At 37.1% G+C, this 72,089-nt stretch overlaps 2 protein-coding genes across 11 annotated transcripts; one reads left to right on the top strand and one right to left on the bottom strand.

Moving 5' to 3' along the window:
* The first annotated feature begins 22,483 nt into the window (after positions 1-22,483).
* Positions 22,484-45,663, top strand: LOC100890864. Of its 10 annotated transcripts, XM_030996373.1 has the most exons (12): positions 22,485-22,694; positions 23,553-23,713; positions 29,287-29,366; positions 29,803-29,844; positions 30,542-32,082; positions 32,463-32,528; positions 34,881-34,946; positions 36,416-36,490; positions 39,655-39,774; positions 40,440-40,579; positions 44,708-44,818; positions 45,537-45,663. In XM_030996373.1, the coding sequence occupies exons 2-12, from the start codon at positions 23,634-23,636 to the stop codon at positions 45,556-45,558; spliced, it is 2,343 nt and encodes a 780-aa protein (XP_030852233.1). In that variant the 5' UTR covers positions 22,485-22,694; positions 23,553-23,633; the 3' UTR covers positions 45,559-45,663. The 10 variants fall into 10 exon arrangements, with proteins under 10 accessions (XP_030852232.1, XP_030852231.1, XP_030852234.1 ...); XM_030996372.1 differs by lacking the exons at positions 36,416-36,490; positions 44,708-44,818; positions 45,537-45,663 and adding exons at positions 38,300-38,371; positions 41,421-42,664 and having other exon boundaries at positions 22,484-22,694; XM_030996371.1 differs by lacking the exons at positions 44,708-44,818; positions 45,537-45,663 and adding an exon at positions 41,421-42,664 and having other exon boundaries at positions 22,484-22,694.
* A 19,071-nt stretch (positions 45,664-64,734) lies between these two features.
* On the bottom strand, positions 64,735-68,016 carry LOC576170 (Krueppel-like factor 5). The gene is made up of 2 exons (XM_011681127.2): positions 67,846-68,016; positions 64,735-67,078 (listed from the first exon to the last, which is right to left on the bottom strand). The coding sequence occupies exons 1-2, from the start codon at positions 67,903-67,905 to the stop codon at positions 65,966-65,968; spliced, it is 1,173 nt and encodes a 390-aa protein (XP_011679429.1). The 5' UTR covers positions 67,906-68,016; the 3' UTR covers positions 64,735-65,965.
* Between the last annotated feature and the right edge of the window lie 4,073 nt (positions 68,017-72,089).

Here is a 72,089-nt window from a genome sequence, read left to right as displayed (position 1 = left end):
AAAAGAAAAGAGACAATAATTTAAATGGTTTTCTATAAGTATAATGTATCTCCTATCATGACTCAGCTACATCGCAATTCATCCACCTACTGAACAGGACCGGTGACCCCCCCCCCCCCCCCCCACCCCAGGCGCGGATCCAGGATTTCTTAGGGGAGGGGGCCCAACTTTTTTTTTTTTTGCTCCCGAAAATTTGAAAATCGCGCCGGCCGAAAAGTCGCTCAGTGGGGGGGGGGGGGGGGGGGGGGGGGGGGGGGGGGGGGGGGGGGGGGGGGGGGGGGGGGGGGGTTACAGAGCACATTTTTTTTTTTTTGCTCCCGAAAATTTGAAAAACGCGCCGGCCAAAAATTCGCTCGTTGGGGGGGGGGGGGGGGGGGGGGGGGGTAGTGAGCACATTTTTTTTTTTTTTATCCTCAAAAAAATTTCAATTTGCACCCCCCCCCCTTGAGCGCCAGGGGGGGCCCAACCCCCAAAAAAGGTAAAAATCACGTGATTTTACATGATTTTTTTTCTCAAGGGGGGGGGGGCCCGGGCCCCCCGGGCCCCCCCCTGGATCCGCCACTGCCCCACCCCCCCCCCCACATCCATGAAGAAGAAGGAGAAGAAAACGTAGGGGAAAAGGAGGAGGAAAAGAAGACGAAGGAGAAGAAGAAGAAGAAGAAGAAGAAGAAGAAGAAGAAGAAAATGAAGATGATGAAGAAGAATTTTTGTTTTACCTCCAGATCAATTTTTCAAATGGTTCCAAATTCTCGTGATTTGTTGTTGTTGTGTGGATACCTCTAGACTCTCCAAATGACTGTCGAAAGTGGTTTAAGCATTTAAATAATCAGATGATATAATATCGTTCATTTTCATAATATTTGTCAGCTTTTTATGTCTTCATCTGTATCATTAGCGTCCGTTTGAAACAGGGTGATTATTTTTGTTAACAGTATTACTGCGATATGCCCAACCTAAAAAGGAAAAGGAAATACAGCATAAACAGTTGGCAAGCATTCAAATTGGGTAAAACACAGTTTAGTTTAGTATTGTTGACCCTGAATGCTAAAAGTCAACGAAAATTGTACCCTTTATTATCAGATTTATCCATCTCACTGTTTAAATCAATTACACAAATAACTGTTAATTGTGTGCACTACTTAACAAACATGAAATATCCTAAATTTCCCGAAAGAGAATTTCTTCAAATCAGAGATCAGCTTTCAAAAGTTGTAAGTCATATAACTAGTTGTGTTAATCATTTTGTATTGACTTGTACTGGGGTATCAACAAGAACGGCATACTAAGTACTAGTACAAGTTCATATAAGAAACTGAGTTTGCATTATGAATAATTCTTACTTTCGACCAGTCCCATGGGGAAAAATAAATATGTAAAACAGTAAATATTGATTAATCAACCTAAAGGTTGTACTGTATTTTAGTTTTAATCTTGTTGTTGCTTTTCTTGATTCTTTCTTGTTGTTCTTGTTGATTTTATCCATTACATGCATAATAGGAGTAATATGCCAACAACAACAACAACAACTGTACAACAAAAAGTGAAATATTCATGATATACATTTATACGGCATAACGTGAAAGAAAATCCAGTGGATGCTAGAGAGGTCAGCAAAGGTCAACATAGCCTTTCCTCAATAATTTCAAACATCAAGGTATAGTTGCGTATAGCACGGGGTACAGTTAGTATTTCTATCGAATTTTCATGGAAAAATAAAGAGACAGAAAAGAGGAGAGAGGGGTGGAAGGAAGGGAAAGAAATGGAGGAGGCGACAAATATAGACTAAACGTAAGACTGTCAAAATGATTACTTTAGATTATGCAGATGCTCTTAGTGAAACATCATTATGTGAGTTGTTTATGCTTCAGAAGTTTGATCGTGACAAGGACTGCCTTATTAGTGGTATGCTCTTAGTGAAACATTGTTATGTGAGTGGTTTATGCTTCAGAAGTTTGATCGTGACAAGGACTGCCTTATTAATGGTATGCTCTTAGTGAAACATTGTTATGTGAGTAGTTTATGCTTCAGAAGTTTCATCGTGACAAGGACTGCCTTATTAATGGTATGCTCTTAGTGAAACATTGTTATGTGAGTAGTTTATGCTTCAGAAGTTTGATCGTGACAAGGACTGCCTTATTAGTGGTATGCTCTAAGTGAAACATCATTATGTGAGTGGTTTATGCTTCAGAAGTTTGATCGTGACAAGGACTGCCTTATTAGTGGTATGCTCTTAGTGAAACATTGTTATGTGAGTGGTTTATGCTTCAGAAGTTTGATCGTGACAAGGACTGCCTTATATTAGTAGGAAACTTATGTGAGTTGTTATTGCTTCAGAAGTTTTATTTTTCATTTCATTTATTTATTTAAGCACGAATACCTGCCTCAGCCCATGGACTGCTCTTCCGTAGGACCGTGCATACATACAAACATACAATATCAAAATAGTAAGATAATAATATCAAAATAATATGATTTTTAAAAAAGTAAATCAAATAATCTTGATTAATTAATAAATATTTTGGTGATAACAACCGTCAATTTCTCGACTTTTAACTCATATTGTAGACCCATCTTATCAAACAAATAATGCTTTTAGTGTTTTTAGCTCGTGAATCAGTGATATGCACTACACATGGTTAAGTCACAATTGGACTGACAGTGAACTCGACAAGTCTCGTTCATTTTATATGCTATGACTTAACCTGCGTGCAGTGCATATTCACTAAACAATGCGCTCGCAAACATCTACTCATTTCTTTCTGATAATTATACAGGGTTGCACATAATCACCAATTTGGTGGTCTTCCATGAGGCCCTGTTTGGTAAGAATAAAACAAAATAGATAAAAACACAAGCATGTAAACAGGTATAATACAAATTAATTGGTATCCTCATAAAATAACTTATCATTCCAGAATTATCCTTGATAATTTACAAGAAATATATGAATGGAATTTTCAATTTAAATAGAAAAAACATTAAAAAATGAAAATAAAATGAAGAATAGATGATGACCATGTATTTAAAAGAAAGAAAAAAAAATGATTGAAAACTTACATTTTTAATAATATAGCTTAACACACGGGATACCAAAGTTGTTATATAAATAATAATATGTACATTCGATTGCTCTTTAATTAATACACTCAGGTTGTTTACAAGATAGCTGAAAAATGCATACATAACATGTATTATTTATACAATAAATGCGCTTGTCAAGATGTGAGATTTTCTTATTTCATAACCAGAGCGTAAGCGAACCCAAACTTATTTAACACAAATCTTATTAATTAACCTATGTATTCGAATATAATCCATTCATATACGCATTATGTTTTAGTCTTTGGATACTAATGGATGGAGATTTCCCCATGTATGAGAACTAAACCGCATTGCCATTAGGAAAATTCTCTGTCATTAAATAGACTTTTACTGTAAAAAAAAGAAGAAGAAAAAAAGTACTCTTTATCCGATTAACAACATAATAACATCGATTCGTTTATTGATTTGATTTGTCTGCTCCCATCTAAGCCGAGTACCCCATAATTATGGCGGGGTTAATTCCTCTAATCCTCATTGCCTACATGACGCACGATAATGTTCAATCTGAAGTAATTCAGTGTATATACGGAATGGCAGAACCCCTCCCCCCCCCCCCTCCCCCCACTCCGGGGTCGGAATGACCGTATGCGTGTTACCAGAATGTCCGGTAAAGGGGTACTTTTCGTGCGACAAAGTCTGGCCCGAGAATTGTAAAAAAAGGGGTGTGATTTGACTTTTCACCCGGAGATTTCTTTAAAAAGGGGTGTTTTTTTTCTTTTTTTTCTCTCATCTCTTTGGACTCCTGAGAAATTATTCCAAATTTAGGGGGGGGGGGGGGGTACATTGAGCATTTTCCCGTATTTAGGGGGTCTCCAAGGCTGTGCTTTCAAAAAGAGGGAACAAGCATATGCGTACCCTAAATAACACTGAGTGGGAGGGGGGCGGGGGCAGAACTCAATTAGTTAACGGGTCAAATGTTACGACCATCCTCATTTTAGAATTTGTTAATTTCACAAATTACAGCAACGAGATCGTTTCCATCATCGCAGCTGACGTCATCGAAAGTCAAGACAAAAGGCCAATAGCCGACGGTCGAGACACAGTCCTCTGGAACGTTATCAGTAACGTTATCATCCGGCTTGTCGTTAGCCCAGTCTAAAACGAGAGAGAAGGAGATGGACGGAGGGTGAGAGAGAGAGAGAGAGATAAAGAGAGAGATAGAGAGAGAGAGAGATGAGAGAGAGAGAGGGGAGAGATAAAACAAGAGAGAGAGAGAGAGAGAGAGAGAGAACAAACATTAACTTTGGGTACTTAACAAAAGAAGAAAGACTAATATAATAAACAGTGAAAACTGATTTTGTAAATACATCTATTGGAACATAATAGTAATTCGTAGAAGTAGACCAATTATGATTTTATATGTTGTTTCTGAGACATGTCCCAATCGAAAGTCTGTCTCTTATTCAGCGGCACATGTCATCGGGGGGGGGGGGGGGTCACTCCCAACATGATTGGCTACGCACTCGCGTCCAGAAAAAACGTCGAAAAGGGTGCCTTTTCAGCTATACGGCCTCGTCGACGTTTTCCTTAAAAAGGGGTGTTTTTCAAGCGCTGACCGCACAAAAAAGGGTACCTTTTCATTAATTCATTCATACATTCATTTTATTTCCAATTCTCGTAAAAAATACATTCAACAATCCATTTTACATATAAGAAAATATATAAACAATAACAAGAATATGGAGGAGCCATTAGAGGCCATTGGCCTTTCAAAGGCAGGGCTCCAATGTCCGCAGATAATTATACAAAGTAAAGAGAACAGAAAAAGTGGGTAGTATATAAACAAGTGTGTTCAGACTAATTAAACATAATTAAGATTGAAATTCCTTCATGAGAAGACGTTTGTACTTTCGTTTGAATTAGGAAAGAGATGGACACATATTTTATATCGGTAGGTATTGCATTCCAAGTAATCATTCCAGAATATATGTTACTGATCTACGTGAAGTATGGTATTTTTTTACAATGGAATATATAAATCATTAGTATGTTTTGTGTAATGTGGATGAACATCCTTTGTTTTCAGATTCACAGGTTTTGACGTTTTCTTAAAAAATGGGTTCCTTTTCAGGTTTACAGGTTTCGATGTTTTCTTACATACGCCATTAGGGTCCATTTCGGAAAATGTGCAATACATACGCCATTAGGGTAATTTCTGAAAAGGTGCGATGCGCCATTAGGGTTCATTTCAGAGGTTCATGGACACGGGTGGATAGCACTTGTGCCTGAGAGTCACACCTTCCCCCGGATATCATTCAGGGACAAAACCTCGTAAAAACATTCTTTTTGAACGCTAAAAACTCAAGACAAAACAAAACAAACAAAGGAAAACTGCGAAAGGAATTACGAACAGTCAGTCGTTTTTGTTTTCTTGCATGATATAGGTTTTGTTCAATTTTGTTTATTAAATTAGAATAGCACCTTAGCTGGATTAAAACTTGTATCAAGTAATATGACTTATTTTCATGTATTTATTTGAAATATTATTGAACAGAACCATAATTTCAGTGTTTACCCGGGGAGTAGTTTACCTCTCGATACGGCTCCCTTTCCATTCCACAAAGTTACATCAAAAACAACAAAAAGTTCCTTCAGGCATAATGTCAATGGAGACGTAGGGGTATGTGGTTAAAAATGTTTCATTAGATGATAAACGTGAGGCAAATTAAGGCTAAGAAAGCGACAGCAAGGTTTAGAGAGATTGAAGGGAAGAGAGGAAGAGTTGGGGAAAGGGACCTTAGGGGGTGGAGGAGACGAGAAGGGATGGTTGCTGATGTTTAAAAAAAAATGAACGTGAAAAACTCACTTGTGTATTGCATTGGGATACTTTCGCCGTTCGTATCACAATAAAATGTCCCTTCCTCCTCCATGTCGTTGCAGTTGAGCCAAATCCGGGTCCGGACCTGGTTATTATAATACCACGACCACCACCAACTACTATACCAATACTCATATAAATCTATCAAAATCTGCCTCAATTCTAGCATCTCGTCGTTGCTCTCCAAGACAAGAAGCTGTGCGTTGAGGGCAAGACCATTCGGGTTTGTTACATCGATGTATGCACAAACGTTTCTTGCCTCATTCCATGACTTGTCCGAGTAAATGCCGTCAGCCCAATAGTAGCACTTTTTTGCTCCTTCCACCCACTGATCTGGACAACTTGCTGAAAAAGTTTTAATTGTAATGAAAAAAATAAACAACAACGACAACAACACCAGCAAGAGCAACAAAAAGAACAAAATGAATTAATGAAATAAAACATGCTACTTTTTCAATACTAACGGAGCAGGAGAAAGAGTATCCAACACCAATTTTTTTTTTCTTCATCCATGAAGATAAATGATATTTTATGATCTCTAAAAAACGCACGTAATAAATCGGTGGCTGTGTCTATACAGATATTTTCCAGCATAAATGAACATAATGAACAGTACATAGCTGTCTCTAAACATTAAACTGTCGTAAACGAAACGGAGATAAGCCTTTTGTCAACTCTGTTTGTTGCTACGGCAGGCAGCCAGTGAAAGCGAATTCGTTAAAATCAAATTATGGAAATGCAAGCATTACTCTAAACAAACAGAACTTTGTTGTTCCTGGCTCATTTTTCCTGATTAAGGTGTCATAATGAACTTTCTAGAAATGTGATTTTCTCTTTGAAATTCAGATACCGCCCGCCAAATGACTTGTTGGTACCCTCTCTTCAAATAATTTTTGATCACTCATGCGTGAAATATGCATCATATGAATTGCATCAAATAAAAAAGGAGGATCTAAGCTTTACAAATATGTGTCATATAATTGTGATTAAGTTATGATAAAACAACGATAATTATCGGTTTCGTTTTTTCTGGGAAGCACTGTATATATAAAAGGCGAATCTTATATACCTTCTTGTAGCATCGAGGATTGAGAGGTAGCGACTGGAGACAAAGTACTTTTTGAAGATTCAGCCACTGACTGTATTGACGTAGTGAAATTTTCCCCGAATCTGGTAATTTCACAAACAGTTTTGGAATAGCTTTCGGCACAGGAGAAATCCCCTAAGGTCCACCGAAATGGCCAATATTCCAGCGTCGAAACACAGTCCTTTGGATTATCACCGGTGCCATCATCGCTTGGTTGCCCGTCATCCCAGTCTTAAATGAGAATAAAACGTTGATATTGGATAAGGAAAATGGATCTCTGCAAATGAAAAAAGGTGAGTGGCAATCCGCATCTCAATCATCGATTCTTTTTTGTATTGCTATCGATACGTTATGCCTCATGAGAGAAAAAAAAGTATTTTTTGTCTCTAGGTCTGTCCCTAAAATCTGTTTGGGGAGATTTTGAAACCTGTCTTTAACGTTCAAAATATATCTCCCAAAGTTCCTTCAATGTTACGTAACACATGGGAATACGGGAGAAGTAGAACAGGGGAACATAGATGGTAGAGGGTGAAGAGAGGGAGTGATATAGTGATTATAAATATTATAAGTGGCATAGCCACACACAATTAAATAATGACAATTGTACGTGTCGCAGGCATTCTTGCATACAATCACATTTTTGTTGTCGTAAATTGCTGGTAGGTTATCAATAATTTAGGAAAAATACAATGGCGCTTCTCATTGGCGGATCCAGAAGGCCCCCCCCCCCCCCTTGGGAAAAAAATGTGTATTTTTACATTTTTTAACGTTAATTTTACCTTTTTTTGAGATGCCCCCCCCCCCCCCTGGCGCTCAAGGGGGGTACAATTTTGTTGCACATTATATTACAAGGACAGCAGGAATACAGAACACTTACTAGAGTATTGCATGGGGATGCTTTCGCCGTTCGTATCACAGTAATATGTCCCTTCCTCCTGCATGTCGTTGCAGTTGAGCCAAACTCGGCGCGCATTCATCCACTGATCATACCAAAACCCAAAGGAATCTATTAAATTCTGCCTCAATTCTAACATCTCGTCGTTGCTCTCCAAAACAAGAAGCTGTGCGTGGATGACACGACCATTCGGGTTTGTGACATTCATGGCTGCACAAACGTTTCTTGCTTGGTACCATGAGAACCAGGATCCCTCGAGATCGAGAAAGTAGCATTTGTTGCTGATACGTCCTTCCACCCACTTATCTGGACATCTTGCTGTAGCGGTGATATCAAAATAAATTAGATTGTGATTTTATGATTACACCAGTATAGAACATATTACAATAAGATTATGCGGGTTGTAAATATAATTATTTGCGACAATAGGTGTACATCTAGTTCAAACCTGATGAACATTTATTTTTCCAGGGTTGTTACTGTTGGTGGCAGGTTTTTGACATTATTTTGATGAGATGTTGTTTCTACAGCGATGTCTCTTTAAAATTGTTGTTTATGCAAGCAAGGGAATCAGATTCACAGACTGAAAATAAGTGTAATTAAATTGACGAATCCGCCAGTTTCAAAGGTAAATCCCTGCTCTAGAAAGAAAACTGTTTCTTTATTTAAAAGTGGAATCCCATGAATGGCAACAAAGGTTCACTGGCAAATCATACAATATTTCATCCTCAATGTTCTGCCTTGTAAACAACGGCTAAAGAAATTTATAATGTGGACGTGATGGAATTGTTTGTGAATGGAGAACGTTTTGGATAAACCAATAGCCAGCCTCATCCTATGGGAGAAGTCAAAGCGAATGTCCCAACAATGTGAATATGAATGATATGGATGAATCTGACAGAAATGTTAAATTGCGGTGAATGAAAATATCCCGATAAATCTTTATTTGGGGAGGGGGGCAATGACCCCTGCCCCCTACACGGCATTGGTTTTCATGGTTGTATAAGGTTGTTAGAGATATAATTAACCAGGGGTTGAGATCTACATGATATTATTGAATTATCAAATAGGTTATACCAAAACACACGCGCACTCCTGCACACGCACACGCACACATTTACTGACACATGAAACACAATCATGAGTAAAGGAGTATTATAAGATGGGTAGAAGAATCCCTGCAATCTGATTGGTCAATTACCATGTAATTATTTTTACTGGATGCACGCGATATTGGCAATCGATACCACCAATATCCTTTTTTTTTTCTCTCTTTTTGATAATTTTTTTTTAATAAATTTTTTTATTTTTAATGATTTTTTTTTATAATTGTTTTTTGGGGTGATAATTATTTGTTTTTCGTGTTTTTTGATAATTATAATCTGTTTAAAAAATATGAAAAATCTATCTTTTTTTTTTTTGGTTGTTTTTAAGTTTCAATTTAATGTGCACTGACAATTTTTTTTTTTTTTTTTTTTTTTTTAATTTCTTGATAAGTTAAAAATCATGCGTCCGGTACAAAAAATTAACCGGACGCATGATTTTGCCATGCATCCGGTAAATCTGTAAATAAACAAAATTTTGTATTTTTGACAATTTTGGGGACCCATCTTATAAAACAGATGATGCACAGGTTTAATCCGTGGGTCGTGGAATTGTGTGCACGCGGTACCTTTGAATTTGGTCTAAAACCATTCAAAGGTACCTCGTGCACACAATCCCACCAGTTTACCGACGCACTCAAACCTGTGCATTATTTGTATATTGTTCTCACCGACAGACTCAAGAGCCGTGGTTGCCTTGTCCAACTCTGGTGAAGATGAAGGTCCGGGAGAAGTGGTAAGGACCGGAGAAGATGTATACGTGGTTGAATTGTCCGACTCTGGTGAAGATGAGGTTTCGGGAGAAGTGGTAAGGATCGGAGACGATGTATTCGTGGTTGAATTGTCCGACTCTGGTGAAGATGAGGTTTCGGGAGAAGTGGTAAGGACCGGAGACGATGTATTCGTGGTTGAATTGTCAGATTCTGGTGAAGATGAGGTTTCGGGAGAAGTGGTAAGGACCGGAGACGATGTATTCGTGGTTGAATTGTCAGATTCTGGTGAAGATGAAGTTCCAGGAGAAGTGGTAAGGACCGGAGACGATGTACTCTTGGTTGAATTGTCCGACTCTGGTGAAGATGAGGTTTCGGGAGAAGTGGTAAGGACCGGAGACGATGTACTCTTGGTTGAATAGTCCGACTCTGGTGAAGATGAGGTTTCGGGAGAAGTGGTAAGGACCGGAGACGATGTACTCTTGGTTGAATTGTCAGATTCTGGTGAAGATGAGGTTTCGGGAGAAGTGGTAAGGACCGGAGACGATGTACTCTTGGTTGAATTGTCCGACTCTGGTGAAGATGAAGGTCCGGGAGAAGTGATAAGGACCGGAGACGATGTATTCGTATTTGAATTGTCCGACTCTGGTGAAGATGAGGTTTCGGGAAAAGTGGTACGGGTCGGAGACGATGTATTCGTGGTTGAATTGTCCGACTCTGGTGAAGATGAGGTTTCGGGAAAAGTGGTAAGGATCGGAGACGATGTATTCGTGGTTGAATTGTCCGATTCTGGTGAAGATGAGGGTCCGGGAGAAGTGATAAGGACCGGAGACGATGTACTCGTAGGAGATTCGATGGATGACAAAGTCGTGGTGTTACGTGGTGTCATATTACTCTCCAAGACGTGACAATGGAAGCCAGTCATAGTCTCCTCGCACCAACTGTTCGAACAGGGTTCTTTCATGCAATCTACAGAAAACATTTCATAGAAATAAAAATTAAAAATTAATCGTAGAAAATGATTTCAAGAAACATGGCTAAATCCTATCGCAGTCCTCGTACTATTATCATGTTGTAGCAAAGAGTTATTCGAATAAAAGAAATGTGCAGTCGAATAGTAAGCAGTTTTGCGAACATTGGTACACGATGTATGGTCAACAATATTCAATTATTTGGGCCTTTGTATTTTTAATAAATTGGTCCTTCTGAAACGTCATGCAGCGGTTTAAGCAATTTAATGGGATTGTGTCGTTTCCATATAAATATAATGCATATACCTGGAACGCGACAAACTCTTGTTCCTGGAGGGATACCATGTTTGTTCTTCCTCCTGCACTGAATATCACTAAGAAGAGATGCTGGGATGAGCTTAGGGATCGTCTGCACCATTGACCCATCTTCTTGACGAGTCGTAGGGCATTGGCCAAACATAGGTAGAGTGTAGTTAAGACCATAACCATCGCTGCAGCAGCTCTGCTCTTTGCTGCCAGAGCATGGCTGTGACGAAGCTTGACCTGTTGCTTTTTTGGAGAAGAAGAGACAGCAAGTGCAGTTGAAAGAGAAAAAGAAAGAAAGAGGGATAGAGAGAGAGAGAGGGGGGGATAGAGAAATAGATAGAGAGATAGAGAGAGAGAGAGAGAGAGAGAGAATGGGGTGCATGTTTGCATAGCACAGGGGATTATAAAGAAAGATGAAGAGAGATATGGATGGAGTGTAACAAGGTGTGGGTGGGTGTAAGTGTGCGTAGTAAGAGGGTGGTGACAGAGTAAAAACGTAAGGGATGAATTCAGAGAGACATGGATAATGGGATGGAGTTTGAGAATCCATGGATATGTGTGTGTGGGGGAGTGTGCGTGTGTGTGCGCGCGAGCGTGTGTGTGTGTGTGTAGTATAGGGATGGTGACAGAGTTACAACGTGATGGATAAAGAGTGACATAGATGGAGGGACGGAGGTTGAGAATTCGTGTGCGCGCGCGCGCGCGTGTGTGTGTGTGTGTGTATGTGTGTGTGTGTGTGTGTGCGTGCGTGTGTGTGTGTGTAGTATGAGGAAGGTGACGGAGTGACAACGTGAGAGTTGAAGAGTGACATGGAGGGACGGAGTTTGAGAATCGGTGTGTGCGTGTGTTTGTGTATGTGCGTGAGTGCGTGAGCGAGCGTGTGTGTTAGTATAGGGATGGTGACAGAGTAACAACGATGGAGAGAGACATGGAGGGAGGGGTGGATTGTTAGAAGGTGTGGGTGGGTGTGAGTGTGTGTGGATGGAGTGGGGATGTGTCAGAGAAAATAATTAGGGAACAGGAAGAAAACGAGACAGAGAGAGACAGAGAGAGGAGGAGGAATGAATAAAAACAACCAGATCAAAGAAATAGAAAAATGAGTCGGTTTTGGAAAGGAAAGTAAAAAAAAAACATGATTCGTACTCCATGTAGGCCCAATCAAGCAACAACAAATGAGCCTTTCCAATACTTTTGATCCTACCGAAGTAGATTTTTGACAAAAATAAATGCATGATGCTTGATACACAAGTCATGTAATATGTGAACAATTGTTTTATCATCCTGGTGTTTGCCAAATGTTAAAATATGTTTCGGAGAAATTGTGTGTGCGTGTGTGTTTTGTGTGTATGTGTGTGCGTTTGCACATATAAATTACATCAGGGAAAGACTCTATACTACCAAACATTTAATTTAGAATAAGATGAAACTAAATATGAAGACAGGATTTGCATTGTTTTTTCCATTTCTTTGCAAACTTAGCTCTCTGTTTCCAGCTCCAAATATTGTTTCCAGCATATTATGTTTCCCCATTAAATTTCCCTCTATGATTACAAAAAAAGTTCTCTAAGCTAATGCTCCATCATCATACTCGTAGGCATAAACTCACCTGTAATCAAGAGTATCACCATAATCACTTTTCCAATCCAGCAAGGTAGATGGTAAATGCCACGCGAACACTCGCGACACGTTTCAGCTCTCTGTATTGTGTAAAATATTTTGAAAGCTAATTACTTTTGAGCGTACTATGTTCTTAGGGGTAGTCCAATAATGAAAACGAGATTCATCATTCTGGTTCGTTTTGCGGGTAACCATAGCAAAAATGCGTTATTTAGAATTCAAGCAATTGTTTTCATCTGAACATTCGTGACACGTTTCAGCTCTCTGTAATATTGAATATTTGAAAACTAATTACTTGGGATCGTGTTTGTGCACAATAAAAATCAGATTGAGTAACCAAGTTCAATTCATCTGAATCGTCTAGACGGGGCAATTAATGTTGTTGTGCTTTGTTCTGTGGCAGGTGTGTGTGTGTGTGTGTGTGTGTGTGTGTGTGTATTGGTTTTTTTTTACAGACGTGTATCAATCAGATATGATTATTTACGTCTGCGGACCGACCTTTAGTTTCGAACCTGCGTCCTCGACTGAATCAGTTTGTAAACTTCCACTGTTAGCTGGATTACAGGCGCACGCCACAACGCCTAGGTAATACTGACGGATGATTATTAAGGATTGAAGTTTTTCTATTATAACAGTTTATGTAAAGATTAGGGTAAAGCGGATCATTTCTTTTGAGGCAACGTTGAATATAATGAATATCACTTGACCAGTTTTTTTTAGGACATGTGTGTGAAAGGAGGGGGGGGGGGGCTGGAGGTCACCTTCCAATAATATGTCCCATTACAGAGTGAGTCAAAATCACCTATGATCAGTAGATTATTATACATCTTATGAAATAGTGTCTTATCCCGAATCATTCAGTATCATTTTTGTGTGGTATGAGTTCACGCTTGGGTGAACAGGAGGCATTGTTTGCGAGAGTGCAAAAATCGACTTGCGCCAAAGTTGCCTATGTGATGTTTTAATAAAACAATTGGGATTTGGGTATTAATTCGGTTTTTGCAGATCCAAATAACACCCCTAACAAAATTAATCATGCCACACATATCAAATATCGAATATCAAATATCAAGGAACATTTGTGCGCGTGTGTGTGGGTGTGTGTGACTTTGCCCTTTGCAAAAAACATATGCAATGCATTTCATTTGATACATTCAATCCATTCTCTCACTCCACTAATTCCAACATAATACATACTGAATGCATCACTTTGGCGCAAGTCTATTTTTGCACTCTCGCAAACAATGACACCTGTTTATCCAAGCGTGAACACATACCACACAAAAATGGTACCAAATGATTTGGGATAGAATACTCTTTCATGAGATGTATATTAATTTACTGTTCATAGATGATTTTAACAATAATTAGCAATTTTCTAGGTGTAAACTTTTTGTTTGACTCACACGGTACTTCCACTGTAAAAATCCGCGATTTATACACTCAATCAATGAGCCTCCCCAAAATAAGTTAGGAAACTCAAGTTGGATCGAGTATAGCTTTCTTATCATGGCACAATCATTGCTTTGAATATCATCATTCGAAAGTGTGTTATGCCTCTTTAAAAATAATACCATATTTGTTATGGTTTTGCTGCCATGGAATGAGCAGTACTTCAGAAAAAGGAGCAGGTTCAAACGTGAAAAGTTGCCGAATGAACTGGTAAGCATTGGTCTTGTTATGAATATAATAAATTATATTTCTATAGCGCATTATACAAGGTATGTCTCTATGCGCTTTACATAATACAAGCTTAATTAATTACATGTATCTACTATTGAACTATCCTCATTATTCCTTCTTTGACATATTAAAGGGAGTTTGATTCTTGGAAATGACAGTGGGGCTATCGTTCTCCACTGGTCATCCATTAATGCCAAATTCTAAAGAATGTGAATTCGAAATTCATGCACAAGATCGGCTACTGTTTGGTCACCAACTTTCTGAAGCATCTTGCCTAGGTTAACAACTGTTGACAGGGCCCGGGCAATAATGCAATTTTGAATGCACGGTCGAAAAAAGTGAAGTGCTTTTTCCAAGTTATCACTTTTGACCTTTCCCCTTATTTTTATCTAACTGCACAATCCATGACTGAAAGATCATTAAAGTGGGTATCCTTTTAAAAATGGAAAAAAAAAATCAACTTTGTAATGACAATCAACATGACTATATCTATGCCCTGACAAGAGAGAAATAATCGATCTTTAGTTTCCGAACTTTTTTTAATAGGTGTATAGTTTCCATGTACCCTTCACGTCATTCGTCATATTTTGATATATTTTACTTATGTTTTGTAAAACAAAGTATTCATGTAGCATGTGAATGAAGTATTCCTATTTTCATGACAAAATAGTTCAATGAATTCGAATAATCGCTTGACCTTGTACTCGCTTGCTTACATTGTACTTTTATTTTTTTCTCTCTTCATGATATAGTTTACTGTCACCCGTCTACCCTGGTATAAATTAATCGATGTAAAATAATTCTAATAAATGTATATTATATAGAGAGAGGGAAAACCATCTAGTGACCCTAGCAATTCCAGTACTTGATATTAAAACAAAGTTACCCTTATTTGTAAGTTGGCAGTGCCTCTTCTCCTGCTAATGATTGGTAATGCTCGCTGGTGAAAGTGTATCTTTCATCCCAAGGAAAATATAAAAAAAAATAAAGCTGTGAATGGGAGATAGATTGGATAATTTTTTTCGCGTTTTAAGGGTTGATTAACAAGCTGCAAAGCTCATTCAGTGTGCTTCCCTCGTATATGTAAGGACGTAAAACTGTGTTCTTTTAGTGGTGGAAATCGATTCTTTTTGCTAAAGATTGGTCCTTTGCTTCGTACCAAGTGATTCGTAATCATTTTTTGTTGTCATATCGTAAATCCAATCATCGCCATATTCAATTCAATTCAATTCAAATGAACATTTATTTTCTTCCATTCAATTTGAATATGAATTTGAATTTGACAACATATTTGACATCTGTTCAAACAATACAATTTATACGTAGGAACATAAATATAATTAAAGAACTTGTATTACAAGAAAGAAGGCGCGAAACCCGATAAGCAGAGTTTGTAATGGGTACGCCCGAATACACAAATACAATTATACATTATAAGATATACACTAAAGTAATACAACAACAACAAAACAAATGAAACAGTAACAAAATGAAAACCTTTATAAAAAATTAAAAAAATCTTCGTATAAACTTTCAAAACAATTCAAACTCTTGATTAGATAATAGAAATCATTACAAAAGTCATGTAAGCGATACAAAATTTGATGAATTAGACTATTACAAATATTTTGTATAATAATTATACACATGAAAAGAACAACGCTTCAAGGATTTAAAAAAAAAACAGATTAAAGGAATTAGAGCCCCTCGTGTTCCCCATGCAGAAGGCCCGTCCCAATGTGAATCGGATATTAAGGCACTCTATCACAATGGCACAAAACGCCAAAGAAGAAAAGAAAATGACGAGTAACAAATAACTTGGATAGTAAATCTATAATCTTATCAACATTTTCAAGAGCAAATTATACAATTTAAGCATGACAGAATATAATATAAATATAGGACTCACCATTTTTGTAAGCGCATTAGTGGACGGAGAAAAAAAATATCATATTTTCATCTCTGGAAATTGATGGTTTATCTGTCTGTTGCTATCAGTATTAGGCAAAGAAGTAATTATCAATATTCCTTCAGCAGCACAGTTGGAATATAGACCATATTGACCTTTGCTCAGCTTATGTTTCACATGGCGGGAGCATTGTCAATCATATAGCTGACTAGCTCATCATTGTCCTTTTCTGGGACTCGACGGATACACAACATATAGATTTCATTCTTAATTAAACATTTGAACATCTTAAAATGAACATACGAGATGCTGTGTAACCATGATGACAACGAAGGTCACTAGGGATGTGCGTGTAAGGTGATGGGGGGGGTGACCATCATTATTTATGGTGTTGATAACATAGATAGTAAGTTCTGCAAGGTAGTCTGGCATGATATCTATAGCAAGATATATGTGTATTGTGTCTTGCCAAACATGAGGACTGTTAAGGTATACATAATAGTCAAGAGTCGTTATTTCGGGCTGTTTTTTGAGAAACCCATTCATTTTCACTATAACTATAACTACAATAATAAAATAAGTTATCAAACGTGAGAATTGTTTTGACACCACAAACTCGCCTCCACAAACTCGTAATACTAAAAATTATTAATTTTAAAACTCGAACTGAATAATACAGCACTTAAGAATTATTTAAGTTAGAAGATCTACACCCAGAGCATTCTTATTAATAATATACACAGTTAAAATTTTAGTGAACATGTTGTTTAAAAGTTTAAACAACTTTGGATTAACGGGTGACCTGATCTAAGAGTTGTTTAAAATGTTAAGCAACTCGAGTTGTTTAAAGTTTAAACACTTAGTTGATCAACATTTTGAACAACTTGTTTAAAATCACAATTTAAACAACCGGTGCTGTTTAAAGACGGTTGTTTAAAACGGAGCTGTTGTTCAGTGGGGTTGTTTACACCAACTGGGTTGTTTAAAGAAAGTTGTTTAAAAAGGAGCTGTTGTTCAGTGGGGGTTGTTTACACCAACTGGGTTGTTTAAAGAAAGTTGTTTAAAAAGGAGCCGTTGTTAAATAATAATAATACTATTGGATTCTTATATAGCGCACGTACCGACCTTGCAAGGTCCTCAAGGCGCTCCAACATTACCCGGCTATGCTAGGCTGCCAAAGGACATTAGTGCCGCGGCGGGACTCTAACCGTAGACCTTGTGATCGACAGTCCGGCGACGTTTCCACTCATCCACGACACCTCTACAGCTTAGTCGGCCATGATGTGAAACAAAGCTTTTAGCCAACGCGCACTTTACTGGCACGTGACACATGACGTCATATGTAAACAACACTATCTAAAATCTCTCGTGTAGTAAATATAGCAGTCATTAAATTTTAAACAGCGAATGTTTAACAAACTTACTTTCGTTACGAGCAACATTGTTTACAATTTGTTCAACTGTTGTTTAAGATAGTGTACAACTGTAAGTGAACATCACTTTTTTAAGCAGCGTTTTTACTGTGTAGAAAGCGATGATTGTACAAAGAGCACTCAGTTGGTGATTTGTTTATGGCAGTCTGACACCCACTCCAACGGATTAATTTTTTATTTTCCACTTCTCGTGATGTACAACCATTACTCTTACTTCTTTTTAAAATTTGTTCCGGGGCTTCAAGGGAAAAATTTGTCCGGAACTGTAAAGGTTGCTGTGGCCCATATCGACCGAAATGTTGTCAACTACTAAAATTGGACTAAGTTCGGTGTTTTGGGAGGCTCTGGGGCAGAAACTGACATTAAGGTTTGCAGCTTTACATGTCGTTGACTGAAATGGGCGAAGTACGTATTAAAGGATTTTTTTGTTATCCGTTGACTTTTCCACCAGTTTAGAGCCTGTGGTTCATAAAAAGAAAGAAAGGACAATAGTGGCGAGCAATAATTTTTTTTTTTTTTTTGCCCCCGACATTTTTAAATCGCGCCGACCGATATTTCGCTCAGTGGGGGGGGGGGGGGGGGGGGGGAGGGTAGTGAGCACTATTTTTTCCCCCTCAACACCTCCCTCACTTGAGCACAAAAAAAAAATCACACCTCCTGCGTACGGGCTTGCCCTACCCAGTACCCACAATGAGACGAAAAAAAGACGAGTGTTAAATTCCCAATGATGCACAGTTTAGTGGATTAGACACTGCATACTGCACTATGACCTACGCGAAGGTCGTGAGAGCGTACAGGGGAACCCCTCCCAACATGTTTTTATATTATACAGTGCGTCCCAGACAAAACGAAACCGAGAATTATCGATGTTTTATCTTAAAGGGGAAGTCCACCCTGAAATTAACTTAGTTTTAATAGGAGTAGAAAAATGAGAGAAACAAGTCAGTGAAAGTTTGAGCAAATTCCGATTAAAAATAAGGAAGTTAGGATTTTTTAAGTTGTGATCAATCAAACACAAATTGGCAACTCTATGACGTATCATGCGAGCTCAACTTCCATTTGCTCAGTACTAAAAAAATCTAAAATTTTCATTTTCCCTCAAGAAAAATTTCAACCATACATTCACCCTAAATATAATAATTGCAAATATGTTTCTAAACTCCCCCTGCAAGGAAAAAATATATATTCCGTCATCAATAACGAAGAAAACATGATTTTATGGAATATTATGCACAAAGCAAATGAAGGAGAGCTCGTATAATAAGTCACAGAGTTGCCAATTTGTATTTGATTGATCACAACTTCAATAATTCATAACTTTCTTATTTTCATTCAGAATTTGCTCAAACTTTCACTCACCTGATTTTCCTATTATTCTGCCTCTATCGAAACAAACTTATTTTGGGGGTGGACTTTCCCTTTAACTTAGTCACATTCATAATTCATAAATTACACATATTTGGAAAGCTTAGATCCTCCTCTTTCATTTGATGCAACTCATATGATGCCAAGTTTACGCATGAGTGATTCAAATCAATTTGAAGAGAGAAAACCAAAAAGTCATTTGGTGGGCGGTATCTGAATTTCAAAGAGAAAATCACGTTCTTTCTCCATAATAAATCCTCAGATTTGTTTCCGACAAATCTTAGTGCAGCCTACATGCCGACTATACGGCTTATGTTGTGGACGTACTCGCATGTGACCCTCTCTTCCCTAATATATCGACTTGAAACCAATATACCTCAGGGACGAGCTCCTGCTTCCGAATACCATTTTTGCCCTGTTTTGTTTCTTTATTTTTTTCAAATATATAATTTTTTTAACAATTTTTTTTAAGGACCGGAACATTAAAATCGTTGGTGCATAATCATGAGTGAGGTCGATCGCCCTGAAGAAAATCAGAGCCTGTGGTTCATAAAAAGAAAGAAAGGACAATAGTGGCGATTTAAATAAAATTAAACAAAATATAATTCTATTTTCGTCCGGGGGGCACGCCCCTTTTTTCAGTACATTTTGGGCGAATTTAGGGCTGATTTTAACATATTTTTGGGGGGCCGGGGGGGGGGGGGCACGTGCCCCCTGTGCCCCCCCCCCCCCCCCCCTCCTGGATCCGCCACTGAGTATGTTCATTTCAGCAGAATGAACTTCAACTTAAATAAATTCAATTAAATATATATAATAGTCCAATGTAATTTCAATATGGATATTTGTTTCGCTCAAATGTAAAATAAAGACTCGGACATAAATAGGAAATCAATTATGGAGACATTTTGGTGATGACAAAATAAGAATAATGCATAACATTGATATTCGCTTCGTTATGGCTCGTTTCGTTTCCTTAAATAACCTAATTTAGCTGTCTTCATGAATATTTATGAATAAAATCTATTTAAAACTATACACATAGATAATTCAGCTTTAAAACTGAATTGAAGTATATCTGAATAAATCTGATGAATTAAATACTGAATTATATGGGCGAATGATAACAGTGATAATGATTGTGAAAAACATTAGACGCTGTATTCACAACTTACCCTGGGATGATGCTGTGGCAGTGTTGTAAAATCGCTCATATGGTTAATTATTACCCTACTTTCATTGGAATCTCATCAATAGAACCCCATGTTTTACTCACATTATGTCCAGTTGTGACATTCACTGACGTAATTGTTTATATTTTTGTTTAATAACATTGTTTTACATTTCCCCTGACGTGCATTTCCTATGCAATTCATCACAAATAACAAGATTATATTGTTCCTTTGCTAATTATGTTTCATTCCGCAATTACTTTGATTTCCTTCTTACTGATAAGTTACTATTGGTATTTTTTTAAATGTGTAAAAGTGTTATCATAGAATTGTGCCAAACATTATTTGGGAGGGGGATTAGAGTGTCTGAACACACATTTTGTAGAGTTTTATAGCTACGATAACGAGCCGCCTCTGAAACAATGCCTTTATTTGAGGGGCTGATAAATTCTGCAGATAAGGTAAAACGACAGAGTTGTCTGGTGTGGTTTTATTTGGACTTCGTCAGTGTGTGCTTATTAAAGTCGATACTGCAAACAGCAACGATTGTCAATCTGATTTACACGTTGGTTTTACACTGATTATTGTCAAAACACAGAACTTACCGTCTAATTGCATGTTATGATCTAACCCTATCTGCTCATCCGATGTGAATGGGGTCTAGCCAGCTTTCGGTCTCCGCCTACAAATTCTGACAGATGCTGGCTAGAAAATGTGTCGTGAGGCTTGACTTTCAGGAGGAGACTTTAAAGCCATACTGTCCTACTTGTAGCTACTTGCTCCCTCTATATAGAAATCTTCCACAATCGGTGCCTGTTGGTGCCCCATGATCCTCTTTTTCTTATGTTAGTTGAGAGCTGAGTTGATGAGATATCCACCTGTCAGTGACCTGGCTGGGTGGTCTAATCCCTTCTGGCCCAGTAGTATTGACGGTCTTTAAGCTAAAGTCGGTCTCGAGAGGTCATAATCATATTACAATCATATTTTATGAACAAATAGACATATAGATGAATACATGAATAAGTATGTAAATAATTAAATGACTCAATAAAAAGGAATATATATAATATATAAGAATATACATGAATTAAACAAAATAGATAATCAAATAAATAGATTTAATATATAGTTAATTGATTAATGAATTAATGAATTAATAATAAAAACATGTAAAATGCGCACATAAATTATCCGACCTAAGGGATGCTCAACAAAAACTATTAAACATAATTAAATATAATTAAACAACGTTAATTACATCAGATTGTGAAGTACACTTTATCTTAGCTTCAGACATTAGGTAGGTTTTCTAAGTTTTTTTCCATAAGTTTTTTTCGGAACAAATTTTAAGTAATTAATCAATTGATTAAGAATTAAAGAATGAATATATAAATTAATAAATAAATAAACAACTAAATAAATTACATGTCATACACCGACAACTTGATTCAAAACAGGAATCGTATTTTCGAGGGATAAGGACATTATTTTCTTAGATAGCCAAAAGAGGGCGCTCTTTGGGGAAAAATATGTAGCTGAGTGGGTTTTTTTCTAACTGAATCTCTCGATTTTGACGAAGTGAGGTATTTTCTCCCAGGGATGAATTAAATCGAGTGCTAAGAAGTTGCAGTTATGTCATGACGACTTCTCTAGAAGACCTGCAAGATGTGTCTCGAGGTCCTGAGTAGTTACAGGGGTACGCCCATCCCCCCCCCCCCCCCCGCCCAATCAGATGGCTGAAATAAAGGGGAAATTAGCCGGAGAAGCGTGGATTTTGAGAAAATTGGACTCCCTTCTACATAATTATGTCCATTCATTCATCTAGTAAGAACGACCACCCCCCCCCCCCCCCCCCTTTCCCGATCCCTGGATAATTAGCGATACGCCTATGACTGCTATAAAAGGCAATCTATTTTAAACTGCTGGCAACAAGAAAGGCGCTATTCCTTGCAGAGCACCTTTCTTGGCTGCAATAAGATTACATACTTTTTCTTTTTTGCGCCTGAAATAGAAGCCAAGCGTTTGCACACAAAGGGAAACCTGAAATCGGAAATAGATCCCCGGGATTGAATCACAGGGTTCGCATGACAACGGAACGCTATCCAGCACGTTCCCACACACGGAAATAGAATGTGTGCACCCAAATCGGCCGCAACCCGAATCGCCCTCATTCACACGATACGTGTAGGGGCATAGACGTAATATGGTAGGGGCAAAGGTGGATTTTCACTCCTTTCTGTTCTGCCGTATTCATCCAAAAGAGGGGAATGCTCACTGAAGCGGCAACACAGGGGGTAAACAGGTTTCGAATTCCATTGTCACCGTTTAGTTGGTGTTTACTGTTGCACGGGTATATAGTACTTGTATAGATGTGTATTTTCTAATGGAGTACTCTCATTTAACAAGCTCTGATAGCTATTTTGGACAAACCTAATGCGTGTATATATTTGTGTGGTCGTGCACAGAGGTGTTCCCTAATTTGGAAGAAATGATATTCGATGTTTAAGGATTAAATCGTTTAGTGAGGTAAGTTACATGTGAACTGAAAGTGATGTTGTGTCTACAGATAGTTCATGCCACCTGCACATTTCTCGATTGGGTGGTATAAGTTATAAGCCATGCTAGGCATACTCGTGAAAGTTGCCGATGTAATGCTTCTATACCTCTAATACCGTGCCGTAGATTAATGTTAAGCGAATTTAGCCGCAAATTAGAGCGGTAAAATAAATCATAAACATATCTACACTAATATAATGTGCATGTTAGAATTTGGCAGTTCATTGCGGTATTACTTTGTGTATGTCAGTGATAAATTATGAAACCGCTATAACTGTAAGTGAATGATTTTGCCTAATTGCTAGCTACGAGCTCATAAATGCAAATCAGAAAGTGGTTTTGTCACACATACCATGCAAATGTTACTAGATGATAATTTGATTTTCTAGCGTAGATGAAGTAAAAATGTATACAATAACAATATTGCTTTCCACAAAGCAGAAGAACTGGGCTCCGTTTTTTCAGTGGTGGTATCTACCATCATTCTTTGTGTGATAAGGGTACACGAGGCCTAGGCTTTCAAAATATTTGTATCGTTGTGCCTGCATCTATGAATGATTATTTTAAACTTAACTCAACAATCTTAAGAAATCAAAGTTGTTGTTTAGTTATTTTAATGGGTCCAGAAATCAACCAGTACATTTTGCTTCATGTTCATATTGAAGAAACTAATTAACAACACAAAATAAACTACAATAAGAAGGAAAGAAGAAAGCGACTTCTTTCAAACTAGATGAGTACGGTATTATATAAATTTGACGATACTTTTTTCACAGCGTTTTGGTTTCATTCTATCACTTTGTTAACATTTTATCGATTACAACATAGAGAAAACCCTGTCAGTGTTTGAGATGATGTCCATGACGATGATGATAACGACGACTAGGAGATGACATGATGACGTGCTAGATGTTTCCTCCCAGAGCACAACAGAATTTGTCGAGGAACCAGCCCAGAACAGCTTCATCGAAACCCACTAAAAATCTGAGGTAAGACACCCATAACTTTCCAAAGGTTCAAAGGTCAAATTATTGATAAAAAATGATAATAGTAATAGAGGGTATTGTATAGCGCTCATGTCTGGCACAATGCCACTCTTGGCGCTCCATTCGTATTACCTCGACTTTAGCACAGCTGCCATTACAGCGCTCGAGCATTTCAAGAAACATATTCCTGTCAGGTACCAATTTACCTCACCTGGGTGGAGTGTGGCAAATGTAGATTACTGTCTTGCCAAAGGCCATTAGTGCTGCGACAGGGTTTCGAATCCTGTACTTTGTGGTTCACAGTACGGATACTTATCAACTGGACCACATCATCTCTACATTATCTCTATCATCTACCCATGATTCATGAATATAGCCTCACTAAAGTGTTGGGAGCTCCAAACAAATCTAAGGCAAAGTTTCATATAAATTGTACAATGATGTGAAAGAGGATGTCACTTAGCACAAACTTCTCCAAGGATTTTCAAAATAAATGTGTTTGAAGACCAATATAGATGAATAAATAAAAAATGAGGTTTTTCTGCGTACAACAGTAATCCAAGATATTGCATTCTATCATCAATATTCGTCTTTAAACACGTTTGTTTTGAAAATCCTTGCAAAATTGTGTGTTAAATGACATCCCCTTTCACATCATTGTTCAATAATTATTTTAAGTACATTTCGGGGCTCCCCACTAATGCAAATTTACTCATTAATTTACTCAGTTCATTCGGAAAGAATGTATATCAAGACTATAAGGGCAATTGGCCAAATATTCATAATTGAATGACACACGCCCTTAAGACTAAAACAACAACAACAACATGCTTTTTTATTTGCTTACATATTAACATAACAGACAGAAATTGAATGAAAGAAAGAGATACAAAAATAAAGGGAAACATAGGCCTATATATAAGTAAATGCAAACACATAGTTTGGGTATTTTTAATAAAGTTAATGAAAGAGGTTTACTGAATTGTACCGTCGGTCACATTTCTCTCTCCTATCTTTCTTTCTCTATCTCTCTCTCTCTCTCTCTCTTACACTTTCTCTTTTACACACACACACACACCCCCACCCACACATTTTTTCTATCTCTCTCCCTAAATCTGTCGACATAAAAATACTGAAAATCGTTTAAACTGTCACTATCATGCGATATTTGCACTTTCAAGTGATATCACGCGCCGAGGTGAGGCGACATCTGATATAAGAGCCTAGTGTCAAAACCACACACAGTATACAATACGATGATATCAGGTGCGAAGCTTGTTCGTCAGAGTAAGATAGCAAACAATAGTCTACTATCGATCGTTCCTTTCAGGTATCGCTATTACGTAATGTCTGTTGTCTGCGGACAATCGGAAACAAGAGAGAGGGACAATTACGACAATAATAGGGAAAAGGCCCTCGGGGTAAATAAAGATTTTTGGGGTGAGCAGTTCAGTGTGTTGCTGAATTATCTGTATAAACAAGGCATTCCACAGTCTGGTTGTTTTCAAACTTGCTTTGACATAATTACATGATCATCTTGAAAGTACAGGTAAAACAACTCGATTTATCAATCTATTGAGTAAAAAGGAAACTATTACATTCATCGATTATCATAGCTCATTGAGTATAGAAGTAAATACGTGAAGAAATAACAGACTGCCCTACTTCTTAGGCAACCCACAGATATATTAGTGAGATCACGCAGTTCAGTCTTGTGCACATAAAATATATGCAGAAATGTATAGAAATATATACCAGCATGTAGGAACTGGAGTTATGTTCGAAAATGTAATAATCATTTTGTTCATCACATTAATGTATAGAATATTGGAATGATCAAGGGCATTAATGAAACACATCATCAATTTGGTAATAGATTACACGAGCATCTTGGGTAAATACGTTTATCACTTAATCTACATCATACTTCGAAATGAACTGATTCAAGAAAGTCCAGTCTGCATGGCATCACTTCGTTTAGTGATGGTTTCCTTTGGGTAATAGGTTATTGTGGGTCCGAGTCCCAATTCCTTTAGTCTAGTTCTGGACCCTATATGATTTTTGTTATTCGCCTACTATAAACGTTAAGCCGAGTGATTGGCGCGATCCATATTGACTGCCATATCCCCACTAATCGCGCGATGATAGGGGATATGGCAGTCAATAAGGATCGCGCCAATCACTCGGCTTAACGTTTATAGTCGGCGAATAACAAAAATCATATAGGGTCCAGAACTAGACTACAATTCCTTTGGCTAGGGCGTAAAGCAAATGTCGGTCTTCCTGATCCCACTAACAATTATTCAAGTAAAATAAACAATCAAACAAACAAAGAAACTAGTGAATGTTCTCTTTCATTGCCATAGGCGAATCGATGTAGATGGCTTTGTGAAGTCTGTGGTAATTAGAGGGTCATGTCATTAAAATGACGAATGTATAGATGCATGTTTACAAAACAGATAAACCCATTCAGGGATCGATCCCACTACAGCAAGCTGATATGGTTCTAACTTTATATGTCTATATAATTATAGGCTGTTAAATATATTCTTGGGTCCCTGGGGTAAAGGGGCACATGCCGCCGCCCCCCCCCCCCCCCATGTTAATTTGGTAACCTCGCCTGTGTTTGATTGTTTTTTGTTTCTTTTTGCTTGTCAGATTAGTCAGACTTACTCATATCAAGTCCAGTTCACAGAAATTTATCCTGTATGAATGCCCTTGATAAGTTTCATTTGATATGCCCCCCCCCCCCTCGCTCGAGTAAAATAATCATGGATTCGCCACTGATTTACAGTCAAACCCGATTTAGCGACCACCTGTATAGAACGACCACCTGTCTATAAAGGCCACATTTTACGTTTCTGTCTACTGAAAGAACTTTTGCATAAAGACCACTTACCCATAATAAACCAATTATAAATTGCTCTTGAGCGGTCCTTATAGGTTTCGCTACATAACACCCCACCCCTATAAATTAACCCTATATCTTCTACTGATGATTTCATTCGATTTGCCCCGGATCCTTCCAGCCCCCCCCCCCCCCCTCCCCCAATGTATTCTCAACTAATCAACTATACAAAGCATGAATCGTTGCCCTCAGATAACATTATTATCATCAAATCCTTTGTACTCCAATCATGACCCGCCTAATCATCCTGGGAAACTGGAGGTCATTATCGATTCGATATTTGAGATGTCATTGGCGACGAATATGTGGTCTGCTTAGACAGTAAATGGCAAGGATATTCTTTATAGTTATATCAGATCGATTTGAATGAAAGAGTTGCAATTGTAGAAACAACCGCTTAACTGAATGACACCAAAATGTACTGTGGAAGCGGGCACATTGAAACGTGGTAAGAACTAAGGAAAGGAAATGTATAACCATGCTTCAATTCTACTGTATTTTTCGGTATCTTTACATGATTCTATGCACATGTACCTCTACTACTACCATCACCACCATCACTATCCCTACTACTACCACTACTACTACTACTACTACCACTACCATGCTACCGCTACTACTACTTCTACTACTACTACTACTACTACTACTACAACTACTACTACTACTATTACTACTAACACCACCACTACCACTACCACCACTACTACTACTACTACTACTACTACTACTACCACTACCACTACCACTACCACCACCACTACTACTACTACTACTACTACTACTACTACTACCACTACCACTACCACTACCACCACCACTACTACTATTACTACTACTACTACTACCACTACCACTACCACTACCACCATTACTACTTCTACTACTACTACTACTACTACTACCACTACCACTACCACTACCACTACCACTACCATGCTACCACTACTACTACTTCTACTACTACTGCTACTACTACTACCACTACTACTATTGCTACTTCTTTAGGCCTCGTTTCTAATAACAGGGATCTGTTATGAATACCATGTATAATATGCTAATGATTGTCATCATTTACCTGTTCCTGCGATTTTCTGCTTCTATTAAAACCAACTTACTATCAGGGTGGACTTATCCTTTAAACCTATGCCCAGTCTATCATACATGAAATTATGTAAAAACATTCTTATGAACTTGTACATATTATGAAAAACGTAGACGGTTGAAATGTATTTAAAGATTGAACTCTTATACATACTTATTCTGTGTATATGTAGTCACTCTGCAAATCTTAAAGAATATAGCCTGAATAGTAGAAATGTATACATGTACGTGTGAACATACTATAACGAGTCATTGTAAAGAAAACAGTCTGCACTGTTTATATACAATGCAAACATAGGAAGCCAAACTGTAAACATCAATTGAATGATTAAATACGACACAAAGGGTTGCATGTGCCGTTACATAGTAACTCGAGACTTTGCAGTTTGTACTCCTTATGAACTGAGCTTTGTTTGATGTGAAAATAATGAGACTAACGTAAAGGGAGATCATTGATGGAAGCTCTATTTAAATAAAAAATATTCTAGAAATCGGGGGGGGGGGAGATTCCAAGGGGGCAAGGGGCAGTTACCCCTTCCCTCCCGAAATCCTCTGTCAATAAACTGGGTATCCAATAGAGTTTGGAATTCAAATTTAATGAGTTTCAACCCTATTCTGAAGAGGATCCATGCCCCCCCTCCCCCGATAAAGTAATATCCGCAGGCAAACATAATACTCCTCGACGAAGACTTTCATAAATTTTATCGTTTGAGTAGATCCTACAAATGTGATATTTAGAGAGAGAGAAAAGGCTTACACCACAATATTCGATGCACGGTTAAAAAATAAATGTATGCGATACTAATGTTGCGCTACATTGAACATTTTCATGGGTGAAAGTGAAACAGTGTTCATCATCATAATTTGATATTGCTTGATGTTGTCAACTTATTATAATATTTATTGGAGTCAATTTAACGATAGATCGCATACTTCATTTACTTTTTAAATGTTGCATGGCTCATTAATTTTTGGAAATGAAGGTTAGCTCCTTCACCCCAACCTCCACCCCACCCCCACTCCCCCCCCCCCCCCCAAAAAAAAAGCACATACAATTTACGCGCATTATCTCTCCCTCTACCTCTCTCAATCATTCTCTCCCTTGTGCTTGTGCCTCGCGATCAATTCATGTTGATTTTTGAAAACATTGTTACAATTCTAATTAAACAATTATCTGTACTATTCTTTTTTTCTCCCCCTCCCCCCCCCCCCCTCTCTCTCTCTCTCTCTCTCTCTCTCTCTCTTTCGCTCTCTCTCTCTCTCTCTTTCTCTCCCTTTCTCTCTCTCACTCTCTCCCTTCCCCTTTCTCTTTCTCTCCCTCCCCACTCTTTCTATCTCCCCTCTCTCTCCCCCTCTCTCTCCCTATCTCTGCCCCTCTCTATGTCCCTCTCTCCCTCTCTCTCCCCTCTCTCCCCCTCTATCCCTCTATCCCCCTCTTTCTCCCTCTTACAATTATATCTTCTTTCTTTTTCCTCAATCTAGTATTATTTTCTGTACTTTCATCAGCTTTTCATCGTAGCTTTATTAATTGATTATTATCATAACTGTATTTACCACGTTACAGCAAGCCAAGATGTGAGGCATGGGTTCCACTGAATGGCTGGGAGCAGAGTGATGATGAAGAGAGCGACATATTTTACTTAGGTAAGAACCTTTTTTGCCCCTCCCACCCTCCCTCCCCTCCCCACCCCCTCGCTGCCCCCTTTCCCATCATCAACACCATCCTCTTTAACCCCCCCCCCCCCCCCACCTATCAATCTTTCCCACCCCTTTTTGTCACTAGCCTCTCCGTCGTCCGAAGCTTATAATTGCAAAAATAAAAACTCTCTTCTGAATATCGTTTCATCAAAAGTAGTTATATTAAAATATTGTGTTCTGCACTTTTGTTATTAGGATATCTGTTGCACAAACAAAATAAACGAGACCCCCGTTAGATCAAGCCAACCTTAAAAGAATTATGTTGAATTTTTTATTTGGAATTACTTTGAGACTCTATTATGTCATTTTACTTCATTTTACTTTTTTAATTTGAAGACTTTTATTTCTAAACTCATCTATTGTTTTGTTTCACTTTTCACAGCCATCGACGCCTGGGCTAAACGAAACTTGAAGATAAAAGCAGGTAAATAATTTTTTTTTTTAAAGCAATGTTTGAAGCACTCGTCCACAAAAGCTTGCTTTCAGTGATGAGAGTCAAGTTTCGACGTACATTTTAGAATGAGCATGCAGTCCTCCGTTTACCAAAGACTTCATTTAACAAATTACACACTCTAAATGTCAACACTTTAATTATACTAAAGATCGAGCAAAGTATTATTGGGCCTTCTATTTGCACAACCTTTATTTATATCCCTTAAAATAATATTAACGAATTTCATATCCCTAGAGACTTAGAGACTACATTAGACAAATATTCATTAAACATGTCACAGTCAAAACGTTTTGATGATATCATTCACATCTTACCGTATCATGTAAGTTTGTTGTTTCCCTTAAACGAAATTTCAATCGCAGGAACCTATTAAAGGCACACTGCCATACTTGTAGCTACTTGCTCCCTCTATATAGAAAACTTCCCCAATCGGTGCCTGTTGGTCCCCCATGATCCTCTTTTTCTTGTGTTAAATGAGAGCTGAGTTAATGAGATAGCCACCTGTCACAGTGACCTCGATGGCTCTCTGTGTGGTCTAATCCCTTCTGGCCCAGTAGTGGTGACGGTCTTTAAAAAAAAAAAACATGATTGTAACAATACGTCCTGTGATTATACGTCCTGTAGTAATATAACTAAATGCAAACATAATTTTCATTCGTTTTTTCAGATGCTCCAAAGGGGGTTCCTTCGTCAAAGATATGGGAGCCTTTCCTCTGCACCACTGATCAACAATGCTCGGGTATTCTGGATTTTGAGGCCTTCGTCAACGTCAGCTTGGGCTTGCACGAAGACATTGAGGTGGAGAAGGAAGACTGTCTGCAAGATGAAAAGACATACGTCAGTAAAGACGAAAAGACAAACGTCAATAAAGACGAAAAGACAAACGTCAGTAAAGATGAAAAGACAAACGTCAGTAAAGATAAAAAGACAAACGTCAGTAAAGATGAAAAGACAAACGTCAGTAAAGACCTTACCAACGGCTCTAGTCAAACGAGCAAAGCAGACGAAAACAAGGACGCAAGGATTGGGAATAAGATAGATCGAGTTAAAATCCAGGCGGAACAACCAAAAGAAAATTGCCAATCGAATAAAAAAGGAGGGGACCACGTGGACCAGAAGGGAAATTACAATTCGGACAAGAATGGAAGGGACCATTTGGACAAGAAGGTTATGTTTTACAAGAAGAAGAATGACAACTCGGACAAGAAGGAGGGTGTCCACTTGAACACACCTACACTAATTTTACCAGATGACGATGAGGTACAACAGAAGGATAACGGGTGTTCAGGAAACCGTTATATAGTCACGCATGGACCTAGGGCTGTTGAAAGTGTGGATGGTGATGCGATCAATAGTGAGGACATTCTTGATGGGAATGCCCGAAACGGTACAGCTCACAGCGCCCCTGTGGCTCGAATGCATCAGCGAGAGCCGTTGAAGAAACGGGTCGGGTCGGCAAAGACCAAATCTGCAGAGGACAGGCTTCTAAGGGCAGCTCTCAAGAACGCCACAAAGCCCAAAGTGAACTCAAAGAAAGTGCCACTCCCAGCTAACCCTGTAAAGATATCGTACGCGCATTCTGGAAACCCTCATGCAGGTATCTTTGCTTGCGAACCTCCTATGGGTGAGACATTGGACAGTGCAGAGACAGGAGACTCTGAGAGAACTCCCAGCGAATCGACCACAAGTGAAACGGTGAAGATGACTTCTGTAGATCATCGGTTGTTGATCGAGGAGGCCATCAAAGAGTCGAAGAAAATGGAGTACATGTCAAAAACTGCTATCGTTAGTATTGGTGACCTCTTGTCGACTGCACCCCGTCTCGAAAGGCGGCAGGGGCAACACAGCAACGGTCGCGAGTCCATGTATGCTGCCATAGCGAACGAAGACGACGATACCTGCTCCAGAGAGTCCTTTGGGACCTGGTCCTCATTTCCTAGACAGTCTGAGCACATCAGATCTCCCTCATCCTCAAGTCTTCCACCAGTCCCAGTGACGAACAGGAACCCTTCCCCGGCTAGAGATGTCCACTCTTCCAACTCAGAGGGGCGAAAGTCTGGTCCCAGACAGGCAGTCAACCTCAACTCCGCCAAAATTCCTGTTTTAAGCTACCGAAAAGGGGCACGGAGGGATTCCGAAGAGAATGGTGAGGGGGTAGACACCAAACAAGATAAAACAACAGACTTGGATGATATGCGTCACATCAAGGTACGTAATGACTAAAGTATGGTTTAAAAATGGTACAAAACTTAAGGTACATGTTTTGGAGGTAAAGCTTTGGGGTTTTTTCTCTCTGTTAATTGAGCCGATCATTTCTCTGTGTATATCAACGATTCGTAGACGCAATTTTAATTAGCCTCGCTCCCAAATTTTCAATTGAAGAAAAATTAGGATACGATACGGTTCGGAAGACCTTTCATTCTGAAATATCCTAGATGTAGTCCCTTGTTAAAGGCGCTAGCGATTTACTGATTTTCATGTACTGCAGCTCAATAGTTACTAAATAGTTGTGAAGGTTAACTGTCGACTCAACGTAATTAATTTGCTTCCATTGTCTGTATCCACAATCTGTCTGAACTAAATTTTAGTATACCGAGCGCATAATGAGTGCGTTACAAGAAACTACTGTGGAATTGGACAAAGGATATACAAATGTAAGTCTTTTTCGGTAAAATTAATCCAGCAACTTCTTCATACTAATGGTCTTTCGCACAATAGGCAGGGTATTCTACTGAAACGATACTTCAGATTTATGTATACTTCCATCTGCTGCTCACAGTGTCACGATGTGTCGACAGCCATGTCCCACAATTCATCACCAACTGCGTGACGCGCGCGCGATGATGTTTGGGTAGAGGAACCGGAAATCGCTCTCTGTATACCTTCACCAATAGATGGCGCAATTGAAAAAACGTTACAGCAGCGTAACGATGTCGGTAAAATACCCTGCCTTTAACGATCAAAACTACTAAATCGAAAAACTGACCTGAGGCAATTTCATTCACCTTGTGCGCCTCCAATTAAAATATGCGAACATGACAATGACGAATTATGTATTCGGAATATAATTTATATGGATGCACAGTAGGGTATTGAAATTGCTCTTGTCTAAGAGTTGATTTTCCGAAAATAGTTGCGATCATGTTCATTTTTGTTTCTGCATGATAACTCTACTTTGAATATCATTTTGTTCGTTGATTATAGTCCCTTAGAAGTTCATTTTATTACTAGATGATAGACTTGCATGCTCCACTCGTTTAGATATTTTCATCATTATTGCATGTTTCCATTAATGCTTTCGAAAGAATTACTATAGCGAGTGATCTTTAAATGTTTCACATTTTTCAAATTTATGGCAACGGAGTTATGTTATGTCAGCAGTATGTCGTGTTCAGAAGGATGATTATGAATATCCCTAAATCGTACAATTATCGCCGAATTATACGACTGTGATAGTGCTTAAGTTTGAAAAAATGCTGATAAACAGACCTTCGAATTTGATGTTTATACACACAGAAAATATGATCCATCAGGTTACTTATTCATTTTTTTTCCTTGAAAGCTTTTAGCTAGATTTATTGAGGGATTTGTAATTCATGTTGTATCAAGACGACTACTGTCAGATTGTCAACCCATGTGACTTCCACCCCAAACAACTACCCCGGATGGTTACCCTTCATACCTCAGTCACACCCACGAGACCAACACCAGACCGAGAAAAAAAATTACACTACCCCCTATGGCCAAAAACCAGTCAGTTTAGAGTTGGTCTTTAGTCGGTTCGGCGGTGTGAATGAGGTATGAACCTCGTTCAGATCATGGTTTAGATACGACGCAATAATAGAAAGAGAGAGGAGGGCTGACAAGACATGTTCATTCATAAGAAATGAAACAACTCGATTGACATTTTAATGAATATCATATATAAATATCTTCGGATATTCTTTTGTATTTTAAAAAGCAATGGTATAATTTAAGTTATCTTTCGTCGCATATCATTGGTTTGAAATTTCAAAAAACAGAGAAACAAAAATATGAACAACCCCTTTAACTTAAAAACCAATTGCAGCACTTTTCTCCTTAACACACTAGCACTCTTATAAAGGTTTGATATTAATCGCTACTTATTTGCGATTGCATTCATTCACAGCTATGTACATAAGAAATAGGAGACTGCAAACTTGCGATTGATTGGAGGACTCGCGATTGGTTAAGATCAAAGGTTAAGATAAATTTTTGATATATATTATTATCTTCTCAGAAGTTTATCGATCAATTTCTATGACTTGTAATAAATATAAGACGTTGCCTTGATCTCACCGTACACAGAACATTCTCTTCACGTCAAAGGCATGACTGTAGTTAGAGTTGCCTAGATACAGCTTGGCACTGTTTACATAGAAAGTTATACCGACGCGTGGGTCTGAGGAAACATTATAACCAGATGTAGCATTATTTATCACTATTTTGTTGAGGATTATACTTTTTCCAGTAGTGCCATACATAACAATTACAGACTACACTGTTACCCATAAAACTGGAATAATAATAAACTCCGGTGCAGTGGAACAGTGGTCCACCGACACACCCCCAATCAGTTATACCGGCAGGAGAGACCCAAAGGTTTAAATGAGTCAGTATAGCAGCTGCTTTACGCCTCTCAGGCACATGTGATGCCAAATACTGAATGATAATAATAGTCAAAATATTCGATGCAACTTGGATCTTTCAATATTATTTCTATAGGTATCTACTTATGACTATTTCAATGACTCACACGAAGAAATTATTCAGTATTTCAATGAAGCACAGATGAATTTTATATTTTGATATTCTTTGTTGGGCATATACTGTTTTATCTTTTCTTGTATTCAAAGCAGAACTGCACGTTAAATTATCATAATTCTATTTCATTCTTCACCTTTTGGGTAGCATGATTCACTTCCGTGCATTTAAACACTTTTCTTTCCTCCTCCTCCTCCTCCTCCTCCGTCTTCAATGATCAGAGGCTTCTCAAGTCTGCACTCGCACGGGGACAGTCTCGGGTACACTCCGCTGGCTATGTCCGTCAGGTACCGGGCTTCTTTCTCTTTTATATTGCCCGTTGCAAACGATGCGTCATTTATTTTTGATTGCGCTATTACATGCGCTAATTCATGATATGAACAACAATTATTGCATGCACCAAAGATTCAAAGCAATGACTGCAATTTTCATTTTGAATTCACAATCTCACATGATGCGTCAAAGGCCGCGCCAATCGGTGACGTAGTCCTGTGTCTGTGACGCTTCGTGTGCAACGGGCGTAAATCTAATTTCACATTTCATTGCGGTGATATCTGTATTCCATTTCCTCTCTTTTTTCTGCCTTCTTCATTGTTTTCTTTTCATATTGCAATCTGATTCTTTTTTTCCAATTCCTATTCATGAAGTCTTCTTTCGTCTTCATTTCTGTTTTTCTTTTCTTTCTTCTATTTCTCTTTTCTCTTTATAATTTTCTGTTTTCCTTTTCCTTTCTTCCAATTCGTCTCGCACTGCTAGTCTGTGACATGAATTAAACAGTTGCTCCAGTTACGATGGTTACGAGTCACGCTTCGACCGCGTCCTTTCCTTTCTTCTATTTATACAACTGTTTCCACTTCTATTTCTTCTTCTTCTTCTTCTTCTTCTTCTTCTTCTTCTTCTTCTTCTTCTTCTTCTTCTTCTTCTTATCTTCTCATAACAGTGAATACTATTGCTACTTCGACCAAGATGAAAAACACCAATTCCGCTTAAACTATCACTTTTAAAACTTCTGCTGCTTCACGCTTGGTCCTTCCACACTACTTTCAAACATATCTCACTGCTGCTCATATCATGACTGCTTCCTCTTTTGCTACTACTTCTCTATTTTGTTTTTCCTACTGCATTCTTTCGCAAGTTTGACGCACAGTTAGACAAATTTCCTTACGAATATTAATTGATTCACCTTTGTTCTAATTTCGTATTTGCAACAGATATCTAGCATTCTTAATATGTGAGACACTATAGATAGATGAACCGGGTTTGTGAATTCTAGTCATAGTCTGTAATATCTCATATGAAATCACTCAATCTTTTAGTGTTTTCAGTATTGTGTATTTCCGTTACACCATGAGTTTCCACTTTTGCATTTAGAGTTTTAGATTTGAATTAATTGCCTTTGTAGAATGTAGACCTACAGTAAATAGTATATATTTTACATACGTTAATAACAATATTTTAACATTATGACACCAGTGAGAGATTTCTTACAAAATAAACCTTTTCTAAAGATTTCTCTCGTCCTGTTGATAACTTGGTTTCAAGTTTCTAGTCAGGTTTACGTCATGGTTAGCACCATCTTGTTCGGAAGTTAACTTTTTGAATTGAGTATAGGCCTATACCTTCCTTTATTCTCTTCATGATGGAGAAAGTCAATTAGTCTACAATTCTTAATTTATGACGTAGTTTAGTAATAACCTTAACTCTGTAGTCTTTATGGTTTAAGTATAACCATGGAAACCGTGACTTTATTCCCAAGGTTCCGCAGATAAACGATTCAACAACTCACCCAGCAGCAAAATCAGGCGGGAAAAGGGACCACCAAACAGCAAAGGTAGAAAGTTTGATAAAAACGGCCTGCATGTGGACGCACTCAACAATTAATGATAAACCCCATTTTGTGCTGAAAATTCCCACTTTTATTTTGTTTTCAATTTATAATTCATTAATTTACATAACACTGTGTTTTTTGCGCACTCAAACAGTTCATGATAAACCTGATTTTGAGCTAAAAATTCCCACTTTGTTTTTGTTTCAATTCATAATTCATTCATTTACATTACACTGTGTTTTTTATAAGCTTTGCTTTGCAATTCAATTAAGTATTGGGTAATACTGGTACCATTCAACCTCATGTACATAATTATTATGTAACCTTTTCATCCTACACTTGAAAGCATCCACTCCATGATCTAAATGTCACTATCTCTCAATTTCGAAACGTTGATGTTCGTCTTAATTTTACTCATCTTCTAAAAACGCAAGTATATCATTTCCCGACCTCTATTTCGAAATGAAGAAAAGTGTATATAAAACGACTTTTGCTTAAAATAAATAGAAGGAAACAAAAGGATATCATACCCATTTATACTTGGAAGGTTTCTTTTGGATATTCTAATGCAAAAAAAAAAGAAGTAAAAATAACAGTTTTTGTTTATCATTTTGTCTTATACCGGTGTTGCCTATATTTATGCCTATGATATAGACATATTTCGATCATAATTATGGGACAAGGTGGGGTTCCTAATCCTGAAATCAAATGAACTCATCACAATTTTAACCAATCAAGATTGCTGTAATTAATCATTTTTTATAACATTAACCTGACGACGAACAATACATTGTATGCAGTCTCCGGTTTTCTCAATCTGTGCTTATGTTGAATATTGTTTCTTCTCTTTTTTTTAAAAATGAAAATTGATTTCAGTTTTATATTTCAGCACTTTCGCAAGGTAACCACCAACTCAATTTTTTTTTTAATTGCCCGAAACAATGATCCAAATTGCAACAACAACAAAAAGATTAATTTCGAATAGATAAACGGCCGTTTTGTGTGTGTGTGTGTGATGACATAAAATGTAATGATTCACATTTCTGTCTCTTATACACTTAGTTAATGACCTTTGCTGCGCTCAGTTGCCGTTCATTTACACGTAAAACATACCGCCGTGTTTGTTTGTTTGTTGCTTTACCGGCGGTTTAACCGAGTCATATCTGAATGTTCCTTTATTTAAACACAATGTTCTTAATGTATTTGATGAATTTGAGATGCCTTCTCGGTGATCCGACATTTATTTTGCTCCTTCGACAATAATTGCTCCGGCTGTATTTCGTCGTTCGACCAGTGTAGGGGAATGACGCGGAGCAATCGCCACAAGAGCAAGTTTTTTGTTGTTTTGTTTTTGTTTTTTTATATAGAAGCTTTGGTTAATTTCCTATAATGATGATTTGGTTGAAGATATGAATGACATTTGTGTGTAACGCTGCTTTACAAGATAATTATGTTTAGTGTATGTTATCATCCTTTCGCTATTAAATTCTTGTCAGTGTGAGTGTCATTCAAATGACCTTTGGCCACTCTAGCTTTGCTGATGACAGCCGACATCTACCAGAAAATCGGAAATCGATTCCGAATGTCCCTTCCCGCCATCCCCTACAACCACGCATGTTCCTACCCTTTAAGTTTACATGGTAACAACGTTATACAAATCCTTCTCAATCATGCTCGCATGTGCTTAGTAATTGTACATTTTCTCTTTCTTTTATTTCTTGAAACTTTCCTTTTGCATGCTTTCCCACATCTTTGGCTTTTCTTTGGATGGATTTTTCCCAATTCTTAAAAAATTACTTTGATGGTTATCAGCTTCAAGTTGATTGCGATCGTGATAAAGATCGTATAGTGTCACAAGTACTTGGTAAACATAGGTTTGCGAAGGTAAGTTTGCTTTTCTTTTGACAGAAAAAACTGCACATTTTCTTGAAATTCACAAGTTTTTCCTCTTTTGCTCTCTTCAAAATACTGCAAAGATAGGCATCAAATATTCCTTCTCTAAAAAGAATTATTTGCTTTCTGTGAAAATGCTTAGTTTTAGAAAATGTAGTGATGATCATTTTTATTTCTCTGTCTTGTTATTTGTTTGATTGAAATTTGTTTGAAAGATTGTGGATTTATGAATGAAATTGTCATAACGTTTGGTCATGTATGGCATGTTGTAATACTATTTACTGTAAAAAAAATGTCATGCTTTTAAACATTTCATCTTATCTGTGTGCTAGTAATATAAAAGTTTCGTTAATTCATTATTTGATATGATGATGACAATATTGAATGAAACTATTTTTCTTAGAGAAGCAAGAATACGTATGGTATAAATGTAGTTGATTCGTCTTTGAATGGAAATCTGAAATGGGCCTGCTATGCAGAATAATTGAAATGTCATAAGTTTCGAGCGTGGAATTCAACTAAAACGATTTATAATGATGATAAATTTGATGGTGATCATCAGACTGGTGATTACAATTATATGAGAACACCACCATAAACACGTAAGTACGTTTCTGCGATCGGAGGGGTGTTTTACAAAAATTGGCATCAGTGACAAATGACAGTTTCTTGTTATAAGCTAGTGAAATCCTTGCTTCTGATTGGTTATCAGCAGATTTGTCACTGATTTTTGTCATTTGTCATTGAAAAAAAGGCTTTGTGAAACGCCCCCAGATCTCATCGTGGATTTTAAAGATGAAAATATTGATTGCAAGTTGGTCAATTCGTTTATGTCAACTAAATTTATAAAAGTGTTTGCAACTGCATATACTCATTTTGCAATGGTGTTGTTTTCTTGTTGTTTTCCGATCCTGTCTATTTTTCATGGTTTTTGATTGACTTTATCCTGTTCCTTTCTCTATCGTTCTAATTCTGTTTACATCTGTCTATCTGTCTGTCTTCTTGCATTTTGTCTTTCTCTCCTCTCTCCTCCTCTCTCTCTCTCTCTCTCCCTCTCCCTCTCCCTCTCTCTCTTTCTCTTTCTCTCTCTCTCTTTCTCTTTCTCTCTCTCCCTCTCTCTCACCTTCTTTATCTTTCCCTCGCTCTCTCTCCCTCTCTCTCTCTCGCCCTTTTTCCTATCTCTCTCTCTCACTCTGTCTTCACGGACCCTAAACAAACTACCACTTGATATTAATTCTCCCCATTTACCTTTACCATTTCCTTCTTCCAAATAGCGAGGTCCACCAGCTTTTCGTCCACAGAGTTTTAAAACTCCTCTCCAACGAGCGGTGGAAAACGCACATAAGAAGATGTACGGCCAGCACTACTATCTCTTCAACAACTCAGGGGCGACGGTGAGTAAATTTCATCAAATATCAAACACATTTAACAGTCAATTTAAGCGAGATGACATTTTTATACCGTATTTGGTCAAACTTTCCTTTAAAAATATTATATTCTGGGCTACGATAGTGGACATTAACAAAGAATATGGAAAAGGAAATAACATCATTTGAACATTGGGTGTACAGGAGAATGATGAGAAATGTGAAAAGTAATGGAGAAATACTACATAATTATGGCAGGGCTTGAACAAAGTGTCCGGGAATGGTCAAACGAAGAAAAGGTAAAATGAAAATTAAAAAAAATTAAAATTAAAACGTTACTTATAAAGCGCTTATACCACCGAAGTCTGTAAGTGCTATGATTTGTAAAGTAGAAGGTACTAGACGAAGAGAGAAACCAAGAACTGACTGTGAGGGGGGACATAAAGAAATGGAGGGGAGTTACATTACAAAGGCAGAAAACGAAGATATGTGGGGAAGAAATGTTGCAATCAACCTCCTTGCTGGGAATAGATAGAAAGATACCGCACCAGTCGCTGACGCAGTTCTGCGTCAGACCCTGCGTCAGGCCCTGCGTCAGCAATTGACGCCTCGTGTGCGACGGACATTAAAGTTGTCCGATATCGAGGGCAAAGATGAATTGTTTTTATAATTAATCATCTTTTCCTTTGCAGGGTACGGATAATACAGAAGACATGCGAAGTGGCGGGGACAGTGCGAAGGGTCACCGAGCTCACAGTGCTAACGGGGAAACAACAAATGCCTACGCCTGGAAGGAGAACATCGAGAGTCAACAGCGACACAGACGCAAGGCGTAAGTACTGTGACGCAAGTGCTTTGCTTTCATATAGCCATATGTATCATAATTATCAATACAAATGGTAGTGTAATGGTCAAATGACATTTCAGTTCCACTTTCCTTCATTCAGTAATATTTTACAATGTAGATAACATTTTCATACATTTGTCATTAAAAGTAACAATCAGTACTTTTAACAGAAAAAAGCTTAGTATTGAAAATTATAATGTCAGTGATATTTTACAAAGAACAGAAAGTGCACATATACCATGTACATGTATGTCATTCGGCAATGATGTACAAGGAAATTACCAAGAGTAACTTAGATGGGTTTCGGAAGGTATGCTTTTTTAATGAATTAAAAACAAAAAATGATGTCATTTCTGTAACAACTTTTTTTTTCTTCTTTTTTTCCGCCAAATACGTTCATGGACATTGCTCATAACTGATCTAAAAGTTCTTCTATATGAAATAGCTTGAGTAGTTTTTTAATAGATTCATAACAAATATTATTCTATTTTGGCGCAGGACGTTGGCCAATACTTTCTTCTTGACTCGATTTTTTTCCCTCCCTCTTACCCTCCTTTTCTCTATCGCTCTCTACCCCCCCCCCCCATATCAATTTCTCCTCTCTTTTGTTACCCCCCCCCCCCCCCCATTTCAATCTCACTTCCCTTTCTCTATCCCCTCCCACCCGTCTCTCTCTCTCTCTCTTCATATCTCACTCTACCCCCCTCTCTCTCTCTCTCTCTCTCTCTCTCTCTCTCCATCTCTCTCTCTCCCCCCCCCCCCATTTCTTTTCTTCTCATCTTGACTTTTTCACATCTTCATAACATTTTTCGTTCATTCCATCTAGCTTTCTGCTTTTCTCAAAGTCGATAAGGTATTCAATGTTATTGATTTTTACAATGCTTTCAACAAACGGCAGGAATATACCGCAGGTGGTGGTTATAAAATCGGCTCAGAATTCGCTATTTATCAGATTATCGAGTGATAACGGCTATATATTTGCTTATAAGTGTGCTGGAAATATTATGTAACCATGGAGATGCTATATAAGACCTCTATGCTGTGAAGAACAAAAAGCGCTCGCTGTGGCGATTGAGGCATCACTAATTACATTAGTGTCATTGCACTACATCCTAACAAATTTTATAATTCATTTGTTTTTATTAACCCCTATGCATTTTTAACCAAACGAATTTCATGACATGACGTATCGTTTCATCTTATATTCTTTATATATGTATTATATTTATATAACTTTTGTATCCATTGTTCCGTGCGGCAATTTCATGCTTCTTTTCAATTTTATTTTCAAGTTTTAAGTTTACATCCAGAACCTTTTACGCATGCCTCTGTGCAAAGAATAGGAAAACTCGGTACATATTTATCCATTTTATTGCTTTTTCTTGGGGAATACTTGGTTTAGGAACGCAATGGCTATTCTACGGTTCATACGATGGTCATTTCACATTCGGTGGTTGTCATTTATTTCTTTGGCTATATCATTTTGTTTAATACAAATCATGCATTTTCAACACAGGACCTATTTCCTCACCCCATCAATCATGGCTAATTAATGCAATTAATTTCGCAACGATCATTGTAATCTTAAGTGGGTTTAAAGAATCATTAGCACTGGGATAGCAAAACATAGCCACAGGCGTTTTAACATGTCATACAGATGTGTATTTGCATTTCACTCAGATTTATTCAAGATGTAACTACCATCTAACGCAAAATTGAATTTCAAAAAGCCAGTGAAGAGATAGCTTGCAAGTGTGGTTGCGAAATTATGACTCCTGATTAGTTAAGGGAGTAAATCTGTTTTACTATTGATAACGTTTAGTGATGTATATCGTTGACCTTCATCGATATTTAACATATTTTAGAGGAAATAACAACAACAAAATCTTTTTTTTCTACAATCAGTCGCTTCTGGATAATCCCTAATTAATGCTTTAGCACCTGTCTACAAATTAATTAATAAATAATGTCTATAAATATTAATGATATAAAATAACCATTGTTTACTCACATGTCTTCCTAACTCCATTCTCATTGGCTGGTTGTGTCACGTGACTTATTAACTATGCACCACTAGGAATGCAACCAGTGTTCAGATCGGTGAACTGCACGATATCCGATGGCATTCGACGAACCCCCAGACCAGTTTGTCATCGGTTGTCGAACATTACGTCACACAATCATTAAGCTCCGAGTGAGTTTTGGTGACGGCCATTTTGTTTGAAGGGTGTGTCAAAGCCTGTGCACATTGTTTCGCTATATACAATTCACACACACTGCAAATGTATCACTTATCAATATCAAGTCGTCATATTGTACGCCCGACATTTGGGATTGTCTTAAAAAATAGAAATATCGACGACTTCATCGAAAACTGAACACTCTTAAGATGATAAAGCTTAGTGTGGAAGGAAATTCCATCAAGAAAAAAAATGTGCTCAGGCCTTTTTTCCCCCGATACATCCATGCATGCTCCCTCAACGTCAAGGAAAGGTTGTCAACTTGCTTGTGAATGAATGACTGACTGTTTTATAGACCGGTTTACTAATTTATTAAAATTTATGGATTTCATTCCCTGAGATCTAGTAACAAGATCTTCCACAAACCCATTATTAATGAATGAACTATAGTTCTTGGGATCCAGTCCGCATACATTACTTGTTGCTATGTCGGGCATTCCTCTGGCAATCTTTCTGGTTGTCAAGGACAACTTTTGTTCAAAAGTTATGCATAAAACTTGAATATGTTAGTAAACCTGTCTATTAGAAGTGGGGTTTCTGGTTTAGCATATTATCTTAATCCATGTCATCCTCATGCATCTTTTCTTTCAAATAATGTGCTTAAATTAGATGTGATTTGAATAATTATGCTGCACTCTCTGCTGCTAAATGTACTTATATATGTAGCTTGGTTTTTGTTGAAGTGTTCGACTTTGTGATATCGGCTCTTGAGTGTGTGCGTAATCGGTAACGAATTGAGACTTGATGAAAATTCGAAGCGATTTGCACAATAAAGACGCACGAATGTCTTTTTATTTTACTCATCACGGATGGAAGCACTATGTTTGCTGCACCCCAACCGTCACTTGGATGTGTGCCTGTGACCCCCCCCCCCCCCCACGCCCAAACCATCGCCGCCATCACCACTACCTTCACCAACACCGACATCCTTACCATGCTCACTCAGTACACTGCTGTGATGTGATGCTTTACATTTTAGTTGCATGCCTATTCAAGTACATTCAATTTCCCCTTCTTGAGGGAATTCCTCCCCCCCCCCCCCAACATTTATGACGTCTGGATACGCCACTGTAATACCCCCATAGGGCTTTTTAAAAAAAGATGCTGTATTGCCCTTTAGGTGCCAAAACACGGGTCGGTCGGTCGGAATATTTTTTCTTTAAAGATTTTTTTTTTTTAAACTCCCTCTTTGATCTGAAATTTCTCAATTTTGAATGCTTAAAACCTTTTTTTCTTCTAAAAAACGGTTTAAAATAGATTTCAAGATTTTGGGGTCGCGGGTCGCAGAGGGCAATACACATCTTCTTTCTTTTAGGCCTAGTGCATTTTGTCAATTTTTATTTGAAGTGACAAAACTTTCATTCAGCCTTAAAAAGTATTTATTTTGTTTAGTTTTTTTTTTATGCTATTGATGATATTCATTGAAGTTTGTTGATTTAAAGTATGTGTACATGCATGCAATTGCTTGCTTTATCTTTGCATGCGCGTATTTGTTTTGTTGTGTTCGTCGTTTTGTTAAGTGCCCAGGGGGAGTGTTTCACAAAGATCCTAAGCCGAACTTAACTCTAGGTTGGACTTAAAAATTATGGAGAGCTATTTGTAGCCTTAAGATAAAATATATTCAAAAGTGAAAATTCAAGTATTTTAGACTTTTCAAAAATTTCACATCAAGAACAAGAACATGAAATCTCATAGATGATAGAAAATATAAATGATTTGAATCATCATTTTTATGCCTTTTAAAATAAGTTTTACATAATATTTTCATAGATGCTAACGGCTTTCCATAAATTTTAAGTCCAACTTAGAGATAAGTTCAATTGTTTGATAAGGACTTTTCATCATGATTTTTTATATTTTTGTCTCGATGTAGCTACTCGGGATCAGAGAAGTCCCGTGCTAACACGACTAATGGTCATCATGCTGGGTACAAGGTGTCTGACTTCAAGCCCAATTTCAAAACAGATTCCCTCAAGACAGAAAGGTAATGCATAGCTGTCCCCCACCCACCCCCTTCCCTCTCACTGCCCCCTCCCCTTCTTTCTCTCCCCTCTCCCTCTCTCTCTCTCCCTCTTTCTCTCTCTCTCTCTATTTATCTATCTATCTCTTTCCCTCTATCGGATCTTCTTTTCTAATCAGTATCTATCTACATCTACATGAATATCTATATATATCCATCCATCTACCTATCTACATCTATATTATCCATCTATCTACCTATATTTCTCTCGACCCCCATCAGTCATTTTTTTTTACTCTTGTTATCTTTATGTTATCTCTTGTTATCTTTTTGTTATCTCTCTCTCTCTCTCTCTCTCTCTCTCTCTCTCTCTCTCTCTCTTTATCTATCTATCTGTCTTTCTGTATTTCTGTCTCTCTCTCTGTTACTTTTTTTCTCTCTCTCTCTATATATATCTGTCTCAACCTCTTTTCTCCTTAATTATTTTACAATAGATAATGGATAACTGACTTTCATACTCTCATCTCCTGTTTTAAACTTTATTTCGTTTTCAGATTCACTTGTATGCAGTGCAATTTTTTCATCATCATGTGTATATAAAATGTTTCGTGTGGGTCACTTTTCTTCGGACAGCAATTTATAACATTTTCTAATACACTACTTTACCTTAATTTTGATTTACTCATCCAACTCATCTCGTGTTTACTTTACCAAAAATGTTGTTTTTCTACTTGGCTTCCAGAAGGAAAACGATACAAAGATGACAACATCGCAAGCCTGCTCCCGATGATTAACCGACGTGTATCTCGATACGGCCAAGGCTGGAGAAGAGTTACTACGTTGAAGACGGCAGTCATCGGTTCCTTGTCGCAGCCCATCCTTGTCGCAGCCCATCCTAGTGCAGTCTTGGTGTGAACGTCTCCTAGGAGACATCAGTGGACATGCAGTGCAGAGCGGCGTCCAGTGTTGGAAGATCCGTTCTCATATGAGACAGATATTGTTCGTAATTACGTGTGTCCTTTTGTACTCTTGAATATGTACACTCCTTGGCCTCGAGATGCTTTCCAGTTTCCTGGAGTCGATTTAAGCAGTCTATAGTTGTCCAACTCACGATCAGTTATCAGGTTCAGTGTAACCGAAATGACTACCATTGTAGTGGTAGGGTAGTATTCCGAAAGTGAAAGAGCTCGGACAAGAGCTCGGACAATTTTCAGAAGCTCGGGCGCGAAAATGTCTAAATGACTAGCAGTTCAGGCCAATGTTCTGAAGTGACGTAAAAGAAAAACTCACAAGGATACGACGTTTTCGGAGAAGAGGTTGTCCGATTTGCAAAAAGCCGAACTCCGCTGAAGACGATATTTTGCAGATCTTTCATTTTCATTGATTATATATGGACACTTTTTATCCCGCTGAAATAAGGAGTCAAAAGACAATGGAAAATACACTTCTTTTTTTCTCTCTAAAGGGTGTAAAACACTATTAAGGAAACATCATAAAGGAAAATGTTGTTTGAAAAAACAAATGATAAATAAACAAATTTTTAATAAATGCGAACAGACCCTTCAATAACTGATCAGCCATTAGTAACTCAATCTTAATTGTAAAATGCTAAATGTGAATTAAAAAGTATCGGAATCGATTGCCATTCGTGCTAGTTTCTGTCTCGTTCTGCTCTTCTAAATTCGTACGATTTGTTCCATACTATATAGGTTTAGTATTGGTTTATACAGGTTATCTTCTTAATACCAGTTTAAGTACAAATTTTCCATAAGATTAGAACTGTGTTTGTCAATGTCATGACGAAAAAATAGCAAATAGATATTATCTATTTTCGCTTGATTTATAATGTCTATGACTGTGCATTTATATTATTAGAAGCCATCCAATGTCTTTCAAAAATCCATAGTATAGATAGGCTATTTGCGGCTGAAATGAAATATCTGGCATATTTATATTTGGATACAACTTTATTAATACATTAATATTCAAGTATTTCTCTGGCACTTTTTTTCACTCGGGACACCATAAACACGATAGAAACTTTTTCTTAAAAATCAAAACTCAAAGTCTTTTTTTAATACTCTATCGTATATTCCGTAGAAATCGTATTTGAATTACATAATACGACATTGTCATATTTGCTCATTTTAACAGATGACGCACACGGCTATGGAAATTACATTAGGTTAATTTTTCGAAGGAAATTGCTATCACGTTAATAGTGCTATCAAAACGAGTTTGCTTCCACACTTATGTATCTTGTATAGCGCCACCTCTCGTTGATTGTACGCGCAGATGACTCGATGACCATCTTTTCCCGTTGACCGTGACTTGTGGGATTAAAACTTGTCCGGATTACAGGATGGGGGCAAATTAAATCGTCCTCACTTAATCTCTAATCTCCAAGATATGTTTAATCCCCTTCAAAGTCTTCAAGAAGTTCAATTTTTGTTTTATTCATACGAAGATGTCCAAGTTCGAATAAGCGCGTGTTATTTCCACACGTCACATGGGTTCCTTTTTCGGACAGGCTAAAAATGTTACTAAAATTATCATTTATCTAAATCCAGTTTCGAATTTCAAAAATGTATGATATTCCTCTGTTTTTCCCTGGGATTTTGACATTTTTACGGAATAATTGTTGTATTAATGGTCCTTATGAATAGTTATACCTAAACTTGGTGTCATGTGCAATATAACTAATCCAGATTGTGGCTGAACTGTTATATTTCAGCAAATATGAGTAATATCTATATTTCACTGGATAGGAAGATAAGTTATTACAATATTATATATTGTTCTGAGAAATTGAGTGTAGATTCGAACTATTCACAGAAAACGATGTTGCCGTGAACTGAATTGAACGTGATATTAGACATGTTGTATGTGCCGTTATGTGTTCCTAATTTATAATCTGAACATAATCTAAAAAGATTCCAAAAAGAACATTTAACTAGGGTTCGGACAGCCTCCATTGATTCTGTAAGGAATGTTAACGTTCCATAGGCTACTCTGAATAATAACAGAATTGTGCTGTCTTTTGTTGTGTAGTTGTTTTTGAGATTTTGCAGTTTTCTAGCTAAGCTCAAGTTTCTGCCTTTATTTGTTGAACTTTAATCCGTGCCCTTATCTTAGACATAAACCAATTTTAAGCACTGTTGGTAACGATGATGAAACTAGACCTACATGTACAAATAAAGTAAAATGGCAGGCATCAATTACTAAACAACTGTAACTCTTATGTACTTATATAAGTTCCAATACGGATAGAAGTTTTGAATACCGGAGTATGGCCGGATCCAAAATAGAGGTGATTCTCTAAATTCCATGTATCTTGTTTTATTTTGTTTAAAATGGAAATAAAAGAAACGAAATGAAGAAATGATATTCTAAGAATACAACGATTTGAAGTCAATTACGAGGAATAAACAAGTTATTTCTTGCTATAATCATTGTCACAAATGACCTGTATTTCACCTCCGGGCCATCTTAGCTTACTTCAGAAACTCTACTTTGCTAACGTATCATTTTTCCTGTTCTCGTATTTGTGATTCATCTCTCTCTCTGTAATATCATTTACAATGAGTTATGATAGTTGATTGGAAAAGGTATAGTTGCAGTATGATTGTGCTTTTGAAATGTGAGTGTTGATATTCATTTATCATGACCATCGGTAATCTATGTAAAATTACCACTTTAACTTGTCTGAAATCTTAATAGAATAAATGAGAATTTGTTTTCTACTTAAAACAATTATGACTCACTCTCTCATTTCATTTATATCACTATGTATTATAATATGTTATGGATATAGTCACCTGCACACACCCACTTGCACACACTTGCACACACTTGCACATTTTTCTTCTTTTTTCTTTTTTCTTAATTTCTTTCCACTTTTTATTCAGATATTTTCTGAACAAAATCTTTATATGTGACTCTCTATTCCCCTACATTCTCCTAAAAACAGCGCCATGTACCCCCCCCCCCCCCCTTCCCGGCTGCTATCGCCTCAAGCTTCTTTGCTTATGATAGTTGGCCTCTGCATTTATCTTGATTATTTTTACTTACCTCCATACTTTCAAGCTTTCAATTATGTATTTTTTTAAAAAATATTTTATTTTGTGTGTATTAAGTTGTCACTCTTGATGTAAATCAATTATATTATATACTATTATTGTTATTTGAATGTTTTATATTTGATTTATCAATAAATGCAGAAACATCTGCTAAAAAAAAAAATATGTCACACATACATGTACTACATCTGACGTAGGTGGCGCAAATAATATTCACAGAGAGGCACTTTTCCTGTCTGCAGAATTTAATACTGCTGCCTAAACCCATGTAATACTTTCATCAAACAAAATACCACCATATTCAACGAGATTAATTAATATATATATTCATATATATATTTAAATATAGATATCATTCTTACGTCATTCATGTGAAGCTACAATCTTTCTCAGTCTTTAATCCTTTCCCTAAAATTATTGAAATCTGGAACTTATATAATGATCTTAACTGCACGTAATGTTACAATATTTTGTAATATGTTTTTATTCCTTTTAGAAATACCGTGAAATCTGGGAGGATTTGCCCTGGAAATGCACTGTGTGCTGATAACGGTTCCTGGAGCAAAAGTTCTGATTTCCAAAAAGCTAACGGAAATTTAAAAAATATATAAAACGCTTCTAAAATGCGCAAAGGGTGTCTTATCATTAACAAACAAAAAATTGCGCTATACAATACTGTGATGTTATTTATCTTTGAAATTCTTCGAATCTATAATAACGAATATATATATAATGTATTAAACAAACATAACATGAGAAAAAACATGAGACATACATAAAATATGTGTACAATATTCAGAAGTCTTATATTGGTTTGTATGGTCATGGCAATTAAAATGAACATGCGTATTTTTAGACTAGGAAAATTTTCAGCTAGAATTTTTTATTCAAATTAGAATTTCGATTTGAAGTGGATTTTTTGTTTCCAAAGAAATAAATCTGTAATGGTAGAAAGTTATGTAGCATTATTACAAATCCAACATGGAAAAGTAAATTCCCTGGATTCATCAAATGAGGATAGTGAATTGTTCCCTGTAAAACGTTTAATGACGAGGGTTATTATGTGTCCGACCAAAGTGGAGGAAGTTTATGCCCGGCATTGGCAATGTAATTGTCCAAGTTTGGAAAGGTTTTGGCCAATCGAGTTCATCTTTTACAACAGAGTAAAACATCATCCGATTTTAGAACATAGTTATCACCCTCATCTGCTCATAATTACCATCATCTGCTATTGTTGGGCAGTTTCTTACCGAATATTTGTCTTTTACAGTGTAGGCTTATTCATTTTTTGTAGATTGTTTTACCTGACTACTAAGAAAGCATGTATAATATGATTGTAGGTAAGAGACCATTGGAACTACGGTTTTAAGTCCCCTCCGAGGGACTTAGTGATCAGGATCAAACACCAAAGGGCACAAGTACATTGGCTTGGTTTCGAACCCGGGACCTTCAGTTTACGAAACCACTGCTCTACCACTTCGCCATCGCGCCTACCTATATTCTTATATCATATAATAACTGCTTGTATGCCGACTGTCTTGTCACTATTCAACACATGTCTTGATAATTTATTATTGGGTGGCTAACATTCAATAACTGTCATTCTGAAATGATTAGAGAAATAAAGCGATAGATTCAAATTTTAAACTGTCAAATCCATGAAATTCCTGCCGTATTAAAAGTCCTTCATGGCCGCCCCTTTCTTGATTTTCTCATCCCATTTTAAATCACTAATCATTAGAATATCAATATCTTAAATTGCATCTTTCTTCTCACATAGCATTTTGGTCAATACTGTTCGACAACATTATTTGTGTACGTGCATGTAATGAATACTATTTGTCTCAGCATCTTTCGTCATCCAAACAAAATTGATCATCAGTTTTAAAAAGTTGATTCAATATTTTTCCGTGCAAATCATTTGTGCATCTTTAATTTATCAATAAAATCCCCGGATGCCACCCCTCCCTGAATTCTGATACGACTTCCAATCACTCATCAATATAATGAGCATTTCATCTATCTTTTTTTAAAACATTTTGATAAAAAGTTATATAAGATTTAGCTTTTTCGTGCGTGTGATCAAATTATTTTCAGCTCTTATTCTTTAATAAACTCACTCATAAATCATGTCACCCCTCCTTGAATTTTAACTCATCTTTAAGTATTTTATCAAAATAAATTTTAAATCACACTTATCTCCTAAGCCACTTTCATTCAAAGTTTTATAATAAGATTCATATTTTCACAATCTTTATTCCCCGATAAAATCCTTTCATGCCCACCCCTCTTTGATTTTTTTCTTTTAATTAATATCTTAAATCGGATCTATCTTCTCATGAAATATTTTGATTAAAAGTTTTATGAGAAGATTTAGCTTTTTCCATCAAGTAATTAACTTATTTCTTCTTGGTTTTATGCCACCTGTTCTTGGCGAGACTATTTCCACTGGCCCGACTTGAAATTAAAATGCTGTGCGTAACTATGGTATATGCAATGTGTGGATGGGTCCCGGGGCACAGAAAAAAGGGTAATGCGAACATTCACTTAGAAGTCAAGTTGGTAAATCGCTAAGTTAGAGTTAACCCTTTCGATGTCATCAGCAGAATTTTCTCTTACAAACTCAGTTTGTACGAGGTTCGCCGCGATCGCGAGCATGCGCAAAGGAACGAAAGCTGGCATGCAATTCGCCTTGACTATACACGACAGGCAATGTGACACGCGTGTTCCTTCTAAGACTACCCTTAATCTAGTTGACTTTAATTATCATACTCTTAATCTCTTAATCGCAGAATGGTTGCTTTGTATATAATCCTTTCCAAAGGAAACGCCCATCTTCCTTCCATCGTTTAAAACAAAAATTAAAGAAATTTGATCAAAGTAAAACTTGTGCTCCTTTTTGTTAAGTTGAATTACATTTTTGTGTATGTTTCAGTTGGATTGAGATTAGAGAATATTGCGATAATAATCTTGCAGTTGACCATTTGCATACAAGTCCTTGTGTATGTTTAGTAGCATATATTATAAGAAATTACTCATACTTCATCAATGTCATTAATGACGCGACATCGAGTATGAATATGAATTTCGATATATATATATATTTGTTTTCTTGTTAGGCCTATGTCTTTGCGATTTTTTTTCTTCATTTTTTGTGTGGTTACTTCCTCTGTTTATTAATTGTTTTTGTGTTTGTTTTGTTAGTTTTGTTCAAAAATTTCATTTCTTTTCTCCATCAAATGTATTTATCAATAGACAATCAGATGTACTCTAAAATGAAACAATTCTACATCACACATTTACACATTATGTTACCGGGAGTATTGTAAAACCATTGTGACGATAAATGAAATAATCAACCCACATGCTATTATTCCTTGTCTTAAATCCTGAATAACAAAATCAATATTGTACCTTTCTAGTATCTAATAATATGACTATAAACTGATATTTAATGTCCAAATTAATCGAACATTCACTACCTTTTCAAATTCAATAGTCCGTCGACCCGACTACGGACAATATTGCTTTGTAAACATTTATATCTTATTGGGAAAGCTCTTGAAAAAATGTAAAGGGGGCGATAAAAACTCAATGCACTATTAAACATATAGGCCTAGTTCTAAAATGGGAATATCAGAAATACAACTACTTTGCCTTTAAGGAAGACAGTAAAGAGAGAAAACGTATACTTTGAATATTTTCGAATCCAAAATTCAGAATATCTGATCTAAAAATATTCCTTTAAAATTAGATATTTAAGAATACATTTTGATGCTAGATTGTAACTTTAAAATGTGTCAAACACGTCACTCATGCTGATATTTCCCCGATTTCTGGTAGACTTGCATCGCCTTTCCTCACTCCCTACTCTCGCCCTCACTCTCTCTCTCCCTCTCTCTCTCTCTCTCTCTCTCTCCCTCTTCCTCTCTCTCTCTCTCTCTCTCTCTCTCACTCTCTTCCGCTGGAGTAAAAAAAATTTATCTCCTCCTCGTGTATTGTTTAATCATGATAACACCTTTGTAGTATGAGGATTTGGTCGGGTGTTAGGTGTCAAAACCATGCACGTCATCTCCCGCATGTAACCCAATCCCGATTCGAAACTTTACCTATACGGACGTCCGCTCGAGAACAACGAACATTATCTATCTGGTCGTCTTCCAAAGTGAAAGTTTCTTGACCTTCTTTTTTTTTTCTCCTCTACAAAATGCTGTATTTTGAGCATCTTCAAATTTTCATCACAATCTCCACTTTCAGATGACCGAGGCCCAACGAAAGGTGTCACTTGTCTTCGTATACAAAGATGTAAGATTTGAGCATTGCTTTTTTTTTTGCTTTGTGGTGGCAGTGTATATTGTGTTCCTCAGAGTCAGAGCCTCTCTCTCTCTCGCTCCACTCTACCTGTCTATATAGTTATATATATCTATCTGTTTATCTATCTCATTATCTGTCTCTATATCTCTACGGAGTTATCTTTCTTTTTATTTATTCATTTTATACATTCACTTTGTTATAATAAGTTATTTCTTCTTCTAAATTCTCATTTTTTTTTAAATAATTATTCTCATCCTGCCGTTTCACTGGTTCTCTACCCCTTAATCACTTTCCATCATTTTTTCTCTCACGTTTTATCTTTAATACATCCTCTCCCATCAGCCCCCCCCCCCCCGCTATCACTTTTGTTTATCCTTTTTTGGGGGGGAGGGGGGGTCTCAAGTATCCCACTTTCTATTTTTATCTCTGTCTTTCTGTTTCTCTACCTATTTCACGTTTCAAGTTTATGTCATTTGAATGTCACTTTCTTGCATATTGATGTATAACTATGTGTGCTTTAATTTGTTGCAAATGTTTTTCTTTCTGCTGTAAGTTCTACATTACGATTGTCTATTTTGTATATTATGTAGAACATTTTTGTAAAAATTGTTTGTATTGTTTTTTATACAGGGCCCTCAAAGACAGCATAATTTAGACGGAGGAGGCAAAACTTTTGAAATAAAACTGAAATAATCTATCTATTTATCGATTTCTTTATCTATCTACGTACCTCCGTCTGTCTCTCTGTAATTCTCTTGCTCCTCTTCTTCCATTATTCTTTCTGTCATCGTCTTAAGCTATCTCTTATCGATGTCATGCTATCGTATTTATTCACGATATTGATCATGGCGATTATCATCCAAGTGTCAGATGAACGAATTTTGCTTGTGGTAAAATGAAGAGGGGCGCTTGACATCAATTTATAAGTGGTCAATGCCCTGTCGGCTTTTCTTCTTTGATATTTTTAATACCACCTCTCTCTCTCTCTCTCTCTCTCTCTCTCTCTCTCTCTCTCTCTCTCTCTCTCTCTCTCTCTCTCTCTCGCTCTCTCTATCTATCTCTACGCTCTCAAACATACACACACATATAGTATGCGTATTACATGTCCAAAAAGCAAACAGAGGAGCCCAAAATCTCAGACAGAGATAGTTTAACTTTCACTTCTCTCTGCCATTTACCTTTGTACAAATAGAGTAAACAAAGCGAAACCCGACTTATACCCCTGCTATTAGTGTTTATTGTATTCCGTTGAATGGATGCCCCCACCGCTAAGTAGATTCTACAATGTTTAACATTCACTTATCCGGTGGTGTATTCTAAGGAGCTTGTAAGCTACAGTTGGCTTCTTAAACTCAAGCCTTTTGTTCGATCTATTTAACTTTCCCCAAGTGGAGGTTTTCTGCATGAAATTGAGACGGGCATGGGCAACTAATACAAAGCTCGTCTATTGTCTAAAACACAATTACGTAAAACATCAAAGGAATGCAGCTAAAAAGAAAGTGGTATGGGAATCCTACTAATTTTTGTTTTTATTATTTTTTCGCTTTTCTTTTTATTAATATTCTTCGATCATCTGATGTAGTTTTTTTTTAAGAATTGAATCCGAATTCCCCTATTTATATATGCCCCTAATTTATTATACTCTTTTTATATTGATATTATCCGTCTTCCGTTTTCTCTTTCATTTTGTATCCGACTCATTCTATCTAAATCCTTCCTTTTAGCATGTTATCACAATATTTATAGATCTACATGTACTATTACCGAGTACACAATTCTTCAATTCTGAATCCTGTATCCCCCCAAAAATAAAATTAAATAAAATAATAAATGAAGAATTGAGTGCCATCTTGGTAACCCCATAGCCTACGAGATTGTCAACGACGGTCCTGTGAACCCTCAGATTAACAAAAAAAATCAGAATGCTAGTGGTCTCGTGATCTTTAACCAAATACATCTTAGTTTCATAACAAAGGTTTTACAGAGAATCATGTCGTACATTATGACAATTTTATGACGATAATCCTACCCCTAATAATTAGAACAATAAAAGCTGAAGTGTTCTTTCGGGGAAATATAATTGATTCGTCTCAATCTGTAAGGGATTTTCCTCTCGTTTGTGTATTAATTGAAACATCATTTAATTGGAGACGGAACTGAAATTACTTTTGAAAAGGGAACCAATTAAGCACTTTAAGCATAGATGATTTCGAGATTTGATACGTCGTTATCATTTTAGTTCAAGACAATTTAGTTTTAGACCCCTCCGGCTCACCCGTTGCCACCATCTAAGATGCAAGGGCCATTATTTTTTTTTTTTCAGTCTTTGTGTATAACCATGGACCTACTTAAAGAGAATGTTGAGTTCTGGGAAGAGGTGAACAATAATTTGTGAGCGTTATCATTATATGCAAGTCTGGGAGAACACCATATAACAAAATGTTGCCTTACACGCATGGCTCTTCAAATGCCTTAATGTTCTAAATATTTCATGTAACAGCATAAAAATCAGGACGGATTTTTACGCCACATTTTCGTGTAGTCCCATATACATATTTCTATGTACAGTTCTTGTAACTTTACCAAGAATGGGCCACATTTTTTATCATTTTGATGATTCCAGAACCTTGCAGTACACACATATGCTAGATGATTAAAGGTAATACAAAGTTTCGGTATGGGGTCATGAATTTGGTTCAAATGAACATATTGGAAGCATATGCGATCCTACAATATTCAGTGATCGTTGTCGCGGTTGAAATCGAGTCTAAAGTAGTGAAATTGTAAATAATAAACTCTTTATGATGTATAGCTCCCTCTCAAGGTCAAAAAATTAAGTAAGCTACAAAACAATGTTTTTGACTAAAATCTACTGATTAGCTGTTCCTGTTTGGGAATTATATATCACAACTACATATTCTGAGAGTTTCATGGTCGCAGCTACTATTGTACAGCCGTAGGCGCTATTTGAAATTTATCAACATTTACCGGGAGCACCGGTAAATTTTTAATATTCAATGTTTCTCAAAAGCAGAAGTGTTTTAGGGGCTAAATTTTCTAGTGCTTATAATACATCCACAGGGGCATCCAAATATATCAAAATTGTAAGAATCACGATCCACCCAATTTTCAAAATTTCCCAAAACTTTGTATTACCTTTAACCTTTTCTGATCGATTCCTCATCGTTTCTTTCACAATGCAATCGCATGACCAGAACTCAACTTTATCTTTAAAGAAATAACCATCATGTTTGTATCATGTCTAATACTCAAAATGATCATGCCTTCATTGAGGGAACGCACCTGCGGAGATACCCTGAGGGGGTCTGAGCGGGGAGCAATACCGCCTGGAGCAGCGGCGTAGATCAGGCCGAGAAACGCGATCCGGCGAGAAAGACCCCGTATTATTCTTCGAATGAACTGTAAATATTGATGCGGTGATGAATACGGCAGGGAGGACGAGTCGTTCTCCTATCTTCATGACGAGGGACAAAACTTGAGGATACTGAAAGACAGTCGCTAAATGTCTACTTCTTAGGGACGAGAGAGCTCACACCATAGTCTTAGAATGGGACTGTGATGTTCATCACCTCTGGATTCTTGAATTCAGTGGAGAAAAATATCGATTTTAAAAAGTACAAAAACAAGGGGCCTCGCCCGAACATCATTTTGATGAAAGGGTGGGTGGGATTCTGAAGAAGAAAAAAAATTCTAACAAGCTTGCATTCAGAATAACAAATTATCCAATGAACAAAAAGAATATTCTTCAGATTCATAAAGTATCTACACACAAAAAGGCTTATAATTTGCCGATAGCAATGGTAACATTTTGTCCATATAGGCTAGATCTTGTAAGCAGTGAGTGGCGCTAAACGCCATCTGGATGGGGGGGGGGGGGGGGGGGGGGGTCAAAAGCACAAATTTTTGTTGTCCATGTTAATCATAGTAATTATACAAACTTCGTTCCGGCTTAGTCGCTGATATTCCTTTCGAAGGAACTGCCCCCCCCCCCCCCCAGTCGACGCCCCGCTTATGTTACAAAACTGCTCAAAAATTTTGCTCAAGCTCATTTTCCATACTCAGTTCCCACTGGTTATCATTTAGTCCTATACTTGGTGTCGTTTTTAAGAATTCGCTGGGTAGTTACATTTTGCATAAACATGCTACATTTCACTCTCGGTAAATATTGCAAATTGAAAGCGGCTTTAGTTCAAAACGATTCTCACACGCCGTTGAACATGGTAAGCCTTCGCGAATTCATGATAAATCGAGTGTCAAGAACTGCACTCTGCTTTGAAAATGAGGAATGCAAATATTCCAAGACAATAAAAAAAAATGTAATTCAAAGCGTTATGCCAGCATGGCAACAGACAAGAAACTTACCGCTTGAAATAAATTGACAAAGACATGAAAACGGTGATAATCAGAGGTGTTTCGGGAGGTTTTCAGTCGAGTCGGTGTGACGTGCGTGCATGTGTCAAATGATGTGGAAATTAAGGAAGGCATAACAAAAAGATACCAAGATTTATAAAAAAAAAATTAAAAGAATACCAGACAGAATTTTATGAGAGGTCCTGAAATCATCAACAATGAGCAATTTTCTACCCTGGAAAAGACCCCGGAATATGGCCCTGATAATATGGCAATGGCCTGAATTAAGACATAGTAATGCATGAAAACTGGCATAAAGCATTCCTGCTTCTCTCTCCCCCCCCCCCCCCCCCCTCTCTCTCTCTCTCTCTCTTTTCTCTCCTTTCAAACAACCTTTAACATGCATGCATATACATTTTCCTTTTCTTTAAAGGCAGGCTTTACTACTTCAGCCAGAAGGGATTAGACCACCAAGCGAGCCAGCGAGGTCACTGTGACAGGTGGCTATCTCATTAACTCAGCTCTCATTTAACATAAGAAAAAGAGGATCATGGGGGACCAACAGGCACCGATTGGGGAAGTTTTCTATATAGAGGGAGCAAGTAGCTACAAGTATGACAGTGTGCCTTTAAGATAAATCACAACTTTCATGTTGTTGTTGTTGTAGTTGTCCGTTGTTACCTCATTGTTTTACTTATAATCATTGTACTATTCTTTCCGAAATAATATGACGTGTAAAAAAACAAAAGTTTTTAAAACAATTATCAGGGAGCACAATAGCATATATTATCTCCTGCACACTTCATTAAATGATGTCGTAGTTGCATGAACTTGTACTATTCACGATACATTCATGTTGTTTCGAAAGCTATTAACACGTGACCATGTCTTAATCTGAATATCTTTGTAGAAACAAAGAGGTCACCCGTGAGTGATAGCAGATTATCTCTTGTTTCTTGACGCATAGTGGCAGATGGCTTAATATTTCTCATTGTAATCATAAAATATATTAAAAAAGGACGAGCCTAATGCCTAAGATGGCTTAACAGTCCTCCTTATAATCATTGAATTTCATTTTAATGACGATACTTTAATAATCAATGCCTGTTTCATATTAAGTTGCAATTGTGATCTGCAAATCTATGATTCTACTCTATGAAATCAGTAATTTTCTCGTAAAAGTCACATGATTTGCTTCGCATTTTGCGAAAAATGTCATAGTTTAATACTAATAATAATGATGATAAGATTTAAAGCACATTTTAGATATATAATATTAAACTTTAGGTTTATGAATTATCAATTATTTAGGAGGAAATGATTTCATAAACAATTTCTAATGAATGAACAAAGAATTAGTATGACTGTGCTAAATGTTAATTCAAAACAACTGCAAACAACATTTAGTTGATTCTGCCAGTAGATAAGACATCATCAAAGATACTTTTGCCTGGGAAAACTTCGATCTAATCAAACACTTAGTTTTGTTCAGAAAAGTAACATTTTTAAATATGTATTTCGATCGAGGTATGGTGTTATTTTCATATCTCTTGCTGTAAGTAGTAGTAGTAGAAGAAGTAGCGGTAGCCTATATAGTACATGTAGTAGTAGTAGTAGTAGTAGTAGTAGTAGTAGTTTTTGTTCAAGTTTTTTGCTGTAAAATAAACGCATCCTGTATTGACTCCATCATATTTAATAAAAACTGATGTAACACAAAATGCTATATTATGTCTAATTCTTATTAGGGGAGGAGGTTAGTAATGAAACATGAAGAAATCATTCGCTTAATTTGTTTCTTGTAATAGCTCTTAATTATTTCGTTAAGTCGTTTAGTTGCAGTAAAAGTGGTAGTAGAAGTTGTTGCAGTTGAACGGTAGTGGAAGTGGTAGTAGTAGTAATAGTAGCAGCAGTTGTAGTAGTAGTAGTAGTAGTAGTAGTAGTAGTAGTAGTAGTAGAAGTAGTAGTAGTAGTAGTAGTAGTAGTAGTAGTAGTAGTAGTAGTAGTATAGTAGTAGTAGTAGTAGTAGTAGTAGTAGTAGTAGTAGTAGTAGTAGTAGTAGTAGTAGTAAAAGTAGAAGTAGTAGACGTTGTAGTATAGAAGTAAAATGTTGATGTTGTTGTTGCTGGCGGTGGTGGGTGGTGGTCACTGTGGTAGTGATGTTGTTGTTGTTGTTGTTAATGTTGTAATTAAACTTCGTCTTTTATTCCGTCATACCATAAGTTGTAGAACTGTATGCCAAGTTGCAACTGCAAACAGGCCGTTGCGATTTCCATTTTTTTTTTAGCTGCTGCTCCTCCAAAAAAAAATCACAGTTCTTAACCAAAATTAATTTGCGCAACCCTTACATGAACTCTCATATCTAAAACAGTTTGCCTTTCTAAAACACATTTTTCATTTCTGTTTTGGATTGATTGAGGAAGAGGAGGATTAGCATGTTGTACTTGCTGAGATGCTTTCTGTACACCGGGGAGGAAATTGTTGAGAAGTTTCGCAATGAAAGCTTCCCGGGCATTACCAGGCTGCGCTAATTATGACTGATGGGTAAATTTCGTACACTCATGTTGTCAAAAGACGGTAACTCAAAATGAAATCTGCGAGCTTGTTTCCAACTTTCTTGAAATGATTCATTAGAATTTAAAGGGAAAACGCAAAAAATGCCACAATTCGCTAGTATATTTAGACTTCAATACCAACCCCCAAAATAAATCATACATTCATTTGTTCATTGACTAATTACGGTGGCAATAATGAAAACAATAATTACACCTTTACAAGATAAATAACCTCAGCTGGAGAAATGCAAATAAAGAATCTGTTGTTTCATCGCCTTTCAGTGATCAATAAATAACTAGATAACGAGTGACTCTTTATACAATTACTGTTATAATAATCATTATTTTGTTGACAATAACACTTGACTTTAGTGCACCATTATTTTGTCAAAGACATAGGTGCAGTGGTCATTGGATACGTCAATGGACTGTGGATCACACGGGTCACGGTTCGAGTCCCGCTGCGGCACTAATGTCCTTTGGCAAGCAATTAATCTACATTTGCCACTCTCCACCCAGGTCTAGTAAATGGCTAACTGTTATACAAAGAAACTTCCTAATTATCATGGTAGCTCGGCTAAAGACAGTTAATACTGATGAGGCTACCCTGGGTAACAAGACATTTTAGTATTATTATTGTTATTGTTATTATTATTGTTATTATTGTTTTATGTTTATTATATTTATTATTATTATTATATCATTATTTAAGATAAAAATCGTCTCGGCAAGTAAATACTGGATGTGTAAAAATAATGAAAAAACAGGGGGAAAACATGATTTACGGAAATCAACTCACTGAATTTCTTCTAAATATAATCGAAAGGAACAATTTTCACGACAATTATAGCTTTCTGGGTTTGATTTTAAAACTATATTCTATGAATGTACTTTCGTAAAGGAGGCTCGTCAGATATCTTTTATAAAGAAATAAAGCAGGACAATTTTCTGTTTGATCGAGACTCTGGCTTTATTTGCCTCCCGAGAACTAAAAGCCGAGACGAACGAGCAGAAAATCATTCAAGTCTTTCACCATTCATTTCTGAATAGCGCCCCCAGCGATACGATCATAATTGTATGTGACGTACCAAAGGGTCCTTTTATTGTTAAAGTTCTGTGGTGTTGACAATGCATAATATTTTATTCATGGGCTTATGTACTTATCGCAAAGTACTTGCAAATAATTCGACTTCATAAAAAGAGAAGTATAACTTAATTTTAAAAATCCCCTTGATCACTGAGAAGAACAAAATGCACATGTTGTAGTTGCTTTTCCTATTTTAGCTATCATCACTGTTTTTAGGGATGTCACTTCACATTTCGCTTACAAAACCCCATGTTATTTTTCTATTTTTTAAACAATCTTAGTAAAACAATATATCTACATGAATAACGATACTAATACTCGTAAGTCACATTATTGAATTACTCGCATTTAATCAAGAATTTAAAGCGTTTTAATTCTCAAAGAGGATACCAATTTTTGTAAAGACACGATTCTGAATATTAGTAAAAAGTTTTTAGATAAAAATTAAATCACGTTCAAATTAGAAAACACTAAAATCGTATAAGACATGGTAATTCATCGACATAACTTCAAGCATACACCGATCCCTTATCAAGTAATTCGAGAAAGGAAGAAACTGTATTGTAATCGAAACTCTTAAAACGTATGAATAACTGCCCGTTCACGCCTCCCCCCCCCCCCCCCCCTCCTACCCAATGCATACTCACTCCCCGAAGTTTGCCCGAAGTTTGCAGGCATTACACCCCTTGAGCCCGTGTAATCGAAACATGATAGCCGACTGGAGACCCTTTATAAATCATTTAGATATTATGATCCGTCTCGCGGTATATATTCGCTCAAGTGCTACAAGTTGTGCTATAAGGGTCACTTCTATATATTTATTGAAACCCTGAAACTGACATTATAACTGTAACAAAATATGCTTGGGCTCATAAAAACTGAAATGTATTAAATTCATGGCCTACTGAAGTATTAAGTTGACCTAAAGCAACGTAAAAATAGATCGATTTTAATAGAGAACTATTTTGCGAGAAAATAAACATACAAATGAAAAGATATTCCTTTTCTATTAGAAATAAGGATTTTAAAAAAACGAAGAGGAAAAAAGTTAGGTGTATCGTATGAATGCAAGTTGTGTGCACAACGTCTAAAAAATACTCTATTCATATAAATCAGAACCTTGAAACTTACCCTGTACCAAAATAAGTTTTGGTAAATGAAAATATTTTGAAAACCTTTAGTGTGCTTAATTAAACTGATCCAAAGCCGCGTAATAAATTAACAATTCAGAGAACTGCAAATATTATAGAGCGCCTTGTTTCCTGTGGAAAAGGGGCTATATAAATCCAAATATTTTTTAATTATTATTATGTAAAATAACAAAACTATGACCACCCCACCCCCCCCCCCCCAAAAAAAAAAATGGTGTTCATAGCAATTTCTGATGAGGGTGAGTGTATCATGTCTCTTCCATATAATACTCTATTTCACTGTGGACAATCTTGCAAAGTTTTGGTAAATGAAAAATATTTTGAAAACCTTTAGTGTGCTTAATTAAACTGATCCAAAGCCGCGTAATAAATTAACAATTCAGAGAACTGCACATATTATAGAGCGCCTTGTTTCCTGTGGAAAAGGGGCTATATAAATCCAAATATTTTTTTATTATTATTATGTAAAATAACAAAACTATGACCACCCCCCCCCCCCCCCAAAAAAAAATGGTGTTCATAGCAATTTCTGATGAGGGTGAGTGTATCATGTCTCTTCCATATAATACTCTATTTCACTGTGGACAATCTTGCAAAGAAATTCATTTTCTCGTCTTCATTACTCCATTGATGTTAATTAGTAAAGGGGGGTATTATTATTTTCAAAAACAGCACTCATAAAACAATAAACATGCACGCAAACAATCGGCCTATCTATGACGGCAAAAAAGGTGAAAGGTTGAAAAAATAGCTTTATTAAAACATCAACCCTGTTATTAATTATTATGGTCTAGTAGTAACATTATATTGCGTAAACAAGTCGCAACGTTTTGTAACGTTTACATAAAAGGTTTTGTAATATCTACTTTGCGCTTTTTTTCTTTCTCTCTGCACTCTCTCGATCGTTCGATGCCATGATTTTGCAAGCCCGCTCTGTGAGCACCCAACTATGACAATTTCCGCAAAAAAGAACAGAAATGGAACAGAAAAGGGTAATTCTTTTACTTCTAACATTCCCCTTTATAAAATCCGATCGAGACTGTTCCTGAGATTCAATGTAATACAGGCTCAGTCATAATCACATTATTATTTTCAACAATGTATTTAAAAAAAACGAAACGACTGTTGTTGTATTCGTTATCTAGCAAATGAGTTATAATCAAACTATGGAATTGTTGTTCACATTGCCTAACAAACGGGTTAAAAATATATTATGGAAATTCACTAGACATTATTTGTCAATTTCGTCGGAGGAGTGCATCATAGTATTGATAGTGATTCAGCTCTCATCTCCGATGTGGAAATAGCTTGTAAGATGATGTAATCAAACTGGAATGCATCTAGCTTCCAGCATGACTGTACCACAATTATTAAAAAGGTGGTTTCGAAATACAATGTTAAATTAATTTTACATGTGATTCATTTGATCTTGTATCTTTATCCGTAACTGTAGCCGGAAATTAAAATAACTTTAAAATAAGTTATAAGATCTAAAAAGAATATTTCGACATGCTTCTTAATCATGCTTTCTTCAAAATATTATTTCTTTCAATATTACTTTGGATTAATAGTATACTTGCAAATTTTCGTTGTTGCGTTTTTATGATATAACATTTTTTCTTTGTGAGAAATAAACAGAAGTGAAAATTGAGTATGAATTATCAGAGAAGCAAAGATAGAGAGGTGAAAATATAGAATATAAGTAATAGATATATCCCGCACAAATGGGGTAGTTCTACTGAAAGAGGTAATGGCAATAGATGAAAAACGAATTTAGATTTAGAATGAAGGTGAAGAGAAGTAAAAGGCAGACGGATAGATGGAAAAAAGGTATGTATATACATATATATATATAGAGAGAGAGAGAGAGAGAGAGAGAGAGAGAGAGAGAGAGAGAGAGAGAGAGAGAGAGATAGTAAGATAGATAGATAGATATATAGAAAGAAAGAAAGATAGAGATGTATAGAATGAAAAGAATAGATTTATTCTTAACTAACCGATCAGTCATATTTATTTCATCAACACTTTGCAACATTTCCTTCCACCACCACAATCTCTGGCAACGACGATCACTTCTACCTCACCATCTTGCATTGACAACCGCTACCATCATCCGAGCACTCTGGCAATAAAATTCGCTACAACACTCACTATCTTGCACTAATTACCATCATCACAATCGGGCAACAACATTCGCTAACACAATCACAATCACGCAGCAACTCTCATTACCACAAACAATCACTATCATCGACATTCACAAACACCAAAAACGAACTCTGGCAACAACAATCGCTCAACTTTCTATATCTCACTCTTGCACCAACAATCAATCCACCACTACATTGAACAAGTAAAGTACAAGAAAAATCCTCAAACAGAAGTATTATATTTTCAATATTTCCCTCATCGGTTGTGGGGTTTTATTCACTGTGGTCCACGCCGACATGATGCTACGAAATGCAAGAATACATTATCAGCAAAGATCGGAACATTTCAGATAATACAGTAATGATCATCGCAATTCAATAAACAAAAAATGCTTTCGCAATTGAACATTCATTTACTGTTAAATGTTTTAAGTCCTGCTTATAATATCTAGTCAACAAATTAAAGTAATCCTGCAGAGTTGTAGAAGATGATACAATGTAACTGTAGAAAAAGCAAGATAAGGCATTGTTTCGAATAATTTAAGAGTTGATCTGAAAACTCATAAGACTCGCACTTTGCTTTCATAAATTAAATATAATAAAAATAAACATTTGGCAACTGAACCGCTTTGCGCGATCATGAATTGAGGAATAGAAGTTGTCTCGAGTTTTCAGATTTTTTTTCCTATGACGATCAACGCCAATCACGTTCTTTTTCTTATAAAATTTTATTTACAAATAAACAATTAAACAAGTGCAGTAACACAAAATGTCATACACTGTGAAACAAAAAGATGTTGGCTAAATGCTGCTGATTTCACTGATTACAAATACAAATTGCAGTACTGGGGTGAGGCACTCAACGTACATCATTTAAATATTCTTCTAGAGTATACACTCAACAAATTCTGACCTAAACACTTTTGAAAACCGATAGAAGATGGAAATGATCGGCCCATGTTCCGTTTTGAGAATTATTCGGACAACATGGTGCTGTTTATTGGTCTGAAATCTTGGTCGGTTGGAACGTTCGCGAGGCTCAAGCGACACTTGAGCGACGCTACACGAACCCTCGGTTCGACCGCATCTTTTCGGCATGCTTCGAGCAACTTCGTCACACTTCGGCGTCCGAAGCTGCTTTCGGCATTGCGCATAAGCGATATTGTGAATACCATTTGTACTTCAAAGAGGCACTTGACAAAAAAAAGCTTACAAAGTCACAAAAAAGGATATCATTTCAAAGTTTTCCTGAAATTCCTCAGATCAAAGTAACCAGACTTGATCTTGAGTCACAAAAATACAAAAAAACCTATCAAACAATCACACAAAATGTGCATAACTTTTTTCTGTGCCAACTTTTGACAAAACGATACAATTCGCTGTATATGCCGCAATTTGACACGAGCAGAAGTATTACCATCTGCAAGTGTGTTCGCATTACGAGATAAATAAACCAGTTCAGTTCATTCACATATGACGTTTCATGTGAAGTGAGAGATGATCAGAGCGAGAGAAGGCTCGTTCACACAGGTGACATTGGAATGGTCGGTCACCAGTGTGCTTGCGGTAGTGGCGGGTCAGTTCATCAGATCGGGCGAACTTCCAGCCGCATCCCTTCCAGTTGCAGTGGTAAGGCTTCTCACCGGTATGGGTGCGCATGTGAGCCTTGAGATGAGATGACTTGGTGTAGGTCTTACCGCATCCTGGATGCGAGCAAGTGTGGGATGTGGTGCGCTTACGACCCCAGGTTCGCCTTCCCTTCCTTCGGACGATCTGAGTGGCAGGGACAGATGTTGGGACTGCGGTGTCGACTGGTGTGTTGCGGAGGAGGTCAAGGAGTGGTGAGGTTGGTGGTGTGTTGGGTGGTGTTGGCATCATGTGTTGCTGTGGTAGCTGTTGCTGCTGAGGCATGGCCAACCTGGTCATCTGAGGTGCTACCAGATGTTGATGAGAGTATGGTGGTGGCTCCGGGAGGGACTGTCCCTCTGAGCGCTGCTGCAGCTGAGAAGCCATCTGGAGATGATGAACGTTGAAGGTCTGGAAATACTGTTGCTGTTGTTGGTGGTGTTGCTGCTGCTGATGGTGCAGCTGCTGCATGTGGTGAATATCGCCAGTAAGAAGGTACTGGTGCTTCTGTTGCTGCTGCTGTGTCTGGTGTTGGATCTGTTGGGGTGAAACCTTAGCTTCAAAGGCGTTACTGAAGTTCAGGTTATCATCAAAGAAATGTCCAATGCAGTCTGATGGTGTGGCACCTGGAATCGGTGATGCAGCCTCCTCTTTAATCTTAATCTGCTGTGGGACTGTGATTGGCTCTGGTGAGGGCTCTGGGCTGTATGCCTCCAGGTCAGATGTGTTGTTGATGATGAAGTCGAGATCGAGGAGATCATCGTAGACCTGGGCAAATGCGTCGGACTCTGGCGAGACTGGAGGCGGTGAAAGGCAAGTGCTGCCGTCGCTTCCCGCTCCCGAGAACACTGTGGAGGCTGGTGAGCATGTCTCAAGCCTTGGGGCAAATGATGGCTCCTCAAAGCTGTTTGGCGGACAGATCTCCTGAAGAAAGCTCTCCATATCAGGCCAAATCTGGATAAAATAAAAAAACAAGAGAATTGATTAGCAAACTGTATAAACATTCAAGTGAATAGTGGTACAACCAAGCAAGCAATCTCATTATCAGATTATTGAGTTATACTTATGCAAGAACCCACTTTAGTTTTTTTTGACAAGCTTTAAGTAATGAAAGTTCAAGCTGAATACAATGTCTTTTCCATAACAATAGGCTGATCAATCTGGCCCGGAGGCATCTTGAGATACCACGCTAATTATGCAGGAATGCGGAGTCAGTGGTTAATCACTGGCTTCTCCTATTCAAGAGCATCTTCAGAAACCACTGGTCAATGAATAGCAGCGCATCGCTCCGAACAAGTGAATGGCGATCATTGTAATTATTGAACAGAAGGAAGCGTGATTTGGAACTCATGAATGAATAGCAGATTATAGAGGCTCCGGAGTTCAAGCTAGGTGGCTTTTAGAGTGGGACTCGAAAAAGCCAAACGGGGCTGGCTTCATAACATGTCCCACATCCTCGGTAACATGCATGCAATTTAATAACATGGCCTCTTCTAAAATAAGTGGCAAGATTATTCAAACATTGGAAGAGAAATACCAATCTTTGCCATGCTAAACGAAGGTTGGCTCAGTAAATGTCATTAACATAAATTACATGCGAATATTATGAAAACAAAACGCTCAATATAACTATAAGCAATGAAACAACAATCTAAATTGCTTCTGAAAGCATGATATTATAATGTAAACAAATTGCGGGCAACTGTAGTAAAGATGCTTACCTCGTATGAAAAGTCGCAGTGGTTTCCCATGTGGTTGGTTTCTCCTAAAAAGGCTGCCATGTTTCCTATCCAATGTTTTGGTTTATGAGCTGGTTAATAAATTGTCAAGACACGATGTTTCCAGCACGAGAGATAAAGTGGTTATGACCTGAGAACTGAGCGAGTAGTGGTTATAATCACATCGGCTCTATCTCGTGGTTCATTCAGGCCTGACGCGGCCAGCCAATCAGAGCGCGTCAACCACCGTGAATTAGCATGTCTAAATTTAGATGGGTATATATACTCCAACTGCTCGCTGGCGCAGATTTCAGTCGTGAGAGCGAGCTCCTATGGCTCCCACCGAACGGAGCTCCGCGTGACCATGGCAACGATGAATAAACATGAATCAACTGTGCGGCCGATCGCGCACACACAATCCACTCGGCAAATAGGCAAATACATAATACGACGTCATGTAGATATCCTGACGTCATCTATTATCAGTCCAATGAAAGGTCCTCCTGCGGTAGCAGGAACTGAATATTCATGAGTTTGACGGTGAAGGTTACGAACTACCTGAGCGTACGCTGTACGGGGAATCACATGGCTGTGTTTACGGTATATCACCGTCAGCTATTTTTAGGGGTATATATAGAGAGCGGCTCGTCTGACTCAGTTGGCAGATCGCAACCTGTAGCCGAGCGAGAGAGAACGGAGAGAAACTCGTATAATAATCGTTAGTAATCCCTCCGTCTCTCCAGCGGCTTTTGATAACTTTGTTTAGGGGAAATTTCCGAATCCGTATGACTTCTGGTATTTGCTCTATGACTAGTTCAACTACCATACAGGAAAGTGGAATTTCCCACCAACGGTGCAAGATACTTCCCAGATAATTCAAACCATCACAAATTTCATAAACTCCTATTCTACCCTTTTTATATACTGATATAATCATTATGACTATACAAGGAATAGAATTATCATATTATCATCCATGCCGCTGAAATATTAATGAAATTCATCCCTTTGTTTTGAATGGTTGTCAGGGCCTCCCACGGCCATACAATTACAGATGTTATTATCTTAGGTTGCTATCAATTAAGCTTGTTTTTCGTGTCCAATAATTTTAATAATGATACTTCCTACATCATCAACTAGCAGTAATATTCCCTCAGGTATCGCTATTGATTTCTCTTGTTAAAAAAACACAAATGAACTTTCAGCCATGATAAAAGAGTAACAAGGTTTTACGATGACAAATTTTGTTTCTATTTTCCATAACATGACTCTGCACTATTACTATTACGAATTTCACAAATAGTCAAATACAATAGCTTTTTGACAACACTGCACACAAAACACCATGTTTTCATTACGAAGTTTATACAAACCAGGATGTTCGTTTTTAGAATATTAAATATACACACATAATAATATATACATATATATATATGTGTGTGTGCATTGTGAGACATATATTTGTTTAATTATCATTATCATATGCTTTTTGTACATAGCTTGTATGTATTATTAAACTGCGCTGTAAGAAAATTGTTTGTGTTTTACAATCAATATCAGTATTGTATTAGGCCTATTTATATAATTTACCTATTGATTTTATATGCATTGAATCAAGCTCTACACTTAATATTTCAATTTTGGTTTCTATATATGAATAACATTTGTTATCATAAAGTTGGAATAATACCTCATTTCATGAAATAATTGTGACAATTTAGTTTATTTTCGATAGATAAACGTTATACCTTCTCAGTACTTAATTGATCATTCTGAACAAAGTGTTGAGAAGATTTTATCTATAAAAATTGAGCTATATTGTCACAAATTTTTCATGAAATGAGGTAAGGAAACGTTAATCCAACTTCATGGGCAACAATGTAAAGATTTACTGCATTCCAAAGGGCTACACTTATATTGCAATCAATTCTCTTTGCTTTCAGCTCAAAATATTTAATCAATCTTCATAATCCAGTTTTTCTCGATTTATGGCGTTCAAATTGAATGTTGTGCTCGGCGTTTTAAGGTCACTGTGTTGTATTAAATCACCTTGCACTTAATGCCTTTCGATACCACTTATCTCAGGTTTCTCCTTCCGAGAGTAGGGAGAGAGAGAGAGAGTGTGGTAGAAAGAGAGTCAGATGACAACAAGTTATCATATGACACTCGCCCGATCAATTATCTCGACCCATCTTTTCAAGTTCACTGGACATGTATTGTTACCTAATACCCTCCAACCTTATAACCTTTCCCAACGGTTTCATGGCGTGATATCAATTTTATCAAATTAATATTCTCTTTGAGTTAGATCGAGGCATGTGTGTAACGAGATAGTTAAACTTGGGCCGTGGTGAAAGCATAAATAAAATCATACGATGATTCCAATCCAATCCAATCCAGGAATTTATAAAGCGCCAATATCTAGTTGCCTAATCAAAAGCACTATGGTGCGAAAATATCACAACTCATTTGAAAATGCATCATGTTTTTATTTGTTTGTATACCTCAAATATACCTCAAGCACTTTCAAAACCTTGTAGTTATACCTTGAAACATTCAGATTACGTAATATTATCATTGCAATGTTTGCACTTGTCAAAAGGTGAATCACACAACTATTAAAATTGCCTCAAGGCGATTTTCTTTTCTTAAAAGTCATTATGATAGTATTCTAAAATGGAATTGGTAATCAGCGCAGAAAAATCTCCGGAAAACAACAGCTTTTTGTGGGCTTATAGATTGGGCTCAAAAGGGGCACGGGTCGGTTGCGCACCCACCCCCTTTTTTCCTTCTTAATCAGTCGATACACAATACCATCCGAATCCTAAAAAGGAAATCAGTGGTTTAGATCATAGACGTAATCTGTTTAGATCCAAGCTTATATCACTTATTTCCTGATTATTATCCTGTAATAATGCGTGTTTTATACAATGCCAGTCATTAATGTGTTCTTTTGCTTATCTTAATATCCTGTTGCTTTTGATTGTAAGTTTTCCTTCCCGGATGTGCCCTGTGTCCTTGTTTCATATTATATCTTCTAGGTTATAGATCCCAATTGTTGATAGAAGGAAAACCATGATGGTGAGTATGGTGGAGAGGTTTTAAACCAGACGTTATATGTTATCATATCTACCTCCATACATTAGACCAGTTTACAACAACCAAAAATAATAAAAGTATAATTAAAAATGTACAGAATGAAATCCATGTCCAAAGATCTTTAAGTGTGAAGAGCCAAAGTGTAACCACCTAGCTGCTTCGACCATCTTGTATTTCATTAGTGTGAATACAGGTTGCATACATTAGTTGTTGCCATGTCAGGCAAACTTCTGTCAAATTTAGGGTTGTCCAGTTGCCCTTGTAACATGCAATTAATTGAAATTAACTTCAATAAATTGCATTATACGTAAGTTCTCTTCAAGAATTTCATGAATATTATTTAGATGAGTCGAGTGATTTTTTTTTAATGATAATGAGAGGTCCGTTTCTCTCTTGGTATTTAAATTTCTCAAACGAGAGAACTGCAAAATGCAAATCAAATCACGTATTTCCATCATTCCAATGCCATCGCTATGTAATTGCTCATAAATTAGATATTGAAGATAAACGGACACACACAATATCAATGCGCATAAGAGCATTATAAAGCATTGTATCGGGAACACAATAAAACCCCAGAATTGTGGACTTCATGAAGTTCTTAATTACTATTTTCTTAGAAGTGGAATGATTATTCAAAACACTAATTTCCACGAAATAAAAAGATATACGCACTGCGTGGGCACGTCTACCATCAATTTCTGTACCCTGGTTAAATTATCAAATCCCCTCTTCCTGTTTCTGCAAAGAAATTATTATAGTATCCTTTCATAAATGAATGTGTATACCCCCTCCTATCTCTCTCTCTCTCTCTCTCTCTCCCTCCATCCCTCCCTCCCAACTCTCTCTCTCTCTCTCTCTCTGTCGTCCTAGTTTACTCGAACACGATGAATATAATATAGGTATATCCTGTTTTGACATCCAAGTAAGAAAAATATTACAAAAGGGTCACCGTTGGTCATTCAAAAAAAAAGCTAATTGCATAATGCAGAAATAGGATAATTTTATGTACATGAATAATGTGATAAAAATTACTATAATCAATATGATATAGTGGGAAGAAGGCGCCTAGCTAGGGCAACACAAGATCCATGCGGCACCAATTTTTAAACAGATGGTTATTTTTCTTTTCTTACAATCAACTACAA

This window comes from Strongylocentrotus purpuratus, unplaced genomic scaffold (assembly GCF_000002235.5).
Source record: "Strongylocentrotus purpuratus isolate Spur 01 unplaced genomic scaffold, Spur_5.0 spur5_scaffold_3, whole genome shotgun sequence".
NCBI classification, from domain to species: domain Eukaryota; kingdom Metazoa; phylum Echinodermata; class Echinoidea; order Camarodonta; family Strongylocentrotidae; genus Strongylocentrotus; species Strongylocentrotus purpuratus.
The sequence above is the reverse complement of the archived record's forward strand: the minus strand, read 5'-3'. Positions and strand labels throughout refer to the sequence as shown.

What these genes read in the sequence shown, in the direction of transcription:
- LOC576170 (XM_011681127.2), bottom strand. Translation starts at nt 67,905, where the DNA reads ATGGCAGCCTTTTTAGGAGAAACCAACCACATGGGAAACCACTGCGAC. An exon ending in ACTGCGACTTTTCATACGAG is followed by an intron (nt 67,079 to 67,845) that starts GTAAGCATCTTT and finishes TATTTTATCCAG; the next exon opens with ATTTGGCCTGATATGGAGAG.
- LOC100890864 (XM_030996371.1), top strand. Translation starts at nt 23,634, where the DNA reads ATGTTTCCTCCCAGAGCACAACAGAATTTGTCGAGGAACCAGCCCAGA. An exon ending in TCAACAACTCAGGGGCGACG is followed by an intron (nt 39,775 to 40,439) that starts GTGAGTAAATTT and finishes TTTCCTTTGCAG; the next exon opens with GGTACGGATAATACAGAAGA. An exon ending in CAGCGACACAGACGCAAGGC is followed by an intron (nt 40,580 to 41,420) that starts GTAAGTACTGTG and finishes CATTCCATCTAG; the next exon opens with CTTTCTGCTTTTCTCAAAGT.